Source organism: Sphaeramia orbicularis, chromosome 12 (genome assembly GCF_902148855.1).
Source record: "Sphaeramia orbicularis chromosome 12, fSphaOr1.1, whole genome shotgun sequence".
Lineage (NCBI taxonomy): Eukaryota > Metazoa > Chordata > Actinopteri > Kurtiformes > Apogonidae > Sphaeramia > Sphaeramia orbicularis.
In genome coordinates, this window is record NC_043968.1 from 81119648 (window position 1) to 81191736 (window position 72089).

Genomic DNA, 72089 nt, shown 5'->3' on the forward strand with positions numbered 1-72089 from the left:
TTCCATGAAACTATTTCTATCCAAAACAAAAAAGATGTTAATAACTGGGAAAAAAATGACATTTCTGTAGAAAAACAAGTACAATTTTATCAATATTCTGCCTCAACTTATGATTTCTACATGTGCATTATAAATCAGATCTACCAAGACACAAAACAGGCAGAATATTGTTAAAATTGCACTTATTTTTCTTTAGACATTCCAGGTTGTTCATATTTGTTCAGGTTATTGACATGTTATGATTAAAGGATATCAGAATTTAATGTTCTTTGCAATAAATGAAAGAGAAAAAAAATAGTTTTGCCATTTTTTAGAGGCATAATATCATTATTTTTCCATGAAGAAAATTTTGAGTGTAATGCTTTCAGCACAGACCCAGAACCCAAATGCAGAACGCAGAGACGGATGTAAAAGTTTACAGGGTTTATTGAATACAATTAGTACGATAATGATAAAGAACAGGATCTTGAGGACAGCGGGCAAGGAAGTCCTCGTCTGAACCGTCCACCGGGTTTCGAACACGAACCCACGGTTCGGCACCGGGTTTACTGCCGGAACGCCGACTAGGGGAAAGCAGAGGGAGGTCAGGGACGGAAACAGGTCATGCACAGGAAGGCAATCAGACAGGCGACAGGACATAGGGAAAGGCAAAACTCACGTACCGAATAAACAGGCGAAGGCGTCAAAAAACCAGGAAGGCAGATAGAGGCTGACAACAACCGACAGGGAGCAGGCAAAAGACAGGTAAAACGGATGACAAAAAACAGGTCGAACACGGTAAGGCAAACGAACAAACAGGATCAGAACGCTGGTAAGTTATCTACAAGAGAGAACAAACTGGCGTCTGATCAGGGGAAAAGGCAGGGTATAAATACACAAAAGGGAGGGAAGACAACGAGACACAGGTGGAACAAATTAGGGCGGAGTCAGGAAATCAGGGTAAGGGTGAACACCAAACAGGAAGGGAAGTAAAGACAGCAGACAAGATACATGAGGAAAACTTAACAAAATAAAACAGGAAATGACAGACAAACATAGAAGACAGACAACCCCAGACTAACGTCCGGTAACCGGCTTCACAGTACCCCCCCCTCTAGGGACGGCACCAGACGGACCAGGGGCATCAGGATGACGTCTATGGAAGTCCCGAATCAGGTCTGGGTCCAAGATGAAGGAGGCCGGCACCCAGGATCGTTCCTCAGGTCCATACCCCTCCCAGTCCACGAGGTATTGAAAACCTCTCCCACGGCGACGAGCTGCCATAAGGCGACGGACAGAGTAGGCCGGGTCTCCATCGATGAGGCGGGGGGGCGGCGGCGGTTGGGCGGGTGGAACCAAACGGCTCTCCTTGGCCGGCTTCACTTGGCTCACATGAAAGGTAGGGTGAATTCTCATAGACCTTGGTAGTTTCAAACGAACAGAGACAGGATTAATCACTTTAGAAATAGGGAAAGGACCAACGAACCTGGGTGCCAGCTTGCGGCTCTCCACTCTCAGGGGGAGGTGCTTCGTGGATAACCACACCCGCTGGTCAGGATGGTAGACTGGAGCTGGAGTCCTATGGCGATCAGCAGCCGACTTGTACCGTGCAGAAGCCTTTAACAGGGCCTGCCTGGCCCGGAACCACGTCCTCTTACATCTCCGGATAAGCGCCAGCGCCGAAGGGACACTAACCTCCTTTTCCAAGGATGGGAACAGAGGTGGTTGATAGCCGTACACCACATGAAACGGGGACAGCCCAGACGAAGCACAGGGTAGAGAGTTGTGAGCATACTCCACCCACAACAGCTGACGACACCAAGAGGCGGGGTTCTGCGAAGCCAACACCCGAAGCCCCACCTCCAACACCTGGTTCAAACGCTCCGTCTGTCCATTAGTCTGTGGGTGGAAACCAGAGGAGAGACTGACAGAGGCCCCAATCAGGGAGCAGAAGGCACGCCAAAATCTAGCAGTAAACTGCGGACCTCTGTCCGAGACAATGTCTTTAGGAAAACCATGTAACCGACACACATGTTTCAACAGCGCCTCTGCAGTCTCTTTCGCAGAAGGCAACTTAGGCATAGGGATGAAGTGAACCATCTTAGAAAACCTATCCACCACAGTCAATACAGCAGTGTTACCGTCAGAAGAGGGAAGGCCAGTCACAAAATCCAGGGCAATATCCGACCAGGGCCTCCTAGGGGTCGGAAGCGGACGCAACAGTCCGGACGGAGATCTGCTTGACGCCTTACAGGAGGCGCAAACGGGACAGGCAGCCACATACTCCGTCACGTCCTTTTCCATTCCTCTCCACCAAAACCGCTGTTTAATGATGAACAGGGTCCTCCTCACCCCGGGGTGACAGGCCATCTTGGTGGTATGGGCCCAACTAATCACCTGGGAACGAAGGTTATGGGGAACAAACAGCCGGTCTGGCGGAACACCATCCGGGACAGCATAATTAACCAGTCCATTAGCAACAGCTCTTTCAATGTCCCACAGAAAAGCCCCCACAAAACATGAGCCTGGTAAAATGGCTTCAGGGACATCAACAGAGTTATCGGGGTGAAAAACCCTAGACAGAGCATCCGGTTTGCCATTCTTAGATCCGGGACGGTAGGACAGGGTGAAGTTGAAACGAGTAAAGAATAGGGCCCATCTAGCCTGACGGGAATTGAGACGTTTAGCTGACCTTAGGTATTCGAGGTTCTTGTGGTCGGTCCAAATCAGGAACGGAACCTCCGTCCCCTCCAACCAGTGTCGCCACTCCTCCAAGGCCACCTTGATGGCTAACAGTTCCCGATTGCCGATGTCATAGTTCCTCTCTGCCTGAGAGAGTCTTCTGGACAGAAAGGCGCATGGGTGGAGCTTATTGTCCTTCAGAGAACGCTGGGAGATTACCGCCCCCAGTCCCAGATCAGATGCATCGACCTCCACCACGAACTGCAGGGACGGGTCCGGCACAGACAGGATGGGAGCCGAGGAGAAGGCTCCTTTAAGGGCGTTAAAAGCCCTGTCCGCCTCCACGCTCCATCTAAACACAGACTTGGGAGAAGTGAGACTATGCAGGGGGGCAGCCACTCTGCTGAACCCCCGGATAAACTTTCTGTAGAAGTTAGCAAACCCTAAAAATCGCTGAACTTCCTTCCGAGACGAAGGCGTGGGCCAATCCTTGACAGCACTAACCTTCTCAGGGTCCATTTGAACCCTTCCCTCGGAGACGATGAAACCCAGGAACGAAACAGTCGAACGGTGAAACTCACACTTCTCCGCTTTGACAAACAGCTGATTCTCGAGGAGCCTCTGTAGGACCTGACGAACGTGCTGCACATGAGACTCTTCGTCTGGAGAGAAAATTAGAATGTCGTCCAGATACACAAAAACAAAAACGTTCAACATGTCTCTGAGCACGTCATTCACCAGAGCTTGAAACACAGCAGGGGCATTAGTAAGGCCAAAAGGCATTACGAGATACTCGTAGTGGCCGCTAGGGGTGTTAAAGGCTGTCTTCCACTCATCCCCCTCTCTAATCCTCACCAAATGATAGGCATTACGGAGATCCAATTTAGTGAACATCTTAGCCCCATGTAGCAGTTCAAAAGCAGAAGACATTAGTGGTAAAGGATATCTGTTACGCACAGTGATGTCATTTAATCCTCGATAATCAATACATGGTCTGAGTGACTTATCTTTCTTGTCGACAAAAAAGAAACCAGCCCCCGCAGGGGACGAGGAGGGTCTAATAAGGCCGGCAGCCAGCGACTCGTCTATATACTTCCTCATAGCCGTAGTTTCAGGTCCCGATAGGGAATACAATCTCCCCTTAGGGGGAGAAGTGCCAGGGCGCAGTTCAATGGCACAGTCATACGGCCGATGTGGAGGAAGGGACGTGGCCTTAGATTTACTAAAAACCTCCTTAAGGTCATGGTAACAAGGAGGGACCTTCTCTAAGGCTGGAAACTCCTCTTCACTATTCTTAGGGAGGTAGACCGGTGCCACAGCAATCTGTGGAGTCTCAGATACAGTCACAACAGAATTCACACTTAAACAATGGGTCTCACATCCCTTACCCCAAGACTGGACCTCCCCCGTGATCCAGTCAATATGAGGGTCATGTTGTTGAAGCCAGGGAAACCCCAAAATGAGGGGCTGTGAATCAGACTTATACACATGAAAACTAAGATTCTCTGTGTGCCCATCCGGAAACTGTATGTTGACAGGTTGGGTGCGATGAGTCACACGACAGATAACATGGTCATCCAGGGCCCGGGCCTCCAACGGACGCTGTACTGGGACCAGTTCCAGGTTCAGTCTCTTGGCCAGGCTACTGTCCATTAAATTCGCGTCTGACCCGGAATCGATCAGAACGGGAAGCTGCAGAGACACAGAATCAGAACAGAGAAGAACCAGTGGAAACTGACGAGATGAAGAGGATAAACATACAGTCCTGCTTAACAGGGGCCCCTCACCTGACTTGCCCTCAGGCTTAGTAGGGCAGCTGGCGACCCTGTGGCCCTCCTTACCACAGTATAAACAGAGACCCTCGGTAAGGCGTCGTCGTCGTTCTTCCGAGGATAAATGGGTACGCCCCAGCTGCATGGGTTCCTCCTTAGGCGGTCTACCAGTCTCTTTTACCGGGAAATGAAAAGTCTCTCGAGCGACCACAGTAACAGACGAAGCGGATGGGTGATTCTCAGATCCTTCTGCCCGCCAAACTGCCTCCTGGTCAGCGACCCGGATCGCCTCGGCGATGACGTCATCCAGAGAGTGGAGCTGTTGACGGAGCGCCATCTCTCGGCCCACTATGCGGCATAAGCCGCCTAGGAAGGCAGCAATCAAGGCCTGATTGTTCCAGCCCGATTCTACCGCTAGGGACCGAAAATCACTAACATACTGCCTGATAGGCCTGTCTCCCTGTCTCAGCCTCAATAGCTCGTGACTGGCTAGTTGGTTTCTAACTGGGTGATCATAAACCCTTTTTAGCTCAGCCACCAAACCGGGAAAAGACTGAACGGCCGGGGAGCCTTGTTCAAATAGAGCATTAAAGTAGCTCAGGGGAGGGCCTTCCAACAGACTAGCAACGTAAGCAATCTTGACAGAGTCTTTAGAAAATCGAGTAGGTTGAGAGTCAAAAATGAGTTGAAGCTGAGTGAAAAAATTACGACAAGTGTCAGGGTTACCTGCGTACTTAGAGGGAGGAGGGATGTTAGGCTCATCCGTACCTCTCGTCGGGGAATTGGTAACCCTGGATTCGCCTGAGGCGGCCGCGGCCGCAGCCTGGGTACTGGTGAGCAGCGAGACCTGAGTAGTCAGCTGATTCATCTTATCCAGCAGGGTATGGAGGGCTTGATCATGTCCCCCTAGTCTCTGTCCCTGGGACTGTATTGCTTCCCGGACCTGATTAAGTTCTGCTGGGTTCATTTTCTGGCCAGTTTGTACTGTAATGCTTTCAGCACAGACCCAGAACCCAAATGCAGAACGCAGAGACGGATGTAAAAGTTTACAGGGTTTATTGAATACAATTAGTACGATAATGATAAAGAACAGGATCTTGAGGACAGCGGGCAAGGAAGTCCTCGTCTGAACCGTCCACCGGGTTTCGAACACGAACCCACGGTTCGGCACCGGGTTTACTGCCGGAACGCCGACTAGGGGAAAGCAGAGGGAGGTCAGGGACGGAAACAGGTCATGCACAGGAAGGCAATCAGACAGGCGACAGGACATAGGGAAAGGCAAAACTCACGTACCGAATAAACAGGCGAAGGCGTCAAAAAACCAGGAAGGCAGATAGAGGCTGACAACAACCGACAGGGAGCAGGCAAAAGACAGGTAAAACGGATGACAAAAAACAGGTCGAACACGGTAAGGCAAACGAACAAACAGGATCAGAACGCTGGTAAGTTATCTACAAGAGAGAACAAACTGGCGTCTGATCAGGGGAAAAGGCAGGGTATAAATACACAAAAGGGAGGGAAGACAACGAGACACAGGTGGAACAAATTAGGGCGGAGTCAGGAAATCAGGGTAAGGGTGAACACCAAACAGGAAGGGAAGTAAAGACAGCAGACAAGATACATGAGGAAAACTTAACAAAATAAAACAGGAAATGACAGACAAACATAGAAGACAGACAACCCCAGACTAACGTCCGGTAACCGGCTTCACATTGAGTCATTATTTCTAGGTTATTATGCTGTTATTTTTTATTTTGATGCCCTTGACTGTTAATATCTTCAGGGGATAATTTTTGCATTTTGCACTTTGTAAATTCATCTCATGGGCCAGAATGGAACCTTTGGCGGGCTGGTTTTGGCCCCCGGGCCGCATGTTTGACACCTGAGTTCTATGGACTCATTTATGGAGGAAAGGTGTTGGTTCTGTCCTCATTAACTGAGGGTTTCATCTGAGGGCAGATTGGACCTGCTGACATAAAGGATGGAAGAAGAAGAAGGAGAAGAAGAAGAAGAAGACGAAGAAGAAGAAGAAGAAGAAGAAGAAGAAGAAGCAGAAGAAGCAGAAGAAGAAGCAGAAGAAGAAGAAGAAGAAGAAATACTGAAGATCTGTCACTGAGGATTCAGCCCAAAGTCCATTTGATCCAGTTTTGGTTTGTGAATGTGATAGAACTGTAGGTCAAGTTGGACCCAGATCATAGTTCTTATCAGTCCATCAGGTACAAACAGTAAAACCTGGTGGAACCTGTTCTTTCTGTTCTGACTCCTTCTCCTCTCATCCACTTCATGCTGGGTTCATTTCTCCTTCCTCTCCAAACGACAGCAGCTGTGAGTCTCTGCGTCTCTCCATGAAGGTAAGGTTGGACCTGTTTGGCTCTCACCTCCTTCACTGTGGGTTCTTTACTTCAGTAGAAACAGTCCAAACTGGAGGAGCTTTAATCCATGTGTTGGAGTCCGTCTGAAGTGACTGTGATCAGACCAGGCCTCAGAGTAGAAGCTGATGTGCAGCTCAGTGCTTGAACTCAGTGTTGTTGATGTTTCTGAGGCTCAGGGTTTTTCTCCTCACTGGTTCATAAAACTCCTCTGGACTATTTCCATTGGACTGGACCGTGTGTTTACCATCAGTAAAAGTCCAGATAAAATCAACAGTCATTCCATTCAAAATGGTGGATGTGAATGTAAGGAGGGGTTTGGAAAAACTGTTCTTATAATAAGTGGATGATTTGGCCGAATTAAAACGCGAAATATTAAAACCTAAGTTGAAAGAGAGCAGTGGTGCAACCAAAAAAAAAAAAGAAATGTCACTGTTAAAATGAATTATAAAATGTATTCAATTATAATAAATACAATTAAAAACACTAAATTTAAACATAGAATTTAAAAAGAAAAACGAGGACTAAAGCAGCACAATGGTTCTTTCCAAGGAGCGACACGACGGTGATCCACCAGGTGAGTCCAGACACACACACACACACACACACACACACACACACACACACACACACACACACACACACACACACACACACACACAGGCGGCAGCCCGGAGCACAGCCAAAGGTAAACACTATACAAACAGGTACAGGTCAGACACACACACACACAGGTAAACACTATACAAACAGGTACAGGTCAGACACACACACACACACACACACAGGTAAACACTATACAAACAGGTACAGGTCAGACACACACACACACACACACACACACACAGGTAAACACTATACAAACAGGTACAGGTCAGACACACACACACACACACACACACACACACACACACACACACACACACACAGGTAAACACTATACAAACAGGTACAAGTCAGATCCACACACACCCGGTACGGCTCCTCACCGCTGCGTCGTTCGGGCCTCATTATGCGGAGCTTCACTGCAGACCCACACCAGCTCCAGCTCCTCCTCTTCAGCTCCACCTGTCCACACCTGACAGATGCACACACAGAGGCCAGCACAGGACACACCGGCCACCCACACCCCCAGGCCAAAGGCCGCTCTGGGGAGAAGGCGTGGTCCATCTGTTCTAATCCTCACACAGGCACAGCTGTCTGCTCTCCTGCTGCTTAGTTCAGCCCCACACATGTTCTCCACACATGTTCTCCACATGTTCCCCACACATGTTCTCCACACATGTTCTCCACACGGTGTGCTCCGGTCTCCGTTCCTGTCCGTCCGTGTAGCTGTGGTCCACTCGTGACACAGGGTCCGACTGCTGGGCCGCAGCGTGTGGGTCTCACTGTGGTGTAGGTGGTCTCTCCCTGGTGTCTGGCTGGTCCTGTGCCTCAAACCTTCTCTGTCTGGAGTCTTCCCATACTGAGACACTTTTATTGTTCTCGTGCCCTGCTGGACACAGGTGTGTTAATTACTGAGTCCCGCAGATTGGGCAAGACAGCTGGCACGTGCAAAGCAGGGGGCTGGGGGGGCTTGAGCCCCTGCCGCTTTGATCCTCTGCCTACAACTGCCCTTTTTACTTGTTTTTTCTTGAAATCAGATTTTCCAGATCTATTGTCAAAAACGAAGTTCTTATATCTCACTGAAAAGTTCCTCTTTAGGTGATTTTGTCTTATTTTAAGTGTAATGAGATATTTTGACTAGAAATGAGAAAAATACACCTGGTAAGATTTAGATTTGTGCAGGGTATTAACACACAAAAACTTCCACACATTACATCTTTATTTCCACTTCTATAGAAACTGAACATCAAAAGAAACTTATGACATATTCTATGTGATGCCATTTCACACCATTTTATTAAATATGAAAACAAATTCTTTCTTGTTCTTAAAAAAACATTTAATTAACAAACAAAATACAACAAACAACAAAACAGTGGATGAGTATCCAGAGGATAATGTTAAATATGACAAAGGGTAGTTCAACCAAGTAACACATTTAGCAACAAGCAACATTATTAAAAGTCACAGATCTCAATCCCATTGAACATCTGTGGGATACTCTTGTAGATCCGTGTATGCTCAGCGTCCAGCACCTGGCAACCACCAGATGTTCATCCAGGCCCTTCAGGAAGAGTGGGACAGCATCCCCCAGATAGGATGAGGAGGTGAATCCAGAGTATGTGCAGAAGGTGCACAGCCTGTGTTAGCGCTCAGGAGGACACACCCAGGACTGAGGACATGGATCTGGACCACTTGGTCAATCTTTGACATGCTGTGGATTAGTAATGTTGCTTGTTGCTAAATGGGAACTTTGTAATTGGTGGTTATTTGTTTTCATGTGCCCTTTTGGAAGTTTGAGCCCCTGCCCCTTTACAGCTCTCTGCACGGCCCTGCAAGACAGTCATGTGTTCAGGGTGTTTCCTTGGCAACTAACTAGTGAGGCGAAACAAAGTCAAAATACAGGCACAATGGAAAAACAACAGCAAACCAAAACATGCAAAAGGTGAGTTAAATAAAACACATCAAGAAAAGGTCACACCAAAAACGCCATCCCTTTGGCTGGATCACATGAAACTCAGGTGCTTCGTGACGATGGTTTGATTTAATGCTGCGCCACAGAAACGGACACTTAACTCTTTCTCTGCCAGAGCATTTTACAGTGAGTTGCAAACCAGCGCCAGCCTGTTTTGGTCATATTCACTAATCTTTGAAGGCCCACTGAAAATGTAGTGTTAGGTGTATGTGAACACTGAATACATCAAAAGAAAGAACTGAACATAAACTTTTAAACACAAAAAAAAATGTATTCTATCTTTATTTGTTCTGAGGTATAAACATTTGAACATTGGTCATTTTCAGGAAAAAACTAAATTTTGAGCAAAAAGCTTAGAAAATTGCATCATATTTTAAAGATATTAATTTTCAAGATAAAACTGATTTTCTATTTACATTTTTGACTCTTTTTTATTTACAAACAGTAACACTGTACTCAATATCACTAAATAAAATAATAACATTAATAATAACAAACAGTTCTAAGATATCCCAACATTCCATAAAATATTAGGGGAAACCACACCAGACTGTACACCGAACATCTCCTAAAGCACCAGGTTCCTTATAAACTTTACATATTTACATACATCAGTTCTGAGTCTTCCACATATTAGTTTAGCCTTTTGTTATAAACACTTCCATTTTCCTCATTTTCAAGAAAACAAAGGAAACAAATGCACTAAATACTGTAGATTTGTGGCCTTTGCTTGGCTGCACCACATCCTCCTGTTGGACCACCTGCTGTGTTCGATCTGTAAATAATTCTATGGACATCTAGTTATTTATCTATGTATGAATCAGAGGTGATTTCTCACAGACTGCAAGGGAAGCTCAGCTTCCCCTAAAATTACTCAAATTAAATGGTTAAATCTGTTCGGTTGTGTTGACATTTCCTTGACTACAAATGTGTTAGAACACGTTCATCTCACAGACGAGTTCGTTCAGAATCAGTTTTATCACAAATCATCAGACTGGATGTTGTTCACTTCTCCTCTATTCTCGTCTCTGTTTTCTCATCCATCTCTGCTCAGTGCATTTGTCCGTAGACGCTCAGCGTCCATGCACTTCAATGGGACTGAGTGGAACTGGTTTTTTCACTGATTCTAAACAGGACTGTAATTGGATAAATGCCACGATGATGTCCCACCCCCGGACGCTCGGCGTCTCTGGGGGTGAATGGAGCTGTGGGCGGAGCTTGGCTGGGCTGGGCTGGACGCCGGGCTTCCATGTGCTGATTGGAGGATCAGTCGAAAGGCTGAATCCCGTTTGATTGACAGCTGTTGTCAGATCTACTCCTTCGCTGACACAGTTCAGTTTAATACCGTCACACATTCTGCTGTGAAATCAAGAGAGAAACCACTACCAAATGACTTGTTCATTTCTTGCACTGTAAATAAAACACACTCATTGTACTTCCTTGTTTCAATTTAACATAATTTCAGCGTTTTCTTGTTTACTTGGTACGATAAGGTCACTGACTATTTTCTTCAAAAGGAACGGAGGGACGAATTTATATTTAAATAACTTGACTTTTTTTTTTGCTGTAAGCCGACAATGAGCTTCCCCTCTCTGAAAGACGAGCAGCCACCACTGGTATGAATATGTGTTTTTATTTATTTCATCCAAAAGCCAAATAAAACAGTGTCTTACCTGTGTCCCCGCTGACATTATAGAGCTGAACCACATCTGTGTTGAATCTGTTCTGTGTCCACAGTCACAATCTGAACTCACACTGTCTAACAGATGAAGACTAGGTGTCCTTAGTCTTGTCCCACGTCTGGTTAACTGTCTTCTCCTTGAATGTCCACTAGAAATGTCTCTCATATCTTCCTCCTGTCTGTCATTGTTTCTGCTCCTCAGTGAAAACACGGATTGACGGAAAATCTCATCACTGGTGGGGAAAGACTTAAACACAGGAAGTGGTTCAAAGTGTTTCCTGTTGGTGTTTCTGTAGCTGAACCACTTCTGAGCCTCAGGTGGTTGTGGACCAGCTGAACCCCCATAAGGGTTTGGACTCCCTGTCCCACCTCCAATAGAAGTAAGTAAGTAAAATTTGTTTATATGGAACTTTTCACACCAAGAATTGACAAAGTGCTTTAGAGTCAGATCAGAAGTAGGATCCACAGACACACAGCTCCGTCCACAGGCAGAAAAACTAAAGAACATGGTCTGAAAACCCACAGCTCATTCAAAGCCTGTGGAAACAATAAGGTCTGCAGCTGCTTTGGAAAAGACTCAACACAATTTAAAGTGATTGGCACCGTCATTCCATAGTGTGGGGCACTGCTTAAAGGCTCCGCCCCCTCTAGTGTTGAGGTGGGTGTGGTGGATGACCAGCTGACACTGAGTCCATGTTCTAATGCTGCGTTCCAAAGTGCTGGGAGGTGGAATATATGGCACCTGGAGTTAAGTCCATCCACCTCAAAGCATTCCAGACCATCCATGTTGAACACAAACAAATATGGAGATGGCAGATCTAAGCTCCTATTTGTGTTGGTACTGAAGACTGTGGACAGAACAGTGTTCTCATATACGCAAACCAGATGGAAGACCACAAATGACACATGAGCTAATGATACATTGTTTTTTATCATTGCAAACTTACACACATGCGTCGCAGTGAGGTCGGCGTACTTCGATCTGGTCCCACTTTGCAACTAGGACCTCCAGCTTCGACAGGCGTTCCAATGCATTTTATCTGGTTGGATGTCGGAATCTTCCACCTCCCAACACTTTGGAATGCACCATTAGAGCACGTGTAGGGTTCTACGATTTTAGCAACTGGGAAATGTCAACGGAACATGACTTCAGACAGAATCATTTCAAATACTCAAACCAGGGCTGAGCATCAAAGCAACGTGACATCACGACTCACATAAACACACAAACCACTTTGAACTGGCATTAATTGGCGTGTTTTCTGTTCGCATTATAAGCTTTCCATGTGTATGTCCACTCTGCGTCAAACACCACACACTGAGGGTTAGGGTTATGTGAACTGGAGATCTGGGCGTAAACTGACATGTGATCAAATGATGTTGAATAACACACAAAATGACAAAACTGCGTCTGTATAGCAGCCAAATGACAGAAGAACTGGTGTGACATACAACAGGATTTCATGAGATCAGTGTGGATCAAAGAGCTGGACTACAGTAGGTCTGTAAACAGAAGGAAATGAAACGTGTACGACACCAGATTAAAATATGGACTGAGTCCATTTCAGTGGGACATGTAATAGACGGATCCAGATCTGCTTTGAATGAACTGCACAGACTCAACAGTTTGAGCATCATGTGACCAAAACACCACAAACTGTGGGATTTGACAGACACACTGTCCTGGTTTTGTGTTCCTCTGAACAGCTGAGTTATTTCACAGATATGAAGACTCCTGTTGGAGGATCAAACACTCTGACCTTTGACCTCTGACATCACCCTCAGGTGTCAAATCTAAACCAATCAGCTGTTGTGTCCAAATAAACCACATGTTCAGGTTTGAGTCCAGACCCTGAAACCTACAGAACATTAGTGTCATTAAAGGTTCTAGGCAGGTTTCCAGTGGAGAACATGAGCAGTGAACAGTTCAGAATCACAACCTGATGTTTATGTTTTATAGGTGATTGAACGTCTCCTCTGGTCATGTGACCTCTGGTCTGGACCAGTTTAGTCCTTCAGGTTTGAATGGAAATCTGAGAAACCTTCATCACATGGTGTTGGTCAGACTGTAAACCAGTAGACTAAACCAGTTCACCTTCAACATTTCCTGTTGGATTTTCTTCCTAGACCATGGGTCAGAAACCTTTACTTCTAAAGAGCCATTTTAGAACAGAAATGGAAAAACAAAATTGTCTTGAGCCAAAACATATCCCTATATGTTTTACCTCAAAGTGGTGACTGTTTAAGAAGCTCTTTAGGACTAGTTTGCATGGAATATGTTGAGAATAAATTAAAGTTTTGGTGCATTTACAGAACTACACAAAAGAAAATGCCATTATTGTGTTGTGCAGCAAAAAATTACTGGTATGTGAATACTTTCTTTGCAATGGAGAAAACAGATGAATACCATCAGTGTCATAAAATACAAAGTACTCTACTCTTACTACTTCTACTGCTTCTATTTTTAGATTCCTTTGGAGTATACTCCACATTTTTACAGCTGCATAACATCAGATTGACTTTATGGTTCTGACAATAAAAGCAAAATGTGAAAAAAAGCCTTAGTGTTATTCAGTTCCATATGTTTTTGACAAAGCCACATGGAGCCACTAGAAAAGGGCCCAAGAGCCAAATGTGGCCCCAGATCCACAGGTTTCCTACCCCGTCCTAGACTCTGAGGATCAGCTGTGCTTGTCCTTCCCTTCAGGTCTCATCATCAGCTCCAGGAGGACATCTAGTGGTCTGACAGTAGAACTACAGCAGAACCAACACACATGGATCAGCCATTACACTTCAACTCACACTCACCACAAACACCTTCATGAAGTCACATCTACATTAAACACACACCATATGAGATGTGGGACGCAGGTCTTGGTCCAAAACCCTGAGTCTGGTTTATCTCTGAACAGCTGGTCCACATCTAACTCTTCTCCATCATAGAACCACGTCTCAAACTCTGCTGTTTTCAGGGTTTGTCGTGTGACTGATGTGGATTCAGCAGAATGGATCAGTGTGAGGAAAAGAGAGGAGGGAGCCCCTCCCCCAAAGACCACCGACAGGATGCCCCCAAGACCTGGAACTGGACCGGACATGCCCCCCAAAGCTCAGAGGTGAGACCACCATCTGGATCTGTCCTCCACTGTTCTCCATGTCAGAGCTCAGCACTAAAACCACTGACATCACTATTCACAGACCTGGACCAGGACCAGGACCAGGACCAGGACCTGGACAAGGACCCAGCTGTATGTCCATGAAGAGTACTGACTCCATGGACTGGTTAATTTACTTCCAACAGGATGGTTCATCAGAGTCAGTGTAGGTGGTCCTCATTCAGACCTTCAGACCCCAGTGCCACACTAAACCACTTGTATGTAAATGTTGATCCGACCACAGACTCTATGGATGAACGGATCCTCCAGGACTCAGGAAACTGGGTTTGGGTTCCCTCATGTGATGTAGAGTTGTGTGTGTTCCTCTTCAGTTTTCAGTGCCATGTTTCCATACAGTAGTAGGTCTATCCATCAGCTGGGTGCAGATCTGATGGTTGTCTGTGGACACACGGGTCCAAACAGTCTGTCATTAGATTCACCTGGTTGGACTGAAGAACATCTGACCAACAAATACAGGAACTACATTAGTGATTTATACGCAATCATTATTCATCACCTGATTAACATAGAATGAACTCAGTGATTCTGATCTAATGGATCTTTGATCTGTGAGTTTTCTGATCAGATTCAGACTTTATTGATCTTCAGTGTATTGATCATTTTCTTATCGTCTCTGTTTTCCTGATGATCAGGATCCATCAGAGACCACAGTCCTCTGGACCTGATCCTGGACCCAGTTGTGTGTCCTTCAGGAGTGACCGGTCCATGTATTTACCACCAGACTTTTCCACAGAGACGTAAGTTTGATGTAAATGTTGGATGTGTCGACTGTTTATTAAATCTATATGAAATATTGACTTTAGTTTGAAGGTTTAGAACGGGTTCATTTTCAGATTCTTCACATCATTTATTGTCTAAAGGTTTCATGAGTATAAAATAGACGTTAGAACTGCTAACCAAACTGACGTTACCTCCTGACACAGAGGCGTCTCCATGGTTACTGACCTTTCTGCATTCTGATTGGCTGACAGGTGTCCCTTAGTTTAGTCTTAAAGTGACTGTTCAGTAAATGTTCTTCAGTGTCTGAAATGACATTTCTGTGACTAAACTCAGTTCAGTCCTGCTGCCATGATGTGTCTGATGGGGATCCTGATCAACTGAACTCAACTAAACCTGTTGATCAACTCAAACAGTGAGTGTGAAGCTCTGGAACGACGAGCCGCCGTTAGCATGTTCAGCATGGGGAGAACTGGATTGTATTATTGAAGGACAAAGGAAGATGTTTAAAGAGAACTGGTTTAGTCTGGACAGAAGGGGGAAAGGAACAACACATGTTTCAGTTAGGGACAACTATTTATTCAAGTACTTATAAATTGATTCAACTGTTGGTCAGTGTACGTCTATGATGAGGGATTAGTGCCCAGCCGTGGGAGCCGGGTTTCTGCGCTGTCTCCGAGCTACAGAGAGAAGCTGTATATGAAGGAAATACTGAATATAGCAGGAGTTTGGACGTGTACCGACAGAAAAGGATTCATATAAAACTGATAAATGCACGGTAGACACAAACTTACCTGTGTGGTGTTCCTGGGGGAATGGTCTGTGGGCCCAAACAGTCCCCGGGGGCTTGATGGACCAGTTCTAGTTCCACCCAGGTGATGCACACACAGGTGAGTTTGAGCAGGGCTTTGAGCTGATGGTTTCATATAAATATTCATTTCTATATTTGGGTCTGGTATTTTAGTGTTGGATAGTCCTGTTGTGTATGTATATATATTTATGTAGAGTATAGTTTGGGTTTTGGTCCTGGATCATTCACTGTTTTATAGCTTGTGTGTGTAAATGCTTGTATAGTTGTTCTATCTCCTTCCACTGGAGGCAGCACTGTGTACAAAAGCCTCAGCTGTCTTCAGTTTTTCTTGGCTTGGTTGAGTATGGTGTGGAGTGGGTTTGAGTTGATGATGGATGGCCTGTTTTGGTTCATGTTTGCTGATGATTTATTGAAATTAAAGCTGAAGGGTAAAAACCTTCAAGTGCTTTGGACTGAATTCAGTTTTCCACTGTTTTTGACGCCTTGACCAGCTCCAAACTTACTCAGATGTGGATTCTCTGGGATCAGCAGGACCAGGACACCTTTCCCACTACAGGGGGTCATGTGACTCATGTTGACGTCCAGGTGTGTCCACCTGTTGGTGTCAGTGTGGACAGACATAATGTGAACTCATTGTTGATGTTTGGTCCACAGAGTGGAGCAGCAGAGCTCAGAGGTTCCCACTGGTCTACAGGATCAGACTCAGCTGGACTCCATATTTCAGGTGTGTACATGTCCAACATCTACTGGTCCATCTGTTCTTTCCAATCATGTCCTGCTGCTGGTTTCAGACCAGTGGACGTCACTGTGTCCAACATGGACCTGAGCTTTGGTCCATGGCTGGACTTTGTGTCTTTCATCATGTTTTGTGTTCCAGCTGCTGGAGGAGAACATCTGCACTTTTGTCAAGAACGAACTGAAGAAGTTCCAGCAGGTTCTGAGTCCAGATTACCCAGAAACCTTTATGAGTCTGAGTGATGAGGATGAAGAGCAGAGGAGGAGCTCAGAGGCTTTTCTGAAGATCACACTGAACTTCCTGAGGAGGCTGAAGCAGGAGGAGCTGGCTGAGCGTCTGCACCGCAGTAAGACCATTCTGTCCAGATTGAACAGATGAAAATACTGGATTTACTGTGAGAGTGATGGTTTGATCTGGGTCTGCATTCAGGAAGTCGGTCTGGAGTTCAGCAGCGGAAACTGAAACGTAACCTGCAGCAGAAGTTTGAGTGTGTGTTTGAGGGCATCGCTAAAGCAGGAAACCCCAAAACCCTCCTGAACCAGATCTACACAGAGCTCTACATCACAGAGGGAGGGGCTACAGAGGTCAACCAGGACCATGAGGTCAGACAGATTGAAACAGCATCCAGGAACCCACACAGACCACCAACAACCATCTCATGTGAAGACATCTTTAAAACACCAGCTGACAGAGATCAGCCAATGAGAACGGTGCTGACAAAGGGCGTGGCCGGCGTTGGGAAAACAGTGTCCACACAGAAGTTCAGTCTGGACTGGGCTGAAGACAAAGCCAACCAGGGCATCCACTTCATATTTCCATTCACCTTCAGAGAGCTGAATGTGCTGAAACAGAAGAAGTTCAGCTTGGTGGAACTGGTTCATCACTTCTTCACTGAAACCACAGAAGCAGGAATCTGGATCTTTGCAGACCACCAAGTGGTGTTCATCTTAGACGGTCTGGATGAGTGTCGACCTCCTCTGGACTTCAACAACACTCAGATCCTGACTGATGTGACAGAGTCCACCTCAGTGGATGTGCTGCTGATGAACCTCATCAGGGGGAACCTGCTTCCCTCTGCTCGCCTCTGGATAACCACACGACCTGCAGCAGCCAATCAGATCCCTGCTCAGTGTGTTGACATGGTGACAGAGGTCAGAGGGTTCACTGACCCACAGAAGGAGGAGTACTTCAGGAAGAGGTTCAGAGATGAAGAACAGACCAACACAATCATCTCCCACATCAAGACGACACGAAGCGTCCACATCATGTGTCACATCCCAGTCTTCTGCTGGATCACTGCTACAGTTCTGGAGGACGTGATGAAGAGCACAGACACAAGACAACTGCCCAAGACCCTGACTGAGATGTACATCCACTTCCTGGTGGTTCAGGCCAAACTGAAGAACGTCAAGTATGATGGAAGATCTGAGGCACATTCACCCTGGAGTCCAGAGACCAGGAAGATGATTGAGTCTCTGGGAAAACTGGCCTTTGAGCAGCTGAAGAAAGGAAACCTGATCTTCTATGAATCCGACCTGACAGAGTGTGGCATCGATATCAGCTCAGCCTCAGTGTACTCAGGAGTGTTCACAGAGGTCTTCAAAGAGGAGAGAGGACTGTACCAGGACAAGAGGTTCTGCTTCATCCATCTGAGTGTCCAGGAGTTCCTGGCTGCTCTTCATGTCCATCAGACCTTCATCAACACTGGAGTCAATCTGCTGTCAGAAAGAACATCTGTTTGGTCTAAACTATCCAAGGTCAAACCTGTCCAGTTGTACCAGACCGCTGTGGACCAGGCCTTACAGAGTCCAAATGGACACCTGGACCTGTTCCTCCGCTTCCTCCTTGGTCTATCACTGCAGACCAATCAGAGTCTCCTACACGGTCTGGTGAAACCAACAGGAAGCAGCTCAGAGACCAACCAGAAAACTGTAGAGTACATCAAGAAGAAGATCAGTGAGAATGTGTCTGCAGAGAGAAGCATCAACCTGTTCCACTGTCTGAATGAACTGGAGGATGGATCTCTGGTGGATCAGATCCAACAGGACCTGAGATCAGGACATCTGTCCACAGAACAACTGTCTCCTGCTCAGTGGTCAGCTCTGGCCTTCATCTTACTGTCATCAGAAAAAGACCTGGATGTGTTTGACCTGAAGGAATACTGTGGTTCAGAGGAGGTTCTTCTGAGGCTGCTGCCAGTGGTCAAAGCCTCCAACAAAGCTCTGTGAGAACAAACAGTTGGATCAAACATCTCAAATATGGATCTATCATTTCAAGCAGATCAATAACTTTATACTCATGCCTTTTGTTTTGTCCAGACTCAGTGGCTGTCACCTGTCAGACAGAAGCTGTGAAGCTCTGTCCTCAGTTCTCAGATCCCAGTCCTGTAGTCTGACACATCTGGATCTAAGCAACAATGACCTGAAGGATTCAGGAGTGAAGATCCTGTCAGATGGACTGAAGAGTCCAGGATGCAGACTGGACACTCTCAGGTCAGGGTTCAACACAGAACACAACACATCATTTCAGTGTTTGTCTGCAGTTGTTGGATGGATTGAACTTGTCAGTGGTTGTTTGTGTTGAACTCCAGACCAGTTCTACTGATCTTCAAGTGTGTTCAGAGTCTGGAACTCATAGACTTTACACATTGAAGTCCTGTTGGTGAAGTCCCATGCATTCACAGACTCTGTTCAATGACTCCAACTCCACTCATCTCCATCCTCAGTTGATGGATGTGATGTTTTGTGTTGCAGATTGTCAGGATGTCTGATCACAGAGGAAGGATGTTCTTCTCTGGTCTCAGCCCTACAGTCCAATCCGTCCCATCTCAGACTGCTAGACCTGAGCTACAACCATCCAGGAGCCTCAGGACAGGAGCTGTGTGCTCTAGTGGAGGATCCACACTGGAGACTGGACACTGTCAGGTATGGACTGAGCTGATGCATCCACAGATAATGGCAGATAGAACAGGTAGAGCTGACAGGAACCATCTGTCAGAGCTGGGATCCATCCTGTATGAAGGTCCAGCCCATGTTCACAGACAAACACACTCAGTCAGTGATTCAGAAGGAACCATTTAGTGGATGTGAACAGAAAAGCTTCAGTGGATCACAGTGATGGAATGTCCATGTTTCCAGCTGACCTCTCTGACCCTCCTCCTCCTTTCAGGTTGGATCCTGCTGGAGTCCGATGGTTGAAACCATGGAGACGTAAGTGTGATTTTCATTAGATTAATTAAAACCAACCTGAACCCAAACTGGGACCTGGTTCCACATTCTAAACATCTGAGGTGTTCATGAAGACAGTCAGTTTAGTGGAAGGATGAGCTGATAGCTGATTGGTCAGGACTGGTACCACATGGACCCACATACCCTGAGCAGTGAGTCCTCAGGTCCAGTCCCAGACTATTTAGTGCAGATCAGAGCTCTAGTGTCTTTATGCACATTTACAGTCTGTACTGTCACTGATCACTGATCAATAACTGCAGCTGTTTTGTGTTTTCTTCTGTCCATCAGATTTCTGTGAACTCACCCTGGATCCAAACACAGCGAACAAACACCTCAAACTGTCTGAAAACAACAAGAAGGTGGAACATGTGGAGGAGGTTCAGTCATATCCTGATCATCAGGACAGATTTGACTACTGGGGACAGGTGATGTGTTCAACTGGTCTGACTGGTCGCTGTTACTGGGAGGTCCAGTGGAGTGGAGAGGTTCATATATCAGTGACTTACAGAGGAATCAGAAGGAAAGGAGTCAGTTTAGACTGTAGGTTTGGAGGAAATGATCAGTCCTGGAGTCTGGTCTGTAATAAAGGTGGGTACAGGGTCTGGCATAAATACAAATACACAGACCTCCCTCAGTCCTCCTCCTCCTCCTCCTCCTCCTCCTCCTCCTCTGGTACAGTCTCAGTGTATGTGGACTGTCCTGCTGGATCTGTGTCCTTCTACACAGTCTCCTCTGACAAACTGATCCACATCCACACCTTCAAAACCACATTCACTGAACCACTGTTTGCTGGATTTGGACTCTGGTCACAGGGATCCTCAGTGTGTTTGTGTGATGTGTAGTTCTGTTGTGTAGTTGTGTTCATGCACATGTAATTGTGTAGATGTGAACACAAACATCTGGGGCCTCATGTATAAAGACTTGCGTGGATTTCATACTGAAACCTGGCGTACACCCAAATCCAGAAAAGTCTGAACGCACAAAAAAATCCAGATGTATAAAACTGTGCGTACGCCTGAATCCAAGTACATTTCCTTTATACATCCTAATCAGTGTGGAATTGAGCGCATATGTTGGAGTACCTGACTCCTCCCTCTCCACGCCCACATTTAAATATGTAAATTAGTATAAACGGGGTCTGCAGGTGGGATTCCCTCTGGGATTCCCCTGTCTGCAGGATCAGACGATGACGTCAAGGTGGACGCGAAGCGGAGGCCGAAACAGGCGGAAGAAAAAAAGAGACGAACTCAGACTGTTTGAGGAAAGAGTCGCCGATATTGTGACACTTTTCTTACAGGACTAATGCGGATCACCCCCAAGGTAAATATATATTTAGTATTAGTGTAAGTCACACATTAGTTCATTCTACGGGTCATCAGTCTGATCACAGCTGAACAAGATAAAGGTTCATGCGTAATCATGTCAGGATATCATAGAGGAAATCAAAGACTTTGACTCATGTTTAATTACTCAAATTATTATTTTCCAACAATGAGACAGAAGACGCAGTATCATCCTCCTGTCACAGAGGCTCCTGTTGACTCCCCAGTGTTAGCCGGTCCTCCGGTCCGCCACAGCCCACTGCTGATGCCTGTCCGACCGGCATGGGTCTGTACTGACCCGAGTCACAAGAGGACATCATGAGGACAGTCGGCGGAGTCAGTGAGCGACTGGACCGACGAATGAATGTTCTCACAGACATGAACACTATATTCATCAACCAATGAATTTTATGTCTTTGTCTCTTTATGTGGTTGTTGCTTAATGTCCTCCCGGGCAGGATTGGCATTGATGGGTCCAGGGTCTGGTTGGTTCTGGTTCTGGTGGTGGATGTGCTGCTCTGACAGAAGGATGACGTGTTGGTGTGTTCATTGTTCTTCTGTGTATCTCCGATGCGCACATCAATTGGAGGAATGACCTTTTTCACATTATTAACAGTTTCTCAGTGTCACCTCTAAGTGTCGCCAACGGTTCCAAAGCACTAGAAACGTGCGTATGCCAGCTATGGACTTGGCGTGAAGGAGCGCACATTTCCACCGTCATTTCACTGTTTATACATTTGAACGTGAGCATGGAAAAGGACGTACGCCAGGTTTTTGTGCGTACGCACGCTTTATACATGAGGCCCCTGGACTTTCTACTGCTCAGCCTTTAGTTTGAATGTGTGGCAGGTGTTGGTCCATAAATGTGAATGTGAGCCTTACTGCCACCACCTGGTCTGGAGTGGGAACTACAACTGTACGTCCAAACTGACCAAACAACTCATTTATGTCATTATTCAATTATTTGAATTTAATTAAAGCCTCAACTTCAGCATTTATAAATATGTGTGTGACAGGATCTGATCCATAAACTATGAACATAAATATATGACCCATTAAATGAACATGTGTAAAGGCTGATCAGTGTTTACATGCAGGATTTTTACCACACTGTGGAACTGTTCAACTATACAAACTTCAAGTCATTCCAACAGATGTAGACCAGTAAATATGAAGGAAGTGTAGAGGAAAAAATGATTTTGTGCTGATTTATTCTGTCTAAGCATTTTGTCTAAACTTTGTACTTGTCATTCTGATGATTTTAGACTCTGTACATGCTATACTGAAGATACTGAGCAAATCAATAAAATCTAATCCAAACCAGATACTGTAGGGACATGTGATGGAACTGAGGTAAACATGCATATGTGACCTGCACAGTATAAAGGCTCTTTGACTTCTATGTGTCTGTGTCCAGTCTTAGCAGACTGCACCCTGTTTGCAAACAGCGAGATTTGGTCTCTGAATCTGTGTGTTGATCATTGCTGATTATTGTTGGTTGTTCGCTTCAATTTGAAACATCATTTTGTAATAAATTTGATAAATCTACAGGGTTATTGTGCTTCTTTCATTCTCACCGTAAAATCTAGGCCCCGACAGGAAGCACTAATTAAATCCACGTATGAATCAAAGAATAGCAGAGTTTCAGTCTGTCCATCCAACTGCAGCAGATCAAACACAATGATGAGGTCATGTTTGAAGGTTTGGATCAAACCTCAGAACATCGACATAAACAGTATCAACAGCATGAACACACAGTGATGATGCCTTCATAGAAATAATCTCCCATAATCCAACACTGACATCACAGTAGCACCAACAAGACTCTATTTAGCATCAAAACAAAGACAGATTTGATCCTGAAGCAGAACCTCAGTTTGATGTTCAGTCTGTTTAAAAGTGTGTGAATGTGAGTGAAGGACAGTCAAATACCAACACAAACACCACCAAGAAAACCACATGAAACAGGCGTCTCATCATCACAGAAGTCCTCTGAATGTGGATCCAGGCTCCAAATGGGACCCAGTGGTTCTCCAGGTCAACATGGACCCTTTCCAACACGTCTGTCCAATATGTCTATGAAAAGGAGGTTCTTTTCCAAACTCCTGAACGCTGTTGGTCTGGTTGGTGTTGGTGTTCAAATGCAGGTTTGATGGTTTTCTGTTGGATTAATATTCAACATGTTTTTGAGTAAATGGCCTGAATTTACATAAATGGGTCTCATGTTTTTATTTATTTATTGTTTACGTAACAGGGATGATGAATACGGCATTGAAACCAAAGGGAAAATGTGATGCATATAAGACGTCTAGCTTCAGCTAATTTGCAGTCTTTGTCCCTGGTCAGGCTTTTGAATACTGTCAAATAATATACTTCATACAATACAATAAAAATACAGTGTGTACTGTGGATCTATACTATTATTTACTTTTACTTTTATTCTGTCATTATTTAGCCATATTCTACTACATGTGAACTTTGGACACACTTATACTCTGTATAAAGTTCATACGAGCTGTGAGAAATAATCTTAGTGCCAAGGCCTTCTAGGATACAGTGGCACCAACTGAGCCATGGACTTATCTACAATTTACGTAAACACATACATGTAACAACTCCCAAGTAACCATAAAAACACTGGTCACTAGATGCAACTTGTATTCAGACGCCGACACTCTGTCAGTATGTCTGTTTACCCTGTCTAAACTGAAGAACAATATTTAATAAAAAATGAGGAAGAGCTGTTGTGTGATTGATTGTATGAACAGGTTTGAAAAGCAGTCCCAGTTATCGTTTTACAGACAAAGAAAAGAGAAGTAGATGGATCCACAAATCCAGGAAACCAAACCTAGATCTGTGGATCCTGTTTGGTGTCAGCTAACAGTAATTTATGCTGGATTTTTGGGTCAAATCAGACCTTAAATGACGTATTGTTTTGGCTAAAGTTACTTCTTAGTAAAGCTCTTGGTTTCATGTTCAGATCTTTCATGGTTTTTGTCTTCATTTTGTGATTCTGAACCTTGTGCTCCTACATGATTTGTATTCACACCAGGAAAGTCTGATAGTCCACTTGCTTTGGGCTGGACCAAATGTGTTTTTTCTTTTTTTTTTCTTTTTATTTTGGTGCAGTTCGCTTTCACATTGAACATTTTTGTAAGTGGACCAAAATCTGTAAACAAAACCACGTGTGCTGAGGTCGTTCAGCCATTGGACAGAAATGAGCAGTGTCGATTAAAGCGCCAAGTCCAAAGTGAAAGGAGAGAATGATGGAAATTTTGTGTGCTGTTTTTGTTATCGTCATAGCGATATGGTTTTTACAGATGCAGACGTTTGCAGAAATGTTTGAGCAGCAAAAGCGTTTGATGCAACGTCAGGTTTACAATATTGTAGAATTCATTTCTCAACGATGAAGACACAAACAGACGGCTACGGAGGACAGCGCTCATGTGGACATATCATGTTGTGACTGTTGCTCTTCTTCATGCAAGATGTTCCAGGTATGAAGTTGGAATTCTGCTAGTATATCAAAAGACTGTTCTCCAAAAGCATTAGTGCTCCGTACTGCTTACCTATGTGTATCTGTCCTATACCACTGTTCAGTTTAGCCAGGGACAGAATTCCTTAACACAGGTAAAGTTTGCTGGGGGTGATGAAGTCGATTATTATTTTTCTTTTCAAGCACAGCAGACAAATCTAACCGGAGTTCTGAAAATGAAATGTCCACATGTTACTGTTTTGCATAAGCACTGAATCCAACCCATACCCACACTGAAGCTCAATTACAGGGAACACAAACCAAAATGACACTGGCTTTGACCTCTGCCTTTCTACAGTGTGAATATGAACTAATAATGCACCATTTACACAAGAGGACAAAAATCCAACTGTGTTAGATCGGGTCCAGGCTGCTTTCACACCTCAAACGAACCGCACCAGGGTTCGTATGGTACCGCACTGAGACCACCTCTTCAGCTGGGTCTCGGTTCGCTTGTTTGGTCCGGAACAGAGTTTGGTGGTTTTTATTCACACCAGCCCAAAAGGTCCGAACCAAGGGAGCAAACGAACTCTGGTCCATTTTAAATGAACCAAACAAGGCAGGTGTGAATACACCCTAAAAGTTCTGATCAAAATTTCCCCTTTCGAAGCACATAGTTTTTGACCATCTCCAAAACTTTGCCAGAATCAAAGGTTTACTGTCTAAACCAGACTTAGAGAGACTTATCCAAGCATTTATCTGGAGCAGGTTAGACTACTGTAACGGCCTTCTCACTGGACTCTCTAAACCAGCTATAAGACAGCTGCAGTCCATCCAGAACGCTGCTGCTCCAGTCCTGACTAGAACCAGGAAGTACCACCATATTAGTCCTGTGCTCAGATCTCTGCATTGGCTTTCTGTGGCTCAGAGAATAGACTTTAAAACAGCTCTGCTCGTTTATAAGTCTGTCCATGGTCTAGCACCAAAGTACATCTGTGACATGATGGTCCTATATGAACCATCTCAGACCCTGAGAACCTCATGGACTGGTCTGAGAACCTCGTGGACTGGTCTGAGAACCTCGTGGACTGGTCTGAGAACTTCATGGACTGGTCTTCTGCTGGTGCCCAGAGTCAGGACTAAACAGGATGAAGCTGCGTTTCAGTTCTATGCAGCTAAACTCTGGAACAGTCTTCCTGATGATGTGAGACAGACCTGAACTGTGACAGTGTTTCAGTCCAGGCTGAAAACGGCTCTGTTCAACTGTGCATAAAACAACTGAAAGGGTTCTATCTGTACTCTTCTCTTTTACTTTGTTTGAATTGAATATTATTTCTGTTTTATTGACCTTTCAAAGAATACAACTCAGTGATCAAAGCAATCCCCTCTGGCTTACTTCATTTAATGAAAAGTCACTTATCCTTCTGTCAAGAAATTATTCCAGTGGACACATCTGTGTTGCTTTTGAATGGTATCAATATACAAGACAAGAAATGGAACAATAAACATATAAGAACAATTTTTCAACACAAGTGTTCAGAGAACGCAAACCTGCGCCAAGCACCCCGAACGGTGTGCATGTGTGGATCGACTATTTCTGTTTAAATTCAACAGTTTCCAGGTTGTTCCATACAGCAGAAAAAGTTGAAGCTTGGTACCAGTCATGTGTCTGTCAAATTAGATTCAATTCCAATCAATATTTGTTGAGTTCTAATGAAAAATTTGTGGTAAATGGGATTTTCAATGTTAAATGTAAATGTCCACAGAGTCCACATTCCACAGTGGATGTGGACAATTTTGTGCCAGATACAAGATATTGTTCTAAGCTACAGGTGGATCAAATTGGAGGCTAAGCGGAGTCGTTTTGAATTTTTGATGAATTTTTGAAAATTGCTCAATGATGACAGATAGGAAAATTGTAGACGTTGTGACCTTGCTGTGACCTTGAACTTTGGCCTACTTGGCCCAAAATTGAATGGGTTGGTCCCAGGGCCTAGGCCTATCTGTGGGGAAGATTTGGGAAAGATGGGTGGAATAATTTTCCCGTAAAGTTGCTAACAAACAAACAAACAAACAAACAAATACATACACAAAGCAAAGTGATCACAATACCTCCTGGCGAAGATAATAAATACTGGATATATGAAGATTCAAAGCCACTACATCAAAAATATGCAAAATAAAATATATTTATCTATCATTTAGGCTTACGTAATGTATTACTAGAGCTGCTATTACACATTTTATTGTGTCCTGGGTGTGTTTACATACAGTCATTATACATTATAAGAGACAGTTCCCCTATATCTGCATTTTCTTCATTTTGTTTTGTATTTTGTGATGTTTTTTTTTTGATTATATATTTCACCGAAGTTTATATTTGAGCAAATAATGTCTTTATAACACAAAATGTCACTTTATCCTATATTGTAAAATGGAAGTGGACTCTGTCTGTGTGTAAATACATAGATAACTTTATTTATCCCACAGTGGGCAGTTCCATTTAACTGTCTCCAATGCAGTTTCAGTGGATCCTTCAAATCCACACATGACTGCTGAGTCGACCCCCTTTTGTTAATGTTCAGTTAATGAGAGGTTTTGCTTAAAAAGTCCATTTTTCTTCAGTTTCCTGTTTCTGATATAAAAACTTTTGCATTTCCTTTAAACTTTGATGAACATCTACATGATCCATGAATTAAATCTAGAAAAATATCTAATTTTCACTGAAGAAACGCAAAATAAGGAGGATAATATGACAATAAATGGTGATAAATCATTTAAGAAAGGGTAAATATGAGAAAAATTCATTTGTGAACTGCCACAAAAGTAGCACTGGGTCCTTATGGGTTAACTGGGTTTCCCTGGCTAAACAAAATAAAATGACAAAATTAACAATAATCATAAGATTCAGCAGAAAATACAAGTAGGCATTCAAAGGAAAAATTATAATGATGAGCAAGAGTAAGAATGACTGTAAAATCAAAAAATAAACATGATCTCAAAGGTTATTTAGTAAAAAAAAACCAACCTGTAATTATCTGTCATTCCACAGGGTGTCGCTAAAATCCAAACCACCACAGGAACAAGCACCTGTTTGACTGGTTCCCAGTTCTTTTCAGACTGAACCCTTTCATGTATACTGGTCACTACATTGGACACCTATTCTCCAGCTGTTCTTTTGTGTATTCCTGGGTTTGGTTGTTTTAGTTCCATATCAGCCAACACACAGCACCATCCCATACACTGACATTCAGACCATTACTGGAACTGTGCTTTTCTTGGTAAACCTGATCTGCACTAACATGTTTGTGTGGAAATGAATTGCTAATTGTTTCCTCTGAGAAGGAACGGCCAAGGTTATGTTTTCATCTGGGTTTGTCTGTTTGTTTGTCTGTTCGTCTGTCTGTTAGCAAGATAACTCCAAAAGTTATGGAAGGATTTGGATGAAATTTTCAGGAAATGTTAAAACTGGCACAAGGAACAAATGATTTTTATATTATCTCCATTAAGTGAGTAATAACTCATGTTAGTGTATGTTAAAATGTGAGAAAACATCCAATTAGCTGCATGAAAAATGTTTTTATTTCATAGTTTTCACACGATATATCACTTTCTGACATTGCCATTTAACCCTTTCATGCATAGTGGTCACTCCAGTGGACAGTTGTTCTCCAGCTGTTCTCTTGTGTATTCATGGGTTTTGTTGTTTTAGTTCCATATCAGCCAACACAGTGGACACTTATGCATATGTAACTTTGCTGTTCTTGATAAACCTGATCTGCACTAACATGTTTGAGTGTAAATCAATTGTTATTAGACTGTAATTATCATTTTTTTCTAAAACAAAATGTTTTTTTTTGTATATTATCTCCATGAAATGAGTAATAACTAGTATTAGAGTTTGTTTAAATATGAGAAAACATCAGATTACAAGCATTAAAAGTGTATATATTTCATAGTTTTCACTGTATATCAGCAAATATGTTTCTTTGCTTCAAAAATTCAACGCATCGTATCCATTTGAGTGAAGATTTTTGCAGCTCCATGAAAAATAGGTTCATAAAAAGCTGTCAATTGCATTTTTTTTCATGTCTAAAGAGGAATAAAAACGGGGGGAAAAAATCATGATTAATGTTCTCATAATTCATGCATGAAAGGGTTAAATACATGTTTCTTTGCTTCAAAAATTAAACCCATGGTGTCCAGCTGAGTGGACATTTTTGAAACTCCACAAAAAAATAAGTTTATTAAAAGACATTCAATCGCATTGTTTTTTTTTTTCATACTTAAAGAGGAATAAAAACACTCAGGTAAAAAATCTTGACTAAGGTTCTCATAATTCAATCATTCATAATTCAAATCCGTGTCGCTGTTTTCATGTGTAGTGGAACTCGTGCTTCTTGGTACATAGCGACGATGCTCTGTTAGCTCCAAAGGAAAACAAGTTGATAGTGGAACTGCTCTGAGATCAGTGTGAACATTGCTGGATGGTGTTCTCCTGTCCATTCTGCAGTAATAGTGTCCAGACCCTGCTCTGTTTGAACATCTGTGGATCATCAGCATACAGGAGATCATCACACACTACAAAACCTACAATGAAATTAAGATCTAATGACAGAAGAAGATCAAACAAGTCCAAAAAAATCGTTGCTTTCTGTAACTTCAGCTGAATTCGATTATTACAAAGACAAAAGAAACCAAAATAAATCCAACATGCTGATTGGATAATGTGAACGTCCTCTGCTTCTAAAACTCCTCCTTTATTTAACCCATAAAGACCCAAACACCTACTGGCAACCAAAACCATCTACTGCACAGGTGTCAAACATGCGGCCCGGGGGCCAAATCCGGTCCGCCAAAGGGTCCAGTCCGGCCCTTGGGATGAATTTGTGAAATGCAAAAATGACACTAAAATATGAACAATCCCTTTAGTTCAGGTTCCACATTCAGACCAATTCAATCTCCAGTGGGTCAGACCAGTCAAATACTATCAGAATAACATAGAAATAATGACAACTGCAAATGTTTCTCTTTGTAAATATAAATATTTTCATGTATTTACACTAAAACAAAGTATAATTTTGCAAAAAATGTGAATAACCTGAAATGTCTTAAGGGAAGTAAGTACAATTTGAACCATATTCTGTCTGTTATTATAATGTTTTGTGTGTTTGTAGATCCACTGTGATCTGTAAGTTATAATGAACATGTGGAAATGATAAACTGAGGCAGAATATTGTTAAAATTATACTTATTTTTTCAGTTTGTTCATGTTATTCACATCTTTGGAAAGGATAGTTTGTAGATGTAAACCTTTTCATAATGTAAACTAACTTTTTTCACTCCAAAACAGAGAGAATAATTTGGAGTTGACATTATTTATATATTATTATGTTATTATTTTACTGGTTCGGCCCATTTCAGATCAAATTTAGCTGAATGTGGAACTGAACTAAAATGAGTTTGACACCCCTGGTCTACTGATCTAAACTGTTTAATGCACAATTCAGATTTTTTGGTGAAATTCGATTTTTTTGTGTGTGTGTGTGTCGTTCATATTCCACATTAAATGCGACTTCTGTCAGTTTTGAGTCTGAACTGAATGTGACCCTGAAGTGACCCACATGTGCAAAAGAGGTCCTGACATAATACGTGACCACGCAGACACACACTGTGTTTATGGAAGTAACACTCCTGGGACGCAGAATCGTAACATTTGTCGCATTTCAATGACGTAAAGGTCGGATAAATGCGACCTGGCCGTTCAGACTGAAGTCACGTTGCAAAATTTCAGATATCGGATTTAGGAGCACATATGAAAGTGGCCTGGGTCGGATTTGTGCAGTTCTGGATCCAGACTGACCCAGAACCACAGTCAATATGAGTCCAGTATTCCTGAAACCCTCCATAGAAACCATTGGATCCACTTGAGCCAGTGGGACCAAAGCCTCCTGAGACCATCTGTCCTGGAAACTCAAGGCCTACGTCTCCAACAGCCACTGGAACAAATGTGTGGACGTGGACTCAGAGCTGGTGTTGAAGCCGTGGTCTCCTCCTCAGGAAATACCGCTGTCCAACATCCCACCGTCCACACAGGGACTGTTAACGCCGGTGGCTTCATGGCCCACCACGTCTTGGGGTGTCCTTTTGGTTTAGTCCTGTTGTGTGGTTGACCTGGTTTTCATGGTGGTGTGTTTGATGGGAGTGACGTTGGATGATGGATTCTCCGAGGTGTCGTCTTCTCTGTGTTATCGTTTCATCCGTTCATCTTGAAATCAGTCTCCAATGGAGTCCAATCCAAATCCTGGATCCTTCAGCTCCTCCCATGTGTTCCAACTAAAGCCTGTGAACAGTAGAAAGGGTTCAGGTCTAGGAAGGACCAGGACTACAGACTGGTCAGTGTGTCCAGGTAGTAGTGGAAGTCAGGACTGAAGGGTTTGTCCTGGAGTTTTCAGAGGTTTGAAGGAACCCGTGGTAGAAGGAAGTCCTCGTATGATGGGACGGCAGCGTTTGATGACAACTCAGAGGATCTAGAACAGGGGTGTCCAACTCATTTTAGTTCAGGGGCCACATCCAGCCCAATATGATCTAAAGTGGACCGAACCAGTGAAGGAATATAAACAATAGGATAAGAACTTTAGAGTGAAAAAAGTACATTCTGTAAAATAAAAAATACACTTAAATATGCTTAAATATCCTACAACACACACAAGAATACACTTAAATATGCTTAAATAATAATAAAGTGTATTTTTGTGTGTATTGTTGTATTTTTGAGCATAATTAAGTGTATTTTTTCATGTATTGTAGGATATTTAATAAATATCTTACAATGCACGCAAGAATACACTTAGTTATGCTCAAAAATCCTACAATACACCAAAAATACACTTAATTATGCTCAAGAATCCTACAATATATGCAAAAATACACTTAAAATTCCGTAATTAAAATGTTTACATCTACAAATTGTACTTGAACATAACATAAACAAATATGAACAACCTGAAAATTCTTTAGTAAAATAAGTGCAATGTTAACAATATTACGCCTTAGTTTATCATTTAAACATGTGAATCACAACTTAGAGATCACAGTGGATCTACAAAAACACCAAACATTAAATAACAGGGAGAACTGTCACAACAGGGGGGAAAAGAGAGGACTCAAATGCACGGTACTGGAGACAAAATATACAAGTTTATTTAACAAAAAATGAAAACCAAACAACGGAAAACCTAACACAAAAGCTAAGACAGAGTCCATAAAAAAAAAAAAAAAACATACAAAACCTGGGTCAGAGTCCGTAGATAAGATGAATAAATGTCCAGGTTATGGAGTGGAATGGAAAGAAATGAACCAGCGCTGCATGGCTGCAAACCTAATCCTTAAATAGGCAAGAGGTCATTGGCTGCAGCCACGCAGCGCCAGCAGGTGAGTCAGATGATGATGATTAGGAGAAGGAGGAGCTGAGGGTCACACAGGTACAGATCCTGACAGGACCCTCCCCCTCAAGGGACGGCATCCTGACGTCCCCAGAGATGCGAAAAGCCCCTACGGAGACCAAGGCATCCTGGAGTGTAGAGGGGATCCTGGCAAAGGGGCATGAAGAACCACAGGGCAGACAGGCTGAAGCACCTCCCGGTGGCGCGGCGTGAAGAGCCTCAGGATAGACCTCCGGACCAGGACGTGGAAAAACCTCCACACCAGGATGTGAGAAACACTCCGAAACAGGACATAGAAAAAAAAAAAAATCCCCTGGTTCGTGGACCTCCAGGGCTGTGGCAGACAGGACTCCAGCTGGATTAAGGACGTTGACTGGAACTGAATATGGCTGGACTAGTGACTCTAACTGAGACAAGACAGACCGGACAATGACTGGACTACAGACATCGACTGGAATTGGACTATGGCTGGACCCATGACTCGGGCTGACTGAGACTGGGCAGACAGGACTACGGAAACGGAGACCGAGACGGGGAACACAAAGAGCGAGGCCGAGACGGGGAAACAGGAACGCTGTGCGGACGGAACCGGACTTCAGGAACGCTGCCGGATGGAACCGGTGTGGGAAAAAATACGGACCTTGTAAAATTTGGACCTATTTGGAATTTGCGCATGCGCGAGCGCAGCCTTACCGGATGTCAGGTTCAGCGACCCCTAACCCCTAACCCTAACCCCTAACCCTAACCCCAACCCTAACCCCTAATCCTAACCCAAAAGCGCACAATTCTACTCGCAAGGTACTATTTCATAAGCCTCGCTGAACCTGACATCCGGTAAGGCTGCGCTTGCGCATGCGCAAATTCCAAATAGGTCCATATTTTACAAGGTCCGTATTTTATGCCACACCGGACTTCAAGGAGGGGAAACAACCAGACGGCATACTAGCCTCCAGGTAGTACTAAGGAAAAGGGAACAAAGGCCAAGCAGTGGAACACGGACAGACAGGCACAAAGACACGGACAGGCAGAGGGACAATCGACAGTACTGTAATGATGAGAACGATAAAATGGAACTGAAGAACATGAACTGCAAAGAAACAGAGCTGAAGGGGGAAACAGGGAAAAGACAAACAGAATCTAGCAGAAATACAGGAAAAAAATCTAACAGAAATGAAGGACAAAGAGGAATGACAGATTGAAAACAATAAAGAACAGAAGTTCCACGACAGAGAACAAAATAGAACGAGAGAAGGAAGAAATGAAACAAAGAAGCACACACAAACTAGAAAATTCACACATAGACTAAGAAACAGACTGAGAAATACACTCAGAGAAATACACTCAAAACGACACACACGGACAAAGAGAAACAAGGAGGAACGAATAAAACAAGCAGAACAAACAAACTAACATGGACAGACAGATCAGAGCTAATGAACTTACTGAAACCATTGGACACACGAAGGAAAAGACACAAGAGAAGAACCCGGACCCCACGAAGGGCCAGGTCCCCACAAGGAATTGGACACTGGAAACACGAGGCAGGAAACAGACGAGAGACAGAAACACACAGGAAAAAAAAAAAAACAATACGGGAGGAGAGCCCGGACTCAACATGGTCCAGGGCCCCACATGACATGGGAACGCCGGTAGTACAAGGCAGGAAACAAACAGGGGACAGAGATACACCGGGAGAACAAACCGGGGTATGCACCTGACGGCTCCGGGACCTCCCGAAACAACCGGCACAGAGGAGACCGAGCCGCCGTCGCTGAGGACAAGGGTGAGGACAAAGGTAAGTCTCGGGAAAGCCGGATATGGGGCAGGGAAGTGCGGAGCGACGGTACAGAGGAGAATTAAGGAAAGACGAACGAAACCAGGAATAAAAAACTAAAACACGGAAAAACAAAAAAACGGGTCCCTTCAGTACCGGCTGAGTCCAGGTATGGCTGGTCCATTCTGTCACAACGGGGGAAAAGAGAGGACTCAAATGCACGGTACTGAAGAGAAAAAATACAAGTTTATTTAACAAACAATGAAAACCAAACAACGGAAAACCTAACACAAAAGCTAAGACAGAGTCCATAAAAAAAAAAAAACATACAAAACCTGGGTCAGAGTCCGTAGATAAGATGAATAAATGTCCAGGTTATGGAGTGGAATGGAAAGAAATGAACCAGCGCTGCATGGCTGCAAACCTAATCCTTAAATAGGCAAGAGGTAATTGGCTGCAGCCACGCAGCGCCAGCAGGTGAGTCAGATGATGATGATTAGGAGAAGGAGGAGCTGAGGGTCACACAGGCACAGATCCTGACAAGAATATTATTACAGTTCCACATACTTCTCTTAAGACATTTCAGATATTCACATTTTTTTTGTAAAAGACTAGTCTGTAAATGTGAACATTTTTGTGTAATTTTACATTTTTTACACTAAATCAGAGACAAATTTGCAGTTTTCATTATTTATAGTTTATTATGATAGTATTTTACTGTTCTGATCCACTTCATAATTAATTAACCTCACTTTATTTTAACATCCTTGATTGATAATATTTTCAGTGTAATTTTTGTATTTCACAAATTTATCCCAGGGGCCGGATTGGACCCTTTGGAGGGCCGGATTTGGCCCCCGGGCCGCATGTTTGACACCCCTGATCTAGAACACATTTAGGAGGAAACACTGACTAATATCAGAAGATTTGAACGTTGATGGACGTTCATCCAACTGAGGAGAAACAGAAGGAACAGTGATGAACAGAGGGTTAACGGTGGCACAGAGGTTTGGTTTAGTCCAGGGACGTCCCACTCATGTATGTTCAGGTTCCACATTCAGCCCACTTGGATCTCCAGTGGATCACAACCAGTCACAGAAGAACAGAAGAACCCACCAACAATGACAAACACTCACTTTTTATATGGTTTAATGCAAAAAAAACAACAACCTGAAATTATGAAAGTATTTGCATTTATGGTTGAAGGTTCCTTTATTTGTACCTGTGGGTAGATTTGTTTTGCAGACACAGTGATAGCTTTTGGCATTACAACAAAACACACATTGAACGTGTTCAGCAGGTACTTGATCGAGCGTCAGGACAAAAAGTGCTCAGTGTTCCACCGTTCATCAGTATAGCAGCATGGATAAATAAAAGAATTAAATAAATGAATAAATAAGATAAAGTAAATAAAAACAAGATGCAACTAGAAAAGCACTCAGAGAGCGTAAACCTCCGCCAAGGCAGATCAGTCCCACCCCCCCACCCCCCGACCACCACCAAAATTTAATCATTTCTTCCTTGTGCCAGTATCAACATTTCCTGAAATTTTCATCAAAATCCGTCTTTAACTTTTTGAGTTATCTTGCACACAGACAGACAAACAGACAGACAGACAAACCAAAACAAAAACATAACCTCCTTGGCAGAGGTAATAAAACACAATAAAAACTCCAAGAAGATAAAAACAGTCTTTGGTATAAAAACCTGGATAAGAACATAAAAGTTAAAAATTAGAAGTCACAATAATAATAAATAGAGCAAAGAAATAGGATAAATGACTAAAATAAGTAAATAAAGTGCAATGTCACTATTTCTTATTAAGCTCAGTGATGGCAAAAGTGAACAAAACTGTTTTTATAACGCTGTGTCCTGCACAAACTATCCAAACAAAAGAAATGACAATAACTAAAAAAAAAAGACATTTCTTCTAAAAAAAATCGGTGCAATTTGAACAATATTCTGGTTCAACTTTATCATTTCTATATGTACAGATTAGATCTGCAAAGACCCAAAACATTTAATAACAGGCAGAATATTGGTCCAGTTCCACTGGATTTACTTTAGACCACAGGTGTCAAACATGCGGCCCGGGGGCCAAATCCGGCCCACCAAAGGGATGAATATGTGAACTGCAAAAATTACACTGAAGATATTAACAGTCAAGGTTAAAATCACTTTAGGTCATTTAAGTCTACAGTGGATCAGACCAGTAAAAGACTATCATAATAACCTATAAATAATGAAAACTGTAAATTTGTCTCTTTTAGTATAAAAAACTGTAAAATTTCACAAAAATGAAGTATGTGGACTTTTAATAATATTCTGCCTGTTATTAAATGTTTTGTGTATTTGTAGATCCACTGTGACCTCTAAGTTGTGATTCACATGTATAAATGATAAACTGAGGTGGAATACTGTTAACATTGCACTTAATTTGCGAATGAATTTTCAGATTGTTCATATTTGTTCATGTTATGTTCAAGTACAATTGGTAGATGCAAACATTTTCATTACGGAATTTACTTTTTTTCCTCATAAGTTCTTATCCTATTGTTTATATTATTTTACTGGTCCGGCCCACTTTATATCATATTAGGCTGAATGTGGAACTGTCCTAAAATGAGTTGGACACCCCTGCTTTAGACATTTCAGGTTGGTCAGATTTGATCAGTTTATTCACATTTTATGAACATTTCAGTCTGGAAAATGTTTATGGAAATGGAACCAATCCAACACTGAAACATGAGCTCCACCTGATCCATGTTCTAACCTGAAGAAAGAAAAACAAAAACCCCCAGGAGTGATCCCATGACCCCCTGGCAAGCCTTCACGCCCCCCAGTTTGAGAACCACTGGATTAGACTGAACTAATATTAGTCCAAGTTCAAGACTGGACTGGAATCTGCAACACACAACCACACCTTCCCACAGTCACCACAGTCCATCAGGTACAAAAATGTAAAACCTGGTGGAACCTGTTCTGACTCCTCCTCCTCTCATCCACTTCATGTTAGTTTAATTTCTCCTTCCTCTCCAAACGACAGCAGCTGTGAGTCTGTGCGTCTCTCCATGAAGGTAAGGTTGGACCTGTTTGACTCTCACCTCCTTCACTGTGGGTTCTTTACTTCAGTAGAAACAGCAGAAACTGGAGGAGCTTTAATCCATGTGTTGGAGTCCGTCTGAAGTGACTGTGATCAGACCAGGCCTCAGAGTAGAAGCTGATGTGCAGCTCAGTGCTTGAACTCAGTGTTGTTGATGTTTCTGAGGCTCAGGGTTTTTCTCCTCACTGGTTCATAAAACTCCTCTGGACTATTTCCATTGGACTGGACCGTGTGTTTACCATCAGTAAAAGTCCAGATCAAATCAACAGTCATTCCGTTCAAAACGGTGGATGTGAAACTCAGGTGCTTCGTGACGATGGTTTGATTTAATGCTGCGCCACAGAAACGGACACTTAACTCTTTCTCTGCCAGAGCATTTTACAGTGAGTTCCAAACCAGCGCCAGCCTGTTTTGGTCATATTCACTAATCTTTGAAGGCCCACTGAAAATGTAGTGTTAGGTGTATGTGAACACTGAATACATCAAAAGAAAGAACAGAACTTAAACTTTTAAACACACAAAAGTATTTTATCCTATCTTCATTTGTTCATGAGGTATAAACATTTGAACATTGGTCATTTTCAGGAAAAAAACAAAATTTTGAGCAAAAAGCTGAGAAAATTGCATTTTTTTTCAAAGATATTGTTTTTCAAGATAAAACTGATTTTCATTTTACATTTTTTACTCTTTTTTTATTGACAAACAGTAACACTGTACTCAGTATCACTAAATAAAATAACAACATTAATAACAACAAACAGTTCGAAGATATCCCATCATTCCACAAAATATTAGGGGAAACCACACCAGACTGTACACCGAACATCTCCTAAAGCACCAGGTTCTTTATAAACTTTACATATTTACATACATCAGTTCTGAGTCTTCCACATATTAGTTTAGCCTTTTGTTATAAACACTTCCATTTTCCTCATTTTCAAGAAAAAAAAGAAACAAATGCACTAAATACTGTAGATTTGTGGCCTTTGCTTGGCTGCACCACATCCTCCTGTTGGACCACCTGCTGTGTTCCATCTGTAAATAATTCTATGGACATCTAGTTATTTATCTATGTATGAATCAGAGGTGATTTCTCACAGACTGCAAGGGAAGCTCAGCTTCCCCTAAAATTACAAAAATTAAATGGTTAAATCTGTTCGGTTGTGTTGACATTTCATTGACAACAAATGTGTTAGAACACGTTCATCTCACAGACGAGTTCGTTCAGAATCAGCTTTATCACAAATCATCAGACTGGATGTTGTTCACTTCTCCTCTATTCTCGTCTCTGTTTTCTCATTCGATCTCTGCTCAGTGCATTTGTCCGTAGACGCTCAGCGTCCATGCACTTCAATGGGACTGAGTGGAACTGGTTTTTTCACTGACTATAAACTGGATGCCACGATGTTGTCCCGCCCCCGGACGCTCGGTGTCTCTGGGGGTGAATGGAGCTGTGGGCGGAGCTTGGCCGGGCTGGACGCCGGGCTTCCATGTGCTGATTGGAGGATCAGTCGAAAGGCTGAATCCCGTTTGATTGACAGCTGTTTTCAGATCTACTCCTTCACTGACACAGTTCAGTTTAATACCGTCACACATTCTGTTGTGAAATCAAGAGAGAAACCACTACGAAATGACTTGTTCATTTCTTGCACTGTAAATAAAACACACTCATTGTAGTTCCTTGTTTCAATTCAACATAATTTCAGCATTTTCTTGTTTACTTGGTATAATAAGGTCACTGACCATTTTCTTCAAAAGGAACGGAGGGACGAATTTATGTTAAAATAACTTGAATTTTTTATTTTTTTTTTTTTGATATAAGCCGACAATGAGCTTCCCCTCTCTGAAAGACAAGCAGCCACCACTGGTATGAATATATGTATTTATTTATTTCATCCAAAAGCCAAATAAAACAGTGTCTTACCTGTGTCCCCGCTGACATTATAGAGCTGAACCACATCTGTGTTGAATCTGTTCTGTGTCCACAGTCACAATCTGAACTCACACTGTCTAACAGATGAGGACTAGGTGTCCTTAGTCTTGTCCCACGTCTGGTTAACTGTCTTCTCCTTGAATGTCCACTATAATGTCTCTCATATCTTCCTCCTGTCTGTCATTGTTTCTGCTCCTCAGTGAAAACACGGATTGACGGAAAATCTCATCACTGGTGGAGAAAGACTTAAACACAGGAAGTGGTTCAAAGTGTTTCCTGTTGGTGTTTCTGTAGCTGAACCACTTCTGAGCCTCAGGTGGTTGTGGACCAGCTGAACCCCCGTAAGGGTTTGGACTCCCTGTCCCACATCCATCAGAAGTAAGTAAGTAAAGTTTGTTTATATGGAACTTTTCACACCAAGAATTGACAAAGTGCTTTAGAGTCAAATCAGAAGTAGGATCCACAGACACACAGCTCCGTCCACAGGCAGAAAAACTAAAGAACATGGTCTGAAAACCCACAGCTCATTCAAAGCCTGTGGAAACAATAAGGTCTGCAGCTGCTTTGGAAAAGACTCAACACAATTTAAAGTGATTGGCAACGTCATTCCATAGTGTGGGGCACTGCTTAAAGGCTCCGCCCCCTCTAGTGTTGAGGTGGGTGTGGTGGATGACCAGCTGACACTGAGTCCATGTTCTAATGCTGCGTTCCAAAGTGCTGGGAGGTGGAATATATGGCACCTGGAGTTAAGTCCATCCACCTCAAAGCATTCCAGACCATCCATGTTGAACACAAACAAATATGGAGATGGCAGATCTAAGCTCCTATTTGTGTTGGTACTGAAGACTGTGGACAGAACAGTGTTCTCATATACGCAAACCAGATGGAAGACCACAAATGACAGATGAGCTAATGATACATTGTTTTTTATCATTACGAACTTACACACATGCGTCGCAGTGAGGTCGGCGTACTTCGATCTGGTCCCACTTTGCAACTAGGACCTCCAGCTTCGACAGGCGTTCCAATGCATTTTATCTGGTTGGATGTCGGAGTCTTCCACCTCCCAACACTTTGGAATGCACCATTAGAGCACGTGTAGGGTTCTACGATTTTAGCAACTGGGAAATGTCAACGGAACATGACTTCAGACACAATCATTTCAAATACTCAAACCAGGGCTGAGCATCAAAGCAACGTGACATCACGACTCACATAAACATACAAACCACTTTGAACTGGCATTAATTGGCGTGTTTTCTGTTCGTATTATAAGCTTTCCACGTGTATGTCCACACCAGAGGTTGTGCTAGACATTTTTATTGTCTGTCATTTTGACGGACAGTCATAAAAATTCCGTCATAACATTATTATCCGTCAGTTCAAATTTTTATTTTTAATGATAATGAGATATATTTCGTAGTATTTAATGTTCAAAAACATCTCAATGATGCAGCAGCTGTAGTTGCTGCTGGCTGATAAACCAACGTGATATCACGACTTGCATAATTATATACGCCACTTTTATTTGGTGTGTTATCTGTGGACATTCTAAACTTTCCTTGTGTTTGTTCACACAGTGTCAAATCCCATGCACTGAGGGTTAGGGTTCAGGTTATATGAACCACAGATCTGGGCACAAATGGACATGCCATCAAATAACACATGAAAGGTAGAAAATGCGTACATATAACACACCAAATGCCATCAGAACTGGTGTATACCTTGCTTGTCCGTCATCCTTCATCACATCAGTCCCTCTTTTTTCACTGCGTTTATCAATGCCATCACATTTACTGGGCTTTCTAAAATAACTAAGGAGACTCGGCTGTCTGCACATTTGGCACTAGCAAAGAAGCATATAATTTTGGCTAAAGTCAATGAAACAACAACACAAGACTGATTAATATGCACACTGGCACCAACTGGACAGGGGTCTACTACAGGTGGACTAACGGGGAGTCATGTGACTGCAGTACTGCTGTTGTATTCAGTGTAGAGGTGAACAGTGGTGCTGTTGGTTCTATACAGGTAGGAGGCTGTTATGGAATGTTTGATGACTTGTTCAGAGACAGACAGACCAGCGATCCTGCAGCAGGTTCTGTTCACAGTGTTGTGTGAAACTTTCTTTGGTAGATTACCCTCAGTATTTTAATCTGTCAAAATGGCCGACAGCCTTCAAAATTTTGTGTCATTTTTTAAAAAATCCGTCAATGACGGAATATTTTCTGTTAAAGCAACCTCTGGTCCACGCTGTGTAAAACACCACACACTGAGGGTTAGGGTTGTGTGAACTGGAGATCTTGGCGTAAACTGACACGTGATCATATGGCGCTGAATAACAAAATAACAAAATGACAAAAATTCGTCCGTATAGCAGCCAAATGACAGAAGAACTGGTGTGACATAGAACAGGATTTCATGAGATCAGTGTGGATCAAAGAGCTGGACTACAGTAGGTCTGTAAACAGAAGGAAATGAAACGTGTACGACACCAGATTAAAATATGGACTGAGTCCATTTCAGTGGGACATGTAATAGACGGATCCAGATCTGCTTTGAATGAACCGCACAGACTCAACAGTTTGAGCATCATGTGACCAAAACACCACAAACTGTGGGATTTGACAGACACACTGTCCTGGTTTGTGTTCCTCTGAACAGCTGAGTTATTTCACAGATATGAGAACTCCTGTTGGAGGAGCAAACACACTGACCTTTGACCTCTGACGTCACTCTCAGGTGTTAAATCTAAACCAATCAGCTGTTGTGTCCAAATAAACCACATGTTCAGGTTTGAGTCCAGACCCTGAAACCTACAGAACATTAGTGTCATTAAAGGTTCTAGGCAGGTTTCCAGTGGAGAACATGAGCAGTGAACAGTTCAGAATCACAACCTGATGTTTATGTTTTAGAGGTGATTGAACATCTCCTCTGGTCATGTGACCTCTGGTCTGGACCAGTTTAGTCCTTCAGGTTTGAACGGAAATCTGAGAAACCATCATCACATGGTGTTGGTCAGACTGTAAACCAGTAGACTAAACCAGTTCATCTTCAACATTTCCTGTTGGATTTTCTTCCTAGACTCTGAGGATCAGCTGTGCTTGTCCTTCCCTTCAGGTCTCATCATCAGCTCCAGGAGAACATCTAGTGGTCTGACAGTAGAACTACAGCAGAACCAACACACATGGATCAGCCATGACACTTCAACTCACACTCACCACAAACACCTTCATGAAGTCACATCTCCATTAAACACACACCATATGAGATGTGGGATGCAGGTCTTGGTCCAAAACCCAGAGTCTGGTTTATCTATGACCTGCTGGCCCACATGGGACTCTTCTCCATCATAGAACCACGTCTCAAACGCTGCTGTTTTCAGGGTTTGTCGTGTGACTGATGTGGATTCAGCAGAATGGATCAGTGTGAGGACAGAGAGGAGGGAGCCCCTCCACCAAAGACCACCTACAGGACCCCCTCAGGACCTGGACCTGGATTTGACAGACCCCCCAAAGCTCAGAGGTGAGACCACCATCTGGATGTGTCCTCCACTGTTCTCCATGTCAGAGCTCAGCACTAAAACCACTGACATCACTGTTCACAGACCTGGACCTGGACTAGGACCAGGACCTGGACCAGGACAAGGACCCAGCTGTGTTTCCATGAAGAGTACTGACTCCAAGGGCTGGTTAATTGACGTCCAACAGGATGGTTCATCAGAGTCAGCGTAGGTGGTCCTCATTCAGACCTTTAGACCCCAGTGCCACACTAAACCACTTGTATGTAAATGTTGATCCGACCACAGACTCTATGGATGAACGGATCCTCCAGGACTCAGCAGGAAACTGGGTTTGGGTTTCCCTCATGTGATGCAGAGTTGTGTGTGTTCCTCTTCAGTTTTCAGTGCCATGTTTCCATCCAGTCGTAGGTCTATCCATCAGCTGGGTGCAAATCTGATGGTTGTCTGTGGACACACGGGTCCAAACAGTCTGTCATTAGATTCACCTGGTTGGACTGAAGAACATCTGACCAACAAATACAGGAACTACATTAGTGATTTAGACTCAATCATTATTCATCACCTGATGAACGTAGAATGAACTCAATGATCCTGATCGAACGGATCTTTGATCTGTGAGTTTTCTGATCAGATTCAGACTTGATTGATCTTCAGTGTATTGATCATTTTCTTATTGTCTCTGTTTTCCTGATGATCAGGATCCATCAGAGACCACAGTCCTCTGGATCTGATCCTGGACCCAGTTGTGTGTCCTTCAGGAGTGACCGGTCCATGGAAAACCCACTATTCTTTTCCACAGAGACGTAAGTTTGATGTAAACGTTGGATGTGTCGACTGTTTCTTAAATCTATATGAACCCTTTCATGCATACTGGTCACTCCAGTGGACAGTTCTTCTGCAGCTGTTCTCTTGTATATTCATGAGTTTTGTTGTTTTATTTGCATATGAGCCAACACAGTGAACACTTATGCATCATCTCATACACTGACATTCAGACCATTACTGGAACTGTGCTCTTCTCTATAAACTGTAGCGATCTGAGTACCGTGACTGAACCCAAATGCAAGACCCGGAAGCAGACGTAAAAGTTTACAGTGTTTATTAAGCACAAGTTTAACTGACAAGTCAAGGACTGTGTTAGAATACAAATTCTTGAGGTTACAGAGATCAGGGTTCTTCTCAGGGTTTGTGAGGCGAACCGGAGACGGACCCTCACAGCCCGGACCAAAAACACACATCGGGTATCCGACTAGGGGAGAGCAGAGGGATGTCAGAAAACAGACCAGGTCATACACGGTGAGGCAAACGGATAGGCAATCGTACATTGGGATTAGACAAGCTCACGTACCAGAAAAACAGGCAACAAGTCAAACACACGTTGAGGCAAACGGCAGAAAAGGCAAAGACAGGGGTCTGGCAGAAAGGAGGAGATCCAGAAAAACAATCCAGGTCAAAAACATGCAGACAGACAAACAGGATCCAAAAAACACTGGTAAGTAACACATGAGACAACACAAACTGGCACAGTACAGGGGAAAACACAGGGCTTAAATACACAAGAGGGAGGGAAGCCAATGAGACACAGGTGGAGCAAATCAGGGCGGGGACAGGTAATCACACACAGGTGGAACTGATTAGGGAAAGGAAGCAAAGACACCAGACATGACACATGAGGAGAACTTAACAAAATAAAACAGAAAGTGACAGACAAAACACACAAGACAGACAAAACCAGATTAATGTCTGGTGGCAGATGTGACATAAACCTGATCTGCACTCACATGTTTAGGGGAAACCAACTGGTCATTTTTAGACTGTAATTAACAGTATTCTTAAACAAATAGTTGGTTTTTTTTTTGCATATTATCTCCATGAAGTGAGTAATAACTAGTGTTAGAGTATGATCAAATGTGAGAAAACATCAGATTAGCTGCATGAAAAATGTTTTTATTTCATAGTTTTCACACAGTATCACTTCCTGTTATTGTGTTTTAAATCCATGTTTCTTTGCTTTAATTTAAACACATAGTGTCCAGCTGAGTGGACATTTTTGGAACTCCATTAAAAATAAGTTTATTAAAAAAATTTCAGTCACATTGTTTTTTTCATGTCTAAAGAGGAATTAAAACACTGAGGAAAAACAAATCTTGCCTAAGGTTCTTCTAATTCATGCATCAAAGGGTTAAATATTGCCTTTAGTTTGAAGGTTTAGAACGGGTTCATTTTCAGATTCTTCACATCATTTATTGTCTAAAGGTTTCATGAGTATAAAATAGATGTTAGAACTGCTAACCACACTGACGTTCCCTCCTGACACAGAGGTGTCTCCATGGTTACTGACCTTTCTGCATTCTGATTGGCTGACAGGTGTCCCTTAGTTTAGTCTTAAAGTGACTGTTCAGTAAATGTTCTTCAGTGTCTGAAATGACATTTCTGTGACTAAACTCAGTTCAGTCCTGCTGCCATGATGTGTCTGATGGGGATCCTGATCAACTGAACTCAACTAAACCTGTTGATCAACTCAAACAGTGAGTGTGAAGCTCTGGAACGACGAGCCGCCGTTAGCATGTTCAGCATGGGGAGAACTGGATTGTATTATTGAAGGACAAAGGAAGATGTTTAAAGAGAACTGGTTTAGTCTGGACAGAAGGGGGAAAGGAACAACACATGTTTAGTTAGGGACAACTATTTATTCAAGTACTTATAAAGTGATTCAACCGTTGGTCGGTGTACGTCTATGATGAAGGAGTTGTACCCAGCCGTGGGAGCTGGGTTTCTACGCTGTCTAGAGCTCCAAACAGAAGCCGAATATGAAGGAAATACTGAATATAGCAGGAGTTTGGACGTGTACCCACAGAAAAGGATTCATATAAAACTGATAAATGCACGGTAGACACAAACTTACCTGTGTGGTGTTCCTGGGGGAATGGTCTGTGGGCCCAAACAGTCCCCGGGGGCTTGATGGACCAGTTCTAGTTCCACCCAGGTGATGCACACACAGGTGAGTTTGAGCAGGGCTTTGAGCTGATGGTTTCATGGAAATACTCCTGTCTATATTTGGGTCTGGTATTTTAGTGTTGGATAGTCCTGTTGTGTATGTATATATATTTATGTAGAGTATAGTTTGGGTTTTGGTCCTGGATCATTCACTGTTTTATAGCTTGTGTGTGTAAATGCTTGTATAGTTGTTCTATCTCCTTCCACTGGAGGCAGCACTGTGTACAAAAGCCTCAGCTGTCTTCAGTTTTTCTTGGGTTGGTTGAGTATGGTGTGGAGTGGGTTTGAGTTGATGATGGATGGCCTGTTTTGGTTCATGTTTGCTGATGATGTATTGAAATTAAAGCTGAAGGGTAAAAACCTTCAAGTGCTTTGGACTGAATTCAGTTTTCCACTGTTTTTGACGCCTTGACCAGCTTGACCAGCTCCAAACTCACTCACATGTGGATTCTCTGGGATCAGCAGGACCAGGACACCTTTCCCACTACAGGGGGTCATGTGACTCATGTTGTCATCCAGGTGTGTCCACCTGTGGGTGTCAGTGTGGACAGACATAATGTGAGCTCATTGTTGATGTTTGGTCCACAGAGTGGAGCAGCAGAGCTCAGAGGTTCCCACTGGTCTACAGGATCAGACTCAGCTGGACTCCATATTTCAGGTGTGTACATGTCCAGCATCTCCTGGTCCATCTGTTCTGTCCAATCATGTCCTGCTGCTGGTTTCAGACCAGTGGACGTCACTGTGTCCAACATGGACCTGAGCTTTGGTCCATGGCTGGACTGTGGCTCTTTCATCATGTTTTGTGTTCCAGCTGCTGGAGGAGAACATCTGCACTTTTGTGAAGAACGAACTGAAGAAGTTCCACCACGTTCTGAGTACAGATTACCCAGAAACCTTAGAGAGTCTGAGTGATGAGGACGAAGAGCAGAGGAGGAGCTCAGAGGCTTTTCTGAAGATCACAGTGAACTTCCTGAGGAGGCTGAAGATGGAGAAGCTGGCTGAGCGTCTGCACCGCAGTAAGACCATTCTGTCCAGACTGAACAGATGAAAATACTGGATTTACTGTGAGACTGATGGTTTTATCTGGGTCTGCATTCAGGAAGTCAGTCTGGAGTTCAGCAGCGGAAACTGAAACGTAACCTGCAGCAGAAGTTTGAGTGTGTGTTTGAGGGCATCGCTAAAGCAGGAAACCCCAAAACCCTCCTGAACCAGATCTACACAGAGCTCTACATCACAGAGGGAGGGGCTACAGAGGTCAACCAGGACCATGAGGTCAGACTGATTGAAACAGCATCTAGGAACCCACACAGACCACCAACAACCATCACATGTGAAGACATCTTTAAAACACCCTCTGACAGAGATCAACCAATCAGAACAGTGCTGACAAAGGGCGTGGCTGGCATCGGGAAAACAGTGTCCACACAGAAGTTCAGTCTGGACTGGGCTGAAGACAAAGCCAACCAGGACATCCACTTCATATTTCCATTCACCTTCAGAGAGCTGAATGTGCTGAAACAGAAGAAGTTCAGCTTGGTGGAACTGGTTCAGCACTTCTTCACTGAAACCACAGAAGCAGGAATCTGGATCTTTGAAGACCACCAGGTGGTGTTCATCTTAGACGGTCTGGATGAGTGTCGACCTCCTCTGGACTTCAACAACACTCAGATCCTGACTGATGTGACAGAGTCCAGCTCAGTGGATGTGCTGCTGATGAACCTCATCAGGGGGAACCTGCTTCCCTCTGCTCGCCTCTGGATAACCACACGACCTGCAGCAGCCAATCAGATCCCTGCTCAGTGGGTGGACATGGTGACAGAGGTCAGAGGGTTCAAGGACCCACAGAAGGAGGAGTATTTCAGGAAGAGGTTCACAGATGAAGAACAGACCAACACAATCATCTCCCACATCCAGAGGTCCCGAAGCGTCCACATCATGTGTCACATCCCAGTCTTCTGCTGGATCACTGCTACAGTTCTGGAGGACGTGTTGAAGACCACAGACAGAAGACAACTGCCCAAGACCCTGACTGAGATGTACATCCACTTCCTGGTGGTTCAGGCCAAACTGAAGAATGTCAAGTATGATGAAAGATCTGAGACAGATCCACACTGGAGTCCAAGACCAGGAAGATGATTGAGTCTCTGGGAAAACTGGCCTTTGAGCAGCTGAAGAAAGGAAACCTGATCTTCTACGAATCCGACCTGACAGAGTGTGGCATCGATATCAGCTCAGCCTCAGTGTACTCAGGAGTGTTCACAGAGGTCTTCAAAGAGGAGAGAGGACTGTACCAGGACCAGAAGTTCTGCTTCATCCATCTGAGTGTCCAGGAGTTTCTGGCTGCTCTTCATGTCCATCAGACCTTCACCAACACTGGAGTCAATCTGCTTTCAGAACAACAAACGTGTGTTTGGTCTAAACTATCAAAGGTCAAACCTGTCCGGTTGTACCAGACCGCTGTGGACGAGGCCTTACAGAGTCCAAATGGACACCTGGACCTGTTCCTGCGCTTCCTCCTGGGTCTATCACTGCAGACCAATCAGAGTCTCCTACACGGTCTGGTGAAACCAACAGGAAGCAGCTCAAAGACCAACCAGAAAACTGTAGAGTACATCAAGAAGAAGATCAGTGAGAATGTGTCTGCAGAGAGAAGCATCAACCTGTTCCACTGTCTGAATGAACTGGAGGATGGATCTCTGGTGGATCAGATCCAACAGTACCTGAGATCAGGACGTCTGTCCACAGAACAACTGTCTCCTGCTCAGTGGTCAGCTCTGGCCTTCATCTTACTGTCATCAGAAAAAGACCTGGATGTGTTTGACCTGAAGGAATACTGTGGTTCAGAGGAGGTTCTTCTGAGGCTGCTGCCAGTGGTCAAAGCCTCCAACAAAGCTCTGTGAGAACAAACAGTTGGATCAAACATCTCAAATATGGATCTATCATTTCAAGCAGATCAATAACTTTATACTCATGCCTTTTGTTTTCTCCAGACTCAGTGGCTGTAACCTGTCAGACAGAAGCTGTGAAGCTCTGTCCTCAGTTCTCAGATCCCAGTCCTGTAGTCTGACACATCTGGATCTAAGCAACAATGACATGAAGGATTCAGGAGTGAAGATCCTGTCAGATGGACTGAAGAGTCCAGGATGCAGACTGGACACTCTCAGGTCAGGGTTCATAGGGCGTCCCATTTTTGGGACTTCTTTTCACATCAAGCTCTTAATTTGACCAGTTAATCTCTTATATATTAGTAAGTCCCAAAAAAAATTTGTTCCAATCTGTAAAGTTTTAGACCCCCTCCCACCTCCATCTTAAGGGTGCCCGTCAGCTGAGTGCAGAAAACCCATTTTTCAATAGAAAATCATGTATTTGTGGGTTAGTTCTTCCATATTTGCTCATGCAAATGTCATATTAGAGGTTTTGGGGGATGCTACTGTCGTTTATGAAGGTCTCAAATCATGTACAGGTCAAAGGTCACATGATTTTAGACAAGGTCAAGGTCATTTGACACTAGGCCTAGTCTTATTTCACAGACATGCACTCAGGGCTTTCACTGGAGAACATGTGATCCTAGATTACCCATCTGGTACCCTCCCTTTTCTTCAGTTCAGCAGGTACCAGATTTCTTTTTCCAGAAAAGGGTGGGCGGCCGTGGCTCAGTTGGTAGAGCGGGTCGTCCAATGACCAACGGGTCGGCAGTTTGAATCCTGGCTCCAACTGTTCTCATGTCAAAGTTTCCTTGAGCAAGACACTGAACCTGAAATTGTTCCCAGTAGGGCCAGGTTTTCTGCACTTGGCTGACGGGCACCCTAAAGATGGCAGTGGGGGGGGTTTAAGACTTTACAGGTTGGGCCGAAATTTTTTTGGGAGTTACTAATATATAAGAGATGAACTGGTCAAATTAAGAGCTTGATGGGAAAAGAAGTCCCAAAAATGGGACGCCCTAGGGGTTCAATAAAGAACACAACACATCATCAAAGCCTCCAACAAAGCTGTGTGAGAACAAACAGTTGGATCAAACATCTCAAATATGGATCTATCATTTCAACCAGATCAATAACTTTATACTCATGCCTTTTGTTTTGTCCAGACTCAGTGGCTGTAACCTGTCAGACAGAAGCTGTGAAGCTCTGTCTTCAGTTCTCAGATCCCACTCCTGTAGTCTGACACATCTGGATCTAAGCAACAATGACCTGAAGGATTCAGGAGTGAAGATCCTGTCAGATGGACTGAAGAGTCCAGGATGCAGACTGGACACTCTCAGGTCAGGGTTCAACACAGAACACAACACATCATTTCAATGTTTGTCTGCAGTTGTTGGATGGATTGAACTTGTCAGTGGTTGTTTGTGTTAAACTCCAGACCAGTTCTACTGATCTTCAAGTGTGTTCAGAGTCTGGAACTCATAGACTTTACACATTGAAGTCCTGTTGCTGAAGTCCCATGCATTCCCAGACTCTGTTCAATGACTCCAACTCCACTCATCTCCATCCTCAGTTGATGGATGTGATGTTTTGTGTTGCAGATTGTCAGGATGTCTGATCACAGAGGAAGGATGTTCTTCTCTGGTCTCAGCCCTACAGTCCAATCCGTCCCATCTCAGACTGCTAGACCTGAGCTACAACCATCCAGGAGCCTCAGGACAGGAGCTGTGTGCTCTAGTGGAGGATCCACACTGGAGACTGGACACTGTCAGGTATGGACTGAGCTGATGCATCCACAGATAAAGGCAGATAGAACAGGTAGAGCTGACAGGAACCATCTGTCAGAGCTGGGATCCATCCTGTATGAAGGTCCAGCCCATGTTCACAGACAAACACACTCAGTCAGTGATTCAGAAGGAACCATTCAGTGGATGTGAACAGAAAAGCTTCAGTGGATCACAGTGATGGAATGTCCATGTTTCCAGCTGACCTCTCTGACCCTCCTCCTCCTTTCAGGTTGGATCTTGCTGGAGTTCGATGGTTGAAACCAGGTCCGAGGAAGTGTAAGTGTGATTTGATTAGATGGATTCAAAGCAACCTGAACCCAAAGTGGGACCTGGTTCCACATTCTAAACATCTGAGGTGTTCATGAAGACAGTCAGTTTAGTGGAAGGATGAGCTGATAGCTGATTGGTCAGGACTGGTACCACAAGGACCCACATACCCTAAGCAGTGAGTCCTCAGGTCCAGTCCCAGACTATTTAGTGCAGATCAGAGCTCTAGTGTCTTTCTGCAGATTTACAGTCTGTACTGTCACTGTGGGACAAAGAATGAAATGGACAAACAATAATCCAGGGGCCATTCTCCATCTGAACATGGATGGATTTCATTCTGAACGTCTGTCTGAACCACTGCATCAACACAAAAACCATTAAAGCCACAAAAATAACAACAATTCAACCAAACACAAAATCATCAGAACCATAAAACAAACCAATCAAAGTCCATAGTTGGGTCCAGTCTCTTCTATTTGGATTCATCAACTCAATCCAACATTTGTCCCATCTGTGTTTTTAGTCCATTTCCACATTTCAATCCTGTGCTGGATCCATTAAACCAGTTGGTTCCAGTGGGCCGTCCTTCACTGGTCCATTTGTGTTGTTGTTTTTTTTCCTGCTGTCAACATGATTGTAAACACACACATTTGATCAGAGCCCTGAAGCTGTTGGGACATGTGAGCCCAGTCCAAACCATGACACAAACATTCAACCTTCATGTTGAACACTGGCTCCATCCTCTAGTTGTCTTCAATGCAGATTCCTGCTCATAAACCTCAGAATGGTTTTGTGTGTCAGCTCCATCCAGCCTCTCTCTGGACTGTTTGGATGATGCTCTGATCAAATCCATGCACACATTTGGACACTTCCACTCACTTGTTCTTTTCAACACTTCCTTTAATGGTTCACATATTGAATTGATCCAAACCTGGGGCTCAAATCCATCATTTGTCCCATTCTTTGTGTTTGTGTCAAGAACTGAAAATCTGTTCAATACCATTTGATTTTCTGTTTGACAAAGAAGGAAAATCCAGTCCTTTAGAAATGTTGAATCTGCTGTTTCTGATCAGGAAAATCAAACAGGAAAATCCAACAGGAAAATCAAATCCACTCTTTTTTTATTGAACGTCTGTTGGTGAAAATGTGCTCAGAAACAACAGATCTGTCTAGAAAACACTGGATTGATCTGTTAGTGATCAGTACTGATCAGAGTCAGACTCACACATGATCCATCCATCAATAACAGTTGAATTGAACCCAGTCATGTGATCAGACTGTCAGTCAATAAGCTGATCACTGATCAATAACTGCAGCTGTTTTGTGTTTTCTTCTGTCCATCAGATTTCTGTGAACTCACCCTGGATCCAAACACAGCGAACAGAGAACTGAAACTGTCTGAAAACAACAAGAAGGTGAAACGAGTGGAGGAGGTTCAGTCATATCCTGATCATCAGGAAAGATTTGAGTACTGGAAACAGGTGATGTGTTCAACTGGTCTGACTGGTCGCTGTTACTGGGAGGTCCAGTGGAGTGGAGGGGTTGAAATATCAGTGACTTACAGAGGAATCAGAAGGAAAGGATACAGTGAAGACTGTAGGTTTGGAAGAAATGATCAGTCCTGGAGTCTGGAGTGTTATGGAGGTAAATACAGGGTCTGGCATAACAACAAACGCACATACCTCCCTCAGTCCTTCTCCTCCTCCTCCTCCTCCTCCTCCTCCTTCTCTGGTACAGTCTCAGTGTATGTGGACTGTCTTGCTGGATCTGTGTCCTTCTACAGAGTCTCCTCTGACAAACTGATCCACCTGCACACCTTCAAAACCACATTCACTGAACCACTGTTTGGAGGATTTAGACTGTGGCCTGTATCCACAGTGTGTTTGTGTGATGTGTAGTTGTGTTGTGTAGTTGTGTAGTGTCCATAAAATGGTTGTGTTCAAATCAGTGTCATTTGAACACAGTTGTGTGTGAGTTGATGCTCTACAAATACACAAACATTTAGAAACACCAAGAACATAAATCAGCCTCAGTTCTTCAACAGTTGTCTTGTTTCCTTGGATGCTTTCTATGTTTATAAAATTAGAAATGAATCCAACCAGTAGTTTGACAGAAGAATTGCTCATGAAGACGACGCCTCCACAATAACTCATCTGTGTGCATTTTTTCCACAGTGAGAGGATTAGGACTGTAGACTGAAAATGACAATTCCAGTAAAGGAAGCGCATTTACAGAAGAAAGACAGAATGTTGCATCCAATTGTCTTTTTTCTCCATATATTCTCCCTTTATTTTGTGTCCATGTCCATTTGCATAAACAGCTGTTTCTCAGTGGAATTCCAGTCTTTGAGTCCTAAAGGCTCATGAGTGTCATGTGTGTGTGTCTTCCTTCATGGACACTTCAGCAGCTGAACACAAGAGGGCGCCGTCATCCTGTTCAAACACATCCACTCAGTCTGTGCATTTTCAATCCACATGTCTGTAGATTCCATCCAAAACTCCTGCTGTGTCTGCCACATATGAGGAGGAATTACTGCTGTTAAAGATCACACTCACACATGAGTCCATTTTATGGACTTGGACTTTGAACAAAGAGTGAATTCATGTGAAAATCATCTGTTTTTTCACATGTTGATGCTTTTGTTTGAATAAATGCAGATCAAACTCAATCCTTTACTCATGCAGATTATTGTCCATTTTTCATCAGATGTAAAATGACAAATAAAAGCATCTGAATTGAAGCTTTAGTTTGTGTTTTTTCTCAACATTAACAGGACACTTGTCAGTGACTTTTCCTTTTATCAGCTGATATTAAAGGTTTGGAGCCTCAGCCTTTTTTTTCACTCAGATAGTTCAATGCACCACATCTGATGTCCATCATTGTCTTATCTACTGATTCCATGGAGGATGAGATTTGTTGCTGCAGTTGTTTGGTCTGAACACTTTGTGCTTCAGACAGACTCCCCAGTGAGTCTGGAAAATGGACTAAACTGAGTACAGAGCGCTGATCCAGTTTCTAGTCCTGGAGGCTCCATCTGACAAACAGGCCTGTATTCCTATAGATTCTTAGTGCAGAGTTGCTCCTAGTTTCCAAATTCTACGAAAATTCTTAGAATTATGATGTTTTCTTAGAATTTCCCCCAAAAATGAAGAGTAGATCCTAGTAAAGATAAAAGCTATTCCTAAAGAATCTGAGCCTTTAAGAGAGCTCCTAAGGTCAGATCTGTTCAGAGCAGGTAGAGGACTTTTAAGGGGAAGAGGAGTTCCTTCAGCAGAGGACCAAATGGAAGAGGCAGGAGGGAGATTCTGCAAACACTGGATGACAGGGAATTCATTCAACGCTACAGATTGCACTGTAAAAAAAAAAAAAAAAAAAAAGTTATAAAACAGTATTATTCCAGCAGCAGGGGCGCCGAAAAAATACTGTTAAATAACAGAAAATAACCATCTCATAAAAATACAGTAATTTTACATAATTCAAATACAGTTTCTGGCCTTAACTTTAAATGAGATTTTGCTTATTTTTGACTTTATAATGTTTAATCAAGAATATTTACATGTATTAAAACAATCCAATTCCCTATAAATATATATATATATATATATATATATATATATATATATATATATATATATATATATATATATATATATATAAGTAATTTTCAGTGAGACTCAGTTGTCCAATCCACTGATAAAAACTGTATTTGGACAGTTTATCAGTGCTTATACATGTTATACATTCACAAAAATACATTTATTCAACAGTTTTGTTGTGAAACCTCCTGTAATTACACAATATATTTGTCAATTAACAAACAAGTCTGGTTCAACTGACAGAACAAATACTTTGTAGCAGGAAGTAGGAAGTAACAGTGACATCACTGGTAAGGAGGGAGGAGGGAAACTTCTAAATGAGACAGACCTGAGAGCTGTGTGTGGAGGAAAGTCAAACAAAGGAGAGACTGGAAGGAGGTCAGAGCTAAAGGAGAAGTGAGACTGAAAAGGAAAGGAGGAAAAAAAGCCAAACAAAAAAGAAAACCTGAATGTGACTGTAACTGAAGAATCTGAAAATGGACCGGTGTGGACCCAGGAGTCTGTAGAAGAACATCTGAACCCCTGGAGCAGGTGGACCTGTTCTGCTCAGACTCAGTGGTTACTCTCTCTCTCTCTCTCTCTCTCTCTCTCTCTCTCTCTCTCTCTCAGAGGACATCTACAGACAGATAAGTTCCTTTTTTCCACAAACTCTCCTGGCTTCTCCCGTCTGGCCTGAACATACCCCTGTTCTCTCTCTCCCCCTACTCAACACACATATGCCCCTAACCTCCAACCTGCCCTGAACTGGACCCCCTTCATCTGTCCAGCTTCTCTCTCTCACACACACACACACACACACACACACACACACACACACACACACACACACACACACACACACACACACACATGAACTGAATTGAACTGGTCTCCATACTCCCCATCATCCCCTGGAAAGAACTGAAGGACCCTGAAGACTCACTCTACATACACACACTCCTACACACTCACTCTGCATACACACACTCCTACACACTCACTCACATACACACACTCCTACACACACACTCTACATACACACACTCCGACACACTCACTCACATACACACACTCCTACACACACACTCTACATACACACACTCCTACACACTCACTCACATACACACACTCCTACACACTCACTCTACATACACACACTCCTACACACTCACTCTACATACACACACTCCTACACACTCACTCACATACACACACTCCTACACACTCACTCTACATACACACACTCCTACACACTCACTCACATACACACACTCCTACACACTCACTCTACACACACACACACACTCCTACACACTCACTCTACACACACTCACTCTACATACACACACTCCTACACACTCACTCACATACACACACTCCTACACACTCACTCTACACACACACACACACACTCCTACACACACACTCTACACACACTCACTCTACATACACACACTCCTACACACTCACTCACATACACACACTCCTACACACTCACTCTACATACACACACTCCTACACACTCACTCCACATACACACACTCCTACACACTCACTCTACATACACACACTCCTACACACTCACTCTACGTACACACACTCCTACACACTCACTCTACATACACACACTCCTACACACTCACTCTACATACACACACTCCTACACACTCACTCTACATACACACACTCCTACACACTCACTCTACATACACACACTCCTACACACTCACTCTACACACACACACTCCTGCACACTCACTCTACATACACACACTCCTACACACTCACTCTACGTACACACACTCCTACACACTCACTCTACATACACACACTCCTACACACTCACTCTACACACACACACTCCTACACACTCACTCTACATACACACACTCCTACACACTCATCCTCCCTCTTTACCTACATGTTAAAAAAAAAAAAACAAACTATTGTTTTGTGGGACTGACTACCCCAGTTTAATTTAATGTCTGTTTAATTTCCTGTTTAATTCCTGACTTCAGACTGGTTTGAGTTGATGAATAATTAGAAATGTTTTGATGATGATGTTGATGATTTTGAATTGCTGATTTAAAATTGAGAAAATTCAGAAACCTTAATTGTACACTGTTATCTGATATGTCTTTTGTAGCAATGAAGTGAGCAGCTGTTTTTTTTTTTGTTTCTTTCACATTTAAGTTAAATATGTCATAAATTTGACATGTTGAAGGTAATTTAACCCTTCTCCTGTCTGGTGCCCAACATTTTATTTTGATGTTTATTGAGACTTCTCCGCTACAATAACAGAACAAGTTTACCAGGGGGAATACACTACAATACAATGTCCAAATCAGAGCAAATACTGATGGTTTTTACAGCCTTTTTGTTTCCAGATTTATCCAACAGCTTTAAATAAAGTTCAACATCTTTAAACAAATAAATAATATTTGGTTTTGTGTTACAGAACTTACATTTGTGAATGAAAAATTTAGCAAGTAAGACAACTAAATTAACTATTTTAATTTTTTTTTTTTTTTTTCCTTTCTGGGGTATCTGGGCCCACAGAAGTGATACCAGTGTCAGTCAGTGACAGGTATCAGTCGTGCGTGCGTGGACCACTGAATACGAGTGATCCCCATGTGGTTCTATTTAAACTGGAGGATCCGTGCGTGGAACAGACCGACCCAGGACACGTGGAAAGGATTATGTCCCAGGAGCTGGTACGGTAGCCCGCAGGTGCACGGCCCAGAGGCACGAAAAAGATGAAATTGATTTGATGATTTCCCTTTTTTAAAAATTGTCCTAATTAAAAAATCCGATTTGGATTTAAAATCGATTAATCGTGCAGCCCTCATTCAGATGATTATACACAACATTGCAGTGTACATTATAATTAACTTCTGCCTTTAGATCCTTCAAAATCTAACTGACTGAACCTTATTTAAGTGAAAAGTGCAATTTTAGAATCACTGATAAGTAGTTTTAGAGCGAAAAAAACATTTATTTACAGTACTGTTGACAAAAAAGTTAAGAACAAATAGATAATAAATACTGGATTTATGAAGACTCAAAAATATGCAAAATACAAATATATTTATACATTAATTAGGCTTATGTAATGTATTACTAAAGCTGCTATTACACATTTTACTGTGTCCTGAGTGTGTTTACATGCAGTTATTATACACTATAAGAGACAGTTCCCCTATATCTGCACTTTCATCATTTTGGTTTGTAGTTTGTGAATTTTTTTCTTCAACCTTCAACCCTTTAACCTGATTTAACCCATAAAGACCCAAACATCCACCGACGACCAAAACCATCTACTGATCTAAACTGTTTAATACCTGTTGATCCACTAATCCTATCAATACATGTCAATAATTGGTGTAAAATACAGTTCTTCATCTTTTCATGGTCATCAGATATGACCCATTTGGACGTTCAGGGGCTCCATAGTTACCGTGGAAACATCATCATCTTCTACAACATCGATTCACCAGTAAAACCCATGGAGTTGGATCAATGACAGTGGATGGACGCACTGGGTTTATATTAAAAAAAATAAGCAAAAAAATGGGCTAAAATGAAAATGAGCAACAAAAATAAACAAAAACAGCCAAAGTGATCAATAAAACAAACAAAATTGAATAATAAATCAACAAAATAATAAGTAACATGAGCAAAATAAGCCACAAACTGAACAAAATTGAATAATAATAATAATAATAATAATAATAATAATAATAATAATAATAATAATAATAATAATAATAATAAAGTAGGTAAGAAAATGAACCAAAACAAATAAAATAAGTTAAATGAATAATTATGAACAAAATGAATAAAAAATTTAAAAAGTAGTAAGTGATATGAACAAAATACGGTTGTATACATTTGTTTTATGTTCCGTTAATTATATATTTTGTTAAAAAAAAAGTCACTTTTTCTATAATTTTTCTCTGTTTTAATATAATTACCGTTGAATGTACTCTGGGTTTTCATGAGCATCTAAAGTGAATATAGGAAAATCCATGATTTACAGAGAAAAATGCAAAATACAGGATAAAAGGATAAAACTATGATAAATGGTGATAAATCACTTAAGAAAGATTAAATATAGAGAAAAATTCATTTACGTAGTTACCATGGAAACACTGTCATCTTCTACAACATCGATTCACCAGTAAAACCCATGGAGTTGGATCAATGACAGCGAATGGACACACTTAGTTTATGTTCAGTTAATGAGAGATTTTGCTTAAAAAGTCCATTTTTCTTCAGTTTTCTATGTTTCTCATATAAAAACTTTTGCATTTACTCTAAACTTTTATGAACATCTACATGATCTGTGAATTAAATCTAGAAAAATATCTAATTTTCACTGAAGAAACACAAAATAAGGAGGATAATATGACAATAAATGGTGATAAATCATTTAAGAAAGGGTAAATATGACAAAAATTCATTAGTGAACTGCCACAAAAGTAGCACTGGGTCCTTATGGGTTAACTGGGTTTCCCTGGCTAAACAAAATAAAACAACAAAATTAACAATAATCATAAGATTCAGCAGAAAATACAAGTAGACATTCAAAAGAAAAATTATCATGATGAGCAATAGTAAGAATGACTGTAAAATCAAAAAATAAACATGATCTCTAGGGTTATTTTGTAAAACTTAAACTGTAATTATCTGTCATTCCACAGGGTGGCGCTAAAATCCAAACCACCACAGGGGAACAAGCACCTGTTCCACTGGTTAACAGTTCTTTTCACATTTAACTGTAACCGTTTTTAATGTGTAGTGGAACTCTTGCGACGATGCTCTGTTAGCTCCAAAGGAAAACAAGTTGACAGTGGAACTGCTCTGAGATCAGTGTGAACATTGCTGGATGGTGTTCTCCTCTCCATTCTGCAGTAATAGTGTCCAGACCCTGCTCTGTTTTGTTTTTTTTTAATCTTTTTATGAGCAATGTAACAGTACATACACAGGAGCAGAATTACAGTGCATTCATTATGCATTGCCTTTTATATCATTTTTCCCCATGCCCAATCCAACCCCAAGGCCCTCCGAGAAGGGGCAACAGCAGAAACAAGAACATCATAACAGTAGAACAGTCTCTGAGCAGTAGAAAATCAAATAAGTACAAGCAGTATCAAATCTGTGGTGTACAAGAATATTAACTGAGCTAATGGAAATAGAAGAAAATAAAAATAAATGAATAACAAAAAAAAAAAAAAAAAAAAGTCATAGCTTGCAGATACCTATATTTACTTTTATAAATTAGACATTACCTAGATGTATCAAATGTGACAATAATTGGTAGACAGAACAAATTACGACAAAAAACAACAATACCTAAACAATAATAAAATAGAGTAGGGTGGAGGTGTGACAGATCAATCTGAAGGCAGCGTTTGTAAAGACTGAAAGTAATCTAAAAAAGATTGTCATTTATGAAAGAATTTAGTTGAGGAGCTTTGTAGTGAGTGTTGAATCTTTTCTAATTTCAGAAAAAACAGAACATCTCTAAGCCAAAATGAAATAGACGAGGGTTTAGGAGACTTCCACAAAAATAAGATACGTCGTCTTGCAAAGAGGGATGTAAAAGCTATTATATCAGACTGTATTTGGTTAAAACAGGAGTCAACAGGGAGCCCAAATATCGCTATAAAAGGGCACATATTGATATTTTTCCTAAGAATATTCAGACCCTGCTCTGTTTGAACATCTGTGGATCATCAGGATACACGAGATCATCACATACTACAAAACCTGCAATGGAATTAAGATCTAATGACAGAAGAAGATCAAAGAAGTCCAAAAAAATAGTTGATTTCTGTAAGTTCAGCTGAATTAGATTATTACAAAGACAAAAGAAACCAAAATAAATCCAACATGCTGATTGGATAATGTGAATGTTCTCTGCTTCTAAAACTCCTCCATTATTTAACCCATAAAGACCCAAACACCTACTGGCAACCAAAACCATCTACTGATCTAAACTGTTTAATGCACAATTTTTTTGAGTTTTGAGTTTGAACTGAATGTGACCCTGAAGTGACCCACATGTGCAAAAGAGGTCCTGACGTTATACATGACCACACAGACACACCGTGTTTATAGAAGAAACACTCCTGGGACACAGAATTGTAAGGTTTGTCGCATTTCAATGACGTAAAGGTCGTATTAATGCGACCTGGCCGTTCAGACTGAAGTCACATTGCAAATGATCAGATACGTATCAGATTTAGGAGCACATATGAAAGTGGTCTGGGTCAGATTAGTGCAGTTCAAACGGTCTGTAACAGATCAGATACAGGTCACATATGGGTGAAAACATCAGATTTAGGCCACACTTACCTGCAGTCTGAACATAGCATTAGTGATTTATGAGGTATTTCAAGGTGTTTCAGACCATTTTACGGGAACACCAGTGCCCCCTGGTGGCAAAGTATAAAGCTGTAGTATCCACCATATAAAAGGACATTTTGGTCATTTTTTAAATTTGAGCCTATCCAACCCAACCAATAAACTAGTCCAGCCTATGCTGTTTATGACAGTGGACGGTCCTCCTGGTTTGGTTTAGTCCAGGGACGTCCCACTCATGTATGTTCAGGTTCCACATTCAGCCCACTTGGATCTCCAGTGGATCATAACCAGTCACAGAAGAACAGAAGAACCCACCAACAATGACAAACACTCACTTTTTTGCATGGTTTTATACAAAAAAATATAACCTGAAATTATGAAAATATTTGCATTTAAGGCTGAAGGTTCCTTTATTTGTACCTGTGGGTAGGTTTGTTTTGCAGACACAGTGATAGCTTTTGGCATTACAACAAAACACACACTGAACCTGTTCAGCAGGTACTTGATCGAGTGTCAAGACAAAAAGTGCTCAGTGTTCCACCGTTCATCAGTATAGCAGCATGGATAAATAAAAGAATAAATAAATAAATAAATAAGATCAAGTCAATAAAAACAAGATGCAATAAAACACAATAAAAACTCCAAGAAGATAAAAACAGTCTTTGGTATAAAAAAGTCACAATAATAATAAATAGAGCAAAGAAATAGGATAAATAACTAGAATAAGTAAATAAAGTGCAATGTCACTATTTCTTATTAAGCTCAGTGATGGCAAAAGTGAACAAAGCTGTTTTTATAACGCTGTGTCCTGCACAAACTATCCAAACAAAAGAAATGACAATAACCAAAAAAAAAAAAGACACTCCTTCTAAAAAATCGGTGCAATTTGAACAATATTCTGGTTCAACTTGATCATTTCTATATGTACAGATTAGATCTGCAAAGACCCAAAACATTTAATAACAGGCAGAATATTGGTCCAATTCCACTGGATTTACTTTAGACCACAGGTGTCAAACATGCGGCCCGGGGGCCAAATCCGGCCCACCAAAGGGATGAATATGTGAACTGCAAAAAATTACACTGAAGATATTAACAGTCAAGGTTCAAATCACTTTAGCTCATTTCAGTCTACAGTGGATCAGACCAGTAAAAGACTATCATAATAACCTATAAATAATGAAAACTGTAAATTTGTCTCTTTGTTTTAGTATAAAAAACTGTAAAATTACACAAAAATGTTGACATTTACAGACTAGCCTTTTACAAAAAATGTGAATATCTGAAATGTCTGAAGAGAAGTATGTGGACTTTTAATAATATTCTGCCTGTTATTAAATGTTTGGTGTATTTGTAGATCCACTGTGATCTCTAAGTTGTGATTCACATGTATAAATGATAAACTGAGGTGGAATACTGTTAACATTGCACTTATTTTACAAATTAATTTTCAGATTGTTCATATTTGTTCATGTTATGTTCAAGTACAATTCGTAGATGTAAACATTTTCATTACAGAATTTACTTTTTTTACTCATAAGTTCTTATCCTATTGTTTATATTATTTTACTGGTCCGGCCCACTTTATATCATATTAGGCTGAATGTGGCCCCTGACCTAAAATGAGTTGGACACCCCTGCTTTAGACATTTCAGGTTGGTCAGATTTGATCAGTTTATTCACATTTTATGAACATTTCAGTCTGGAAAATGTTTATGGAAATGGAACCAATCCAACACTAAAACATGAGCTCCACCTGATCCATGTTCTAACCTGAAGAAAGAAAAAGAAAAAAAAAAAAACACCCAGGAGTGATCCCATGACCCCCCTGACAAGCCTTCACGCCCCCCAGTTTGAGAACCACTGGATTAGACTGAACTAATATTAGTCCAAGTTCAAGTACAAGCCTGGACTGGAATCTGCAACACACAACCACAGCTCCCCACAGTCACCACAGTCTGTCAGGTACAAAAATGTAAAAAATGTAAAAAAAAAAAGTAAAACCTGGTGGAACCTGTTCTGTCTCCTCCTCATCCACTTCATGTTAGTTTAATTTCTCCTTCCTCTCCAAACGACAGCAGCTGTGAGTCTGTGCGTCTCTCCATGAAGGTAAGGTTGGACCTGTTTGACTCTCACCTCCTTCACTGTGGCTTCTTTACTTCAGTAGAAACAGCAGAAACTGGAGGAGCTTTAATCCATGTGTTGGAGTCCGTCTGAAGTGACTGTGATCAGACCAGGCCTCAGAGTAGAAGCTGATGTGCAGCTCAGTGCTTGAACTCAGTGTTGTTGATGTTTCTGAGGCTCAGGGTTTTTCTCCTCACTGGTTCATAAAACTCCTCTGGACTATTTCCATTGGACTGGACCGTGTGTTTACCATCAGTAAAAGTCCAGATAAAATCAACAGTCATTCTATTCAAAATGGTGGATGTGAAACTCAGGTGCTTCGTGACGATGGTTTGATTTAATGCTGCGCCACAGAAACGGACACTTAACTCTTTCTCTGCCAGAGCATTTTACAGTGAGTTGCAAACCAGCGCCAGCCTGTTTTGGTCATATTCACTAATCTTTGAAGGCCCACTGAAAATGTAGTGTTAAATGTATGTGAACACTGAATACATCAAAAGAAAGAACAGAACTTAAACTTTTAAACACAAAAAACTATTTTATTCTATCTTTATTTGTTCATGAGGTATAAACATTTGAACAGTGGTCATTTTCAGGAAAAAATAAAATTTTGAGCAAAAAGCTGAGAAAATTGCTTTTTTTTCCCAAAGATATTGATTTTCAAGATAAAATTGATTTTCATTTTACATTTTTTACTCTTTTTTATTTACAAACAGTAACACTGTACTCAATATCACTAATAAAATAATAACATTAATAATAAACAGTTCTTAGATATCCCAGTATTCCACAAAATATTAGGGGAAACCACACCAGACTGTACACTGAACATCTCCTAAAGCACCAGGTTCCTTATAAACTTTACATATTTACATACATCAGTTCTGAGTCTTCCACATATTAGTTTAGCCTTTTGTTATAAACACTTCCATATTCCTCATTTTCAAGAAAAAAAAGAAACAAATGCACAAAATACTGTAGATTTGTGGCCTTTGCTTGGCTGCACCACGTCCTCCTGTTGGACCACCTGCTGTGTTCGATCTGTAAATAATTCTATGGACATCTAGTTATTTATCTATGTATGAATATACACTCACAGTCAATGAAAACTTTGAGATTATATTTTTCGACAATTTTATTTGAACCCTAAACTGGAATTTTCATATGAATCATTTGTTTAGGATATTGGCATACAGAAACAAAACTCTAAAGTTCCAAGAATAATTTCAAAACAAAAAAAAACAAAAGAAAATGGCACCTGCCAAACACAAAGTCCCAACAGTAGCGGTCCTGGTCTGCAGTTGTCACTCTCTCTCACCCTGGATGCGGTCTATGTTCAACAGAGCCTGTCGTGTTGTGTTCAACCAGGTTTCTGATTGTGGGTTGGGAACAGCCCATACATAGGCCTGGCTATATCACTGGAGCTCAAACCGGCCTCCATCATACCCAGTGTCTGGAGACGTTCACGTGATAGACGTGGCATGATGCTGTTCACTGGACTAACAGTGGTGGCCTTTTTGGGCCTTTTATATAGGCCTTCAAAACCAATCCTCAAATTGTGCACAGACCCACTGAGTATTGCTCAATGTGTATTTGGTCCACTTTTGCAAACAGACCAACCCATGTGTAATGAACCATGACAACTCATCATTATCTGAACTACCTGAGCACCAAGTCATCAATAAATCCACAATGAATAATTCCAACGCCCCTACAAGTAGAAATATGCAGACATTTCTACCTCAAAGTTTCTATTGACTGTCAGTATATGTATTTATTTATTTCATCCAAAAGCCAAATAAAACAGTGTCTTTGTAATAGGCTGAGTACAAGGGCTGAACCCAAAAGCAAGACCAGGAGAAACCAATAAGGTTTAGTGTTTTTATTAAACACTTTAACAGGGTAAATGGAACAACACAGAGAATATATAATTCCTGTGGAGCCTCTGGTTCCGGGGATAAACGTCTGGGCTGTGGGTGATAACGACAGGCGGTCGGCTGGGCCGAGCCGGGAAAACCCCAACGGAATCCCCACTAGGGACAGACAGAGGGTGGTCAATAAACAAGCCAGGTCATACACAGAAAGACAGTCATACAAGCAACGGTACATGGGGGACAGGCTAACTCACAGTAGTAATCCAGGCGGAGGTCGAAGCACAGGTGATCGTTGGAGGCTGAGGTAACAAAAGGAGCAGGCAGAGACAGAGTCGGGTAAACGAACCAGGTCGGGAACAGGCAGGCAGGGTAGGAACAGGCTGAATCGATGGTCGAGGGACGAAAACAGGTCAAACACGGCAGACAAACGAACAGGATCCAAGAAACGCTGGTAAGTGAACACAAACTAGTTGTAGAGCACAAACTGGCAACTGAACAGGGGAAGACTGAGGGTTTAAATACACAGGAGGGCGGGAAGCCAATGAGACACAGGTGGAGATAATCAGGGAGGAGTCTGATAATCAGGGAAAAGGTGAACACGGTCAGGGAGAGGAAGTAAAGACAACAGACAAGACACATGAGGGAAACTTAACAAAATAAAACAGGAAACGACAAAACAAAACAGAAAAGACAGACAAAGTCCAACAGCCGACATGACAGTCTTACCTGTGTCCCCGCTGACATTATAGAGCTGAACCACATCTGTGTTGAATCTGTTCTGTGTCCACAGTCACAATCTGAACTCACACTGTCTAACAGATGAAGACTAGGTGTCCTTAGTCTTGTCCCACGTCTGGTTAACTGTCTTCTCCTTGAATGTCCACTAGAAATGTCTCTCATATCTTCCTCCTGTCTGTCATTGTTTCTGCTCCTCAGTGAAAACACGGATTGACGGAAAATCTCATCACTGGCGGGGAAAGACTTAAACACAGGAAGTGGTTCAAAGTGTTTCCTGTTGGTGTTTCTGTAGCTGAACCACTTCTGAGCCTCAGGTGGTTGTGGACCAGCTGAACCCCCATAAGGGTTTGGACTCCCTGTCCCACATCCATCAGAAGTAAGTAAGTAAAGTTTGTTTATATGGAACTTTTCACACAAAGAATTGACAAAGTGCTTTAGAGTCAAATCAGAAGTAGGATCCACAGACACACAGCTCCGTCCACAGGCAGAAAAACTAAAGAACATGGTCTGAAAACCCACAGCTCATTCAAAGCCTGTGGAAACAATAAGGTCTGCAGCTGCTTTGGAAAAGACTCAACAGAATTGAAAGTGATTGGCACCGTCATTCCATAGTGTGGGGCACTGCTTAAAGGCTCCGCCCCCTCTAGTGTTGAGGTGGGTGTGGTGGATGACCAGCTGACACTGAGTCCATGTTCTAATGCTGCATTCCAAAGTGCTGGGAGGTGGAATATATGGCACCTGGAGTTAAGTCCATCCACCTCAAAGCATTCCAGACCATCCATGTTGAACACAAACAAATATGGAGATGGCAGATCTAAGCTCCTATTTGTGTTGGTACTGAAGACTGTGGACAGAACAGTGTTCTCATATACGCAAACCAGATGGAAGACCACAAATGACACATGAGCTAATGATACATTGTTTTTTATCATTGTGAACTTACACACATGCGTCGCAGTGAGGTCGGCGTACTTCGATCTGGTCCCACTTTGCAACTAGGACCTCCAGCTTCGACAGGCGTTCCAATGCATTTTATCTGGTTGAATGTCGGAATCTTCCACCTCCCAACACTTTGGAATGCACCATTAGAGCACGTGTAGGGTTCTACGATTTTAGCAACTGGGAAATGTCAACGGAACATGACTTCAGACACAATCATTTCAGATACTCAAACCAGGGCTGACCATCAAAGCAACGTGACATCACGACTCACATAAACAAACAAACCACTTTGAACTGGCATTAATTGGCGTGTTTTCTGTTCACATTATAAGCTTTCCATGTGTATGTTCACTGTGCGTCAAACACCACACACTGAGGGTTAGGGTTATGTGAACTGGAGATCTGGGCGTAAACTGACATGTGATCAAATGGTGTTGATTAACACACAAAATGACAAAACTGCGTACGTATAGCAGCCAAATGACATAAGAACTGGTGTGACATACAACAGGATTTCATGAGATCAGTGTGGATCAAAGAGCTGGACTACAGTAGGTCTGTAAACAGAAGGAAATGAAACGTGTACGACACCAGATTAAAATATGGACTGAGTCCATTTCAGTGGGACATGTAATAGACGGATCCAGATCTGCTTTGAATGAACCGCACAGACTCAACAGTTTGAGCATCATGTGACCAAAACACCACAAACTGTGGGATTTGACAGACACACTGTCCTGGTTTTGTGTTCCTCTGAACAGCTGAGTTATTTCACAGATATGAGGACTCCTGTTGGAGGATCAAACACTCTGACCTTTGACCTCTGATGTCACCCTCAGGCGTCAAATCTAAACCAATCAGCTGTTACGTCCAAATAAACCACATGTTTAGGTTTGAGTCCAGACCCTGAAACCTACAGAACATTAGTGTCATTAAAGGTTCTAGGCAGGTTTCCAGTGGAGAACATGAGCAGTGAACAGTTCAGAATCACAACCTGATGTTTATGTTTTATAGGTGATTGAACGTCTCCTCTGGTCATGTGACCTCTGGTCTGGACCAGTTTAGTCCTTCAGGTTTGAATGGAAATCTGAGAAACCATCATCACATGGTGTTGGTCAGACTGTAAACCAGTAGACTAAACCAGTTCACCTTCAACATTTCCTGTTGGATTTTCTTCCTAGACCATGGGTCAGCAACCTTTACTTCTAAAGAGCCATTTTAGAACAGAAATGGAAAAACAAAATTGTCTTGAGCCAAAACATATCCCTATATGTTTTACCTCAAAGTGGTGACTGTTTAAGAAGCTCTTTAGGACTAGTTTGCATGGAATATGTTGAGAATAAATCAAAGTTTGGTGCATTTACAGAACTACACAAAAGAAAATGCCATTATTGTTTTGTGCAGCAAAAAATTACTGGTATGTGAATACTTTCTTTGCAATGGAGAAAACAGATGAATACTGTCAGTGTCATAAAATACAAAGTACTCTACTATTACTACTTCTACTGCTTCTATTTTTAGATTCATTTGGAGTATACTCCACATTTTTACAGCTGCATAACATCAGATTGACTTTATGGTTCTGACAATAAAAGCAAAATGTGAAAAAAAGCCTTAGTGTTATTCAGTTCCATATGTTTTTGACAAAGCCACATGGAGCCACTAGAAAAGGGCCCAAGAGCCAAATGTGGCCCCAGATCCACAGGTTTCCTACCCCTGTCCTAGACTCTGAGGATCAGCTGTGCTTGTCCTTCCCTTCAGGTCTCATCATCAGCTCCAGGAGGACATCTAGTGGTCTGACAGTAGAACTACAGCAGAACCAACACACATGGATCAGCCATTACACTTCAACTCACACTCACCACAAACACCTTCATGAAGTCACATCTACATTAAACACACACCATATGAGATGTGGGACGCAGGTCTTGGTCCAAAACCCTGAGTCTGGTTTATCTGTGACCCTCTGGTCCACATGGGACTCTTCTCCATCATAGAACCACGTCTCAAACTCTGCTGTTTTCAGGGTTTGTCGTGTGACTGATGTGGATTCAGCAGAATGGATCAGTGTGAGGACAGAGAGGAGGGAGCCCCTCCCCCAAAGACCACCGACAGGACCCCCTCAGGACTTGGACCTGGACTGGACAGACCCCCCAAAGCTCAGAGGTGAGACCACCATCTGGATCTGTCCTCCACTGTTCTCCATGTCAGAGCTCAGCACTAAAACCACTGACATCACTGTTCACAGACCTGGACCAGGACTAGGACCAGGACCAGGACCAGGATCAGGACCCAGCTGTGTGTCCATGAAGAGTACTGACTCCAAGGACTTATTTATTTTCTTCCAACAGGATGGTTCATCAGAGTCAGTGTAGGTGGTCCTCATTCAGACCTTTAGACCCCAGTGCCACACTAAACCACTTGTATGTAAATGTTGATCCGACCACAGACTCTATGGATGAACGGATCCTCCAGGACTCAGGAAACTGGGTTTGGGTTCCCTCATGTGATGTAGAGTTGTGTGTGTTCCTCTTCAGTTTTCAGTGTCATGTTTCCATACAGTAGTAGGTCTATCCATCAGCTGGGTGCAAATCTGATGGTTGTCTGTGGACACACGGGTCCAAACAGTCTGTCATTAGATTCACCTGGTTGGACTGAAGAACATCTGACCAACAAATACAGGAACTACATTAGTGATTTATACGCAATCATTATTCATCACCTGATTAACGTAGAATGAACTCAATGGATCTTTTATCTGTGAGTTTTCTGATCAGATTCAGACTTGATTGATCTTCAGTGTATTGATCATTTTCTTATTGTCTCTGTTTTCCTGATGATCAGGATCCATCAGAGACCACAGTCCTCTGGACCTGATCCTGGACCCAGTTGTGTGTCCTTCAGGAGTGACCGGTCCATGTATTTACCACTATGCTTTTCCACAGAGACGTAAGTTTGATGTAAATGTTGGATGTGTCGACTGTTTATTAAATCTATATGAAATATTGACTTTAGTTTGAAGGTTTAGAACGGGTTCATTTTCAGATTCTTCACATCATTTATTGTCTAAAGGTTTCATAAGTATAAAATAAATAGACGTTAGAACTGCTAACCAAACTGACGTTCCCTCCTGACACAGAGGCGTCTCCATGGTTACTGACCTTTCTGCATTCTGATTGGCTGACAGGTGTCCCTTAGTTTAGTCTTAAAGTGACTGTTCAGTAAATGTTCTTCAGTGTCTGAAATGACATTTCTGTGACTAAACTCAGTTCAGTCCTGCTGCCATGATGTGTCTGATGGGGATCCTGATCAACTGAACTCAACTAAACCTGTTGATCAACTCAAACAGTGAGTGTGAAGCTCTGGAACGACGAGCCGCCGTTAGCATGTTCAGCATGGGGAGAACTGGATTGTATTATTGAAGGACAAAGGAAGATGTTTAAAGACAACTGGTTTAGTCTGGACAGAAGGGGGAAAGGAACAACACATGTTTCAGTTAGGGACAACTATTTATTCAAGTACTTATAAATTGATTCAACTGTTGGTCGGTGTACGTCTATGATGAGGGATTAGTGCCCAGCCGTGGGAGCCGGGTTTCTGCGCCGTCTAGAGCTCCAAACAGAAGCCGTATATGAAGGAAATACTGAATATAGCAGGAGTTTGGACGTGGACCCACAGAAAAGGATTCATATAAAACTGATAAATGCACGGTAGACACAAACGGACCTGTGTGGTGTTCCTGGGGGAATGGTCTGTGGGCCCAAACAGTCCCCGGGGGCTTGATGGACCAGTTCTAGTTCCACCCAGGTGATGCACACACAGGTGAGTTTGAGCAGGGCTTTGAGCTGATGGTTTCATATAAATCTTCATTTCTATATTTGGCTCTGGTATTTTAGTGTTGGATAGTCCTGTTGTGTATGTATATATATTTATGTAGAGTATAGTTTGGGTTTTGGTCCTGGATCATTCACTGTTTTATAGCTTGTGTGTGTAAATGCTTGTATAGTTGTTCTATCTCCTTCCACTGGAGGCAGCACTGTGTACAAAAGCCTCAGCTGTCTTCAGTTTTTCTTGGGTTGGTTGAGTATGGTGTGGAGTGGGTTTGAGTTGATGATGGATGGCCTGTTTTGGTTCATGTTTGCTGATGATGTATTGAAATTAAAGCTGAAGGGTAAAAACCTTCAAGTGCTTTGGACTGAATTCAGTTTTCCACTGTTTTTGACGCCTTGACCAGCTGGACCAGCTCCAAACTCACTCAGATGTTGATTTCTCAGTGGGATCAGAAGGACCAGGACACCTTTCCCACTACAGGGGGTCATGTGACTGATGTTGACGTCCAGGTGTGTCCACCTGTGGGTGTCAGTGTGGACAGACATAATGTGAGCTCATTGTTGATGTTTGGTCCACAGAGTGGAGCAGCAGAGCTCAGAGGTTCCCACTGGTCTACAGGATCAGACTCAGCTGGACTCCATATTTCAGGTGTGTACATGTCCAACATCTACTGGTCCATCTGTTCTGTCCAATCATGTCCTGCTGCTGGTTTCAGACCAGTGGACGTCACTGTGTCCAACATGGACCTGAGCTTTGGTCCATGGGTGGACTTTGTGTCTTTCATCATGTTTTGTGTTCCAGCTGCTGGAGGAGAACATCTGCACTTTTGTCAAGAACGAACTGAAGAAGTTCCAGCAGGTTCTGAGTCCAGATTACCCAGAAACCTTAGAGAGTCTGAGTGATGAGGATGAAGAGCAGAGGAGGAGCTCCGAGGCTTTTCTGCAGATCACACTGAACTTCCTGAGGAGGCTGAAGCAGGAGGAGCTGGCTGAGCGTCTGCACCGCAGTAAGACCATTCTGTCCAGATTGAACAGATGAAAATACTTGGATTTACTGTGAGACTGATGGTTTGATCTGGGTCTGCATTCAGGAAGTCGGTCTGGAGCTCAGCAGCGGAAACTGAAACGTAACCTGCAGCAGAAGTTTGAGTGTGTGTTTGAGGGCATCGCTAAAGCAGGAAACCCCAAAACCCTCCTGAACCAGATCTACACAGAGCTCTACATCACAGAGGGAGGGGCTACAGAGGTCAACCAGGACCATGAGGTCAGACAGATTGAAACAGCATCCAGGAACCCACACAGACCACCAACAACCATCACATGTGAAGACATCTTTAAAACACCACCTGACAGAGATCAACCAATCAGAACGGTGCTGACAAAGGGCGTGGCCGGCATCGGGAAAACAGTGTCCACACAGAAGTTCAGTCTGGACTGGGCTGAAGACAAAGCCAACCAGGACATCCACTTCATATTTCCATTCACCTTCAGAGAGCTGAATGTGCTGAAACAGAAGAAGTTCAGCTTGGTGGAACTGGTTCATCACTTCTTTACTGAAACCAAAGAAGCAGGAATCTGGATCTTTGAAGACCACCAGGTGGTGTTCATCTTAGACGGTCTGGATGAGTGTCAACCTCCTCTGGACTTCAACAACACTCAGATCCTGACTGATGTGACAGAGTCCAGCTCAGTGGATGTGCTGCTGATGAACCTCATCAGGGGGAACCTGCTTCCCTCTGCTCGCCTCTGGATAACCACACGACCTGCAGCAGCCAATCAGATCCCTGCTCAGTGTGTGGACATGGTGACAGAGGTCAGAGGATTCACTGACCCACAGAAGGAGGAGTACTTCAGGAAGAGGGTCAGAGATAAAAAACAGACCAACACAATCATCTCCCACATCAAGACGTCACGAAGCGTCCACATCATGTGTCACATCCCAGTCTTCTGCTGGATCACTGCTACAGTTCTGGAGGATGTGTTGAAGACCAAAGACACAAGACAACTGCCCAAGACCCTGACTGAGATGTACATCCACTTCCTGGTGGTTCAGGCCAAACTGAAGAACATCAAGTATGATGGAAGATCTGAGACAGATTCACCCTGGAATCCAGAGACCAGGAAGATGATTGAGTCTCTGGGAAAACTGGCCTTTGAGCAGCTGAAGAAAGGAAACCTGATCTTCTATGAATCTGACCTGACAGAGTGTGGCATCGATATCAGCTCAGCCTCAGTGTACTCAGGAGTGTTCACAGAGGTCTTCAAAGAGGAGAGAGGACTGTACCAGGACCAGAGGTTCTGCTTCATCCATCTGAGTGTCCAGGAGTTTCTGGCTGCTCTTCATGTCCATCAGACCTTCATC

General features: G+C 42.6%; 1 protein-coding gene and 1 long non-coding RNA gene across 2 annotated transcripts; both read left to right on the top strand.

The window, feature by feature from the left end:
- Positions 1-6718: 6718 nt before the first annotated feature.
- On the top strand, positions 6719-52497 carry LOC115429154 (protein NLRC3-like). Its single transcript, XM_030148401.1, is given in 15 exon segments — positions 6719-6784; positions 11267-11448; positions 14037-14177; positions 14260-14382; positions 14870-14974; positions 16420-16489; positions 16643-16847; positions 16931-16944; positions 46121-46316; positions 46400-47419; positions 47422-48196; positions 48291-48464; positions 49388-49561; positions 50238-50284; positions 51620-52497. Coding segments are annotated over 13 exon segments (3507 nt in total). The 5' UTR covers positions 6719-6784; positions 11267-11448; positions 14037-14127; the 3' UTR covers positions 52174-52497.
- An 18170-nt stretch (positions 52498-70667) lies between these two features.
- On the top strand, positions 70668-70912 carry LOC115430280 (uncharacterized). Its single transcript, XR_003936916.1, has 2 exons — positions 70668-70734; positions 70819-70912. It is a non-coding gene; the product is annotated as an uncharacterized LOC115430280 (long non-coding RNA).
- Positions 70913-72089: the final 1177 nt, after the last annotated feature.